Here is a 72089-nt window from a genome sequence, read left to right as displayed (position 1 = left end):
GGAGAGAACTAGCAGAACTGAAGGAGATAGAGACACAAAAAACCCTTCAAAAAATCAGTGAATCCAGGAGCTGGTTTTTTGAAAAGATAAACAAAATTGATGGACCGCTAGCCAGACTAATAAAGAAGAAAAGAGAGAAGAATCAAATAGATGCAATAAAAAATGATAAAGGGGATATCACCACTGATCCCACAGAAATACAAACTACCATCAGAGAATACTCTAAACACCTCTATGCAAAGAAACTAGAAAATCTAGAAGAAATGGATAAATTCCTGGATACATACACCTTCCCAAGTCTAAACCAGGAAGAGGTCAAATCCCTGAATAGACCAATAACAAGTTCTGAAATTGAGGCAGTTATTAATCATCTACCAACCAAAAAAAGTCCAGGACCAGACGGATTCACAGCTGAATTCTACCAGAGGTACAAGGAGGAGCTGGTACCATTCCTTCTGAAACTATTCCAAACAATAGAAAAAGAGGGAATCCTCCTTAACTCATTTTATGAGGCCAGCATCATCCTGATACCAACACCTGACAGAGACAAAACAACAGCAAAAAAATTTCAAACCAATATCCTTGATGAACATTGATATAAAAATCCTCAATAAAATACTGGTAAACCAAATCCAGCAGCACGTCAAAAACCTTATCCACCATGATCAAGTTGGCTTCATCCCTGGGATGCAAGGCTAGTTCAACATATGCAAATTAATAAACATAATCCATCACATAAACAGAACCAATGAGAAAAACCACATGATTATCTCAATAGATGCAGAAAAGTCCTTCGATAAAATTCACCACCCCTTAAAAATCTCTTTAAACTAGGTATTGATGGAACATATCTCAAAATAATAAGAGCTACTTATGACAAACTCATAGCCAATATCATACTGAATGGGCAAAAACTGGAAACATTCCCTTTGAAAACTGGCACAAGACAAGGATGCCCTCTCTCACCACTCCTATTCAACATAGTATTGGAAGTTCTGGCCAGGGCAATCAGGCAAGAGAAAGAAATAAAGTATATTCAAATAGGAAGAAAGGAAGTCAAATTGTCTCTGTTTGCAGATGACATGATTGTATATTTAGAAAACCCCATCATCTCAGCCCAAAATCTCCTTAAGCAACTTCAGCAAAGTCTCAGGATAAAAATCAATGTGCAAAAATCACAAGCTTTCCTATACACCAATAATAGACAAACAGAGAGCCAAATCATGAGTAAACTCCCATTCACAACTGCCACAAAGAGAATAAAATACCTAGGAATCCAACTCACAAGGGATGTGAAGGACTTCTTCAAGTAGAACTACAAATCACTGCTCAAGGAAATAAGAGGGGACACAAACAAATGGAAAAACATTCCATGCTCATGGATAGGAAGAATCAATATCATGAAAATGGCCATACTGCCCAAAGTAATTTATAGATTCAATGCTATCTCCATCAAGCTACCATTGACTTTCTTCACAGAATTGGAAAAAAAACTACTTTAAATTTCATATGGAACCAAAAAAGAGCCTACATAGCCAAGACAATCCTAAGCAAAAAGAACAAAGCTGGAGGCATCATGCTACCTGACTTCAAACTATACTACAAGGCTACGGTAACCAAAACAGCATGATACTGGAACCAAAACAGAGATGTAGACCAATGGAACAGAACAGAGGCCTCAGAAATAACACCACACATCTACAACCATCGGATCTTTGACAAACCTGACAGAAACAAGAAATGGGGAAAGGATTCCCTATTTAATAAATGATATTGGGAAAACTGGCTAGCCATGTGCAGAAAACTGAAACTGGACCCCTTCCTTACATCTTATACAAAAATTAACTCAAGATGGATTAAAGACTTAAACGTAAGACCTAAAACCATAAAAACCCTGGAAGAAAACCTAGGCAATACCATTCAGGACATAGGCATGGGCAAGGACTTCGTGACTAAACACCAAAAGCAATGGCAACAAAAGCCAAAATTGACAAATGGGATCTAATTAAACTAAAGAGCTCCTGCACAGCCAAAGAAACTATCATCAGACTGATCAGGCAACCTACAGAGTGGGAGAAAACTTTTGTAATCTATCCATGTGACAAAGGGCTAAGATCCAGAATCTACAAAGAACTTAAACAAATTTACATTAAAAAATAAAACCATCAAAAAGTGGGCCAAGGATATGAACAGACACTTCTCAAAAGAAGACATTTATGCAGCCAACAAACATATAAAAAAAAACTCATCATCACTCGTCATTAGAGAAATATAAATCCAAACCACAATGAGATACCATCTCATGCCAGTTAGAATGGAAATTATTAAAAAGTCAGGAAACAACAGATGCTGGAGAGGTTGTGGAGAAATAGGAACGCTTTTACACTGTTGGTGGGAGTGTAAATTAGTTCAATCATTGTGGAAGACAATGTGGTGATTCCTCAAGGATGTAGAACCAGAAATACTCATTTGACCCAGCAATCCAATTCTGGGTATATACCCAAAGGATTATAAATCATTCTACTATAAAGACACATGCACACATATGTTAATTACAGCACTGTTCACAATAGCAAAGACTTGGAACCAACTCAAATGCCCATCAGTGATAGACTGGATAAAGAAAGTGTGGCACATATACACCATGGAATACCATACAGCTATAAAAAAGGATGAGTTCATGTCCTTTGCAGGGACATGGATGAAGCTGGCAACCATCATTCTCAGCAAACTAACACAAGAACAGAAAATCAAACACCACATGTTCTCACTCATAAGTGGGAGTTGAACGATGAGAACACATGGACATAGGGAGGGGAACATCACACACTGGGGCCTGTTGTGGGGTGGGTGGCTAGGGGAGGGATAGCATTAGGAGAAATACCTAATGTAGATGATGGGATGATGGGTGCAGCAAACCACCAAGGCATGTGTATGCCTATGTAACAAGCCTGCACTTTCTGCACATGTACCCAGAACTTAAAGTATAATAATAAAAAAGGGCTTCCTCAGAAGATCCTGATTCTCCAAGACCTAGACATCTGCATTTTTGAACTCAGACTGAGAATTACCATTTAAGTATTTAGCACCACCCCCTAGTGGTGGTTACTTGAAATTGCAGATGTAACAAATTTAAAATACAGTTCTTTCAATTCTTCATGTGTATTTGTTGCACGCAAAGTAACAATCTTTCACATCTAATTTAGAGCTAGTTAAATATAGCTAGTTTTAGAGGAATAGCCACATGGGGGTAAAAACTCCTTATTCTCCAGTGATTATCTGGAAAGAACTCTCAAGTATTAAGATAAAAAAATAGAAAGTTCATAAGTAGCAATTAATTAGCTACTACTTATTGTCAGAGAGCAGTTAAAGCTTCCAACTCATAGCCAGGCTGATTATTAAAGAGCTATGCGATTAGAGTAATTGAAACTGTGCAGGTGAAATGGAAAATTAGTGGCCTCCAAAAGTCATGAAAAACCAACACTGAATTTACACTAACTATGGAAGAATAGCAGTACGATCCCAAGGGATGTGTATTTCTTTGAACCATTGTTTTAACTGGCTAGAGGAAGTTTGTGTTTAGAATTTTATTAGCTTATCATTTTGGGTTGGAAATTTTTGTTCTATAGCCGCAATGCAGACCAGCCTGCAATGCCACCACCGTTTCTATCCTTGCTTGTCTGCTTTGGTAGCTTTTTCCCTTGGATTTTCCAGAGGGTAGAACAGAGGGCAGCCCGGTGTTAGGGTCCTGATAATGGGAGGGAAAATGTTCCAAATATTCTAAATGGGGCAACTGTTTCTACACTTGGGTCAGCTGGAAGACTCTTCCAGCTTCATAGTGTATTTGTTAGCTTGCTTGCTTTCTGTTTGTCATTCTCAGATTCTCCACAAATATTCATCCTGCGTTTCTAACCCCCATGTTTTCTCTCGCTCAACACAGGCTCATATTTGAACCAGAAGGTCATCTAGTACAAACTTCTCACATGCTTGATGAGGAGCCTGAGGTGTGAGTAGGGTGGCGGCTCTCAGGTTACAGAAAGGGGTGGCTGTCCAGTGGAGCTGTGTCCCAGCACTGCTCATGGTGGCCCAGTAATACTTGCAAGCCAGTGTTCTTTCTGTGACCATCCAACTCCCAACTTCGGCTTTTCATTTCCTTCCTCCATCCCTATAAACATCCCCTACACCCAGAAACGCGCCCCGCTATGCACGCATACACACACACACACACACTCACACTCTCTTTCTCTCTCTCTCTCAGTTCTCTTCTTTCTGCAAATCCCCTTCCCTTCCCGTCTTGGCAAGCTGCCCAAAGTATGAAAAATTAGGCAAGTTGAACCTTTAAAAAATCCTTTATTTTAGAATAAACCCAAAGGAAACCTCAGCTGTCCAACTTTCACTAACTAAATTATGCAATGTTTCCTTCTGTTCCTTTATCTTGATTTATTTTTGTGGGTTAAGCCTTTGGCGGGAGGGAAAAAAGGTTTATTTGTTACACTCCAGAGGAGAAAGAACTTGAAGGAGGAAATAGAAAACAAAAGGAAAGGTGAGCCGAAGGATTAAATAACGAATCAAGGGAACACGAAATACAAATCTGAACATGCCCACATGTACTTTTCCATTTAGAAACAGACCCAAGAAACAAGTGGTGCGTTTACCCATTTTTTCGAGACTAAAGCCCTTGCTTAGTAGCCCCCAAAGTTAGCGTTAGCCTGCCCTCTAGTGGTGCCTGAAAACGTATGCTAGACTGTGGTGCCCAATGCAGAGCTTTGCTTGTCCCAGAGATAGACGCTTGAAAACCTCAAGATTAGAAGGAACGCTTCAGCAGCTTTCCAGTAAATACAGTAGGTGGAGACACACACTGGAAAACTGCAACCTAGGCAATATTGCTTTCGTTTGACTCTTAGAAGATTGCTAGGCACCCAGAGTTATTGAAACTCGGGTTGACCATAATTTGTCATGCTTAATATTTCCTGCTTTTAAAAAAATTGTTAAAAATGTTAATATATGGAGATTTTAAGCACATACAGTTTATAAATCCGTTGGCGCTTCATGCCATTAATTATCTTAAATACCCACGAAAAGCAGAAATTTGGGTGATGGTATGGAGGTGCAAAGGTTAATAAGACACAGACCCCGTCCATAAAACTTACTCTCTGTTTGGAAGAGAAGATCTATTTGAATGTAATTACAATACATGGCAGTGGTATAACAAAGAGACAGTTTAAATATAGATATAATGTTTAAATATATATATGTATACACACACACACATACACACACACACAAAACTGTGCTAGGTATGCCCACATCTTACTTAATATTTACCACAACTATGTCTTTTTACATAAGAAGAAAGGGAGGTTCAGAAAGATTAAGTAACTTATCTTAGTTCAGATAGAAAAGAAATAGCAAAATTAGAATTCAGGTATTTTGATTTTACTTTCATTTCAATTAACTTCAACAGAGCTTTATTGAGAATCTACCATGTACCAGGAAGTATGTTACATGCTGAACATGCAAATATAGGAAATACCACTGGCCTCATGGTTCTAGTCTTGTAGGGGACTGGGCTATGCAGAAACAAGCTGTATTGTGATATATGCAATAATGCAAGTTTGTACATATTACCTTCTGAGCAAAGCAGCAAAGACTGTTCTTTTTCCATAAGTTGTTGACTTTCTGTCATGTGACCCTGGTAAGTAACCATGATCAAACTGATCAAGAATCTGTAACTTGGCCAAAGGTAACCACAAAATTGTGCAAAACTACAGGATACATAGAGTAAATATTTTGGGGGTTTCATTATTACAGATGATGTTGAGGAGAGAAAAGTTTTACATTTTTACAATCTTAGGTTTACCAATGGGCTCTGGGAGGTCTAATAGCAGAATTCTGCCCAATAATGGAGGCAACTCACTGACCCAACCAGTGAGAGCACAGGTAGTTTCCACTGTGAGAAGCTCAACTACAGAACCAGAGTAGAATTAGAAAGAAACAAAAGTGGAGGTAACAGCTGAACTAGTGAGAAGCGGAAGCACAGAGAGGTGAAGGAGAGAAGTGAAACTGTGAGTATGGCACCGTCGGGAGTCAGGGGCCAAAGATCCCTCTTCTCAAGGGGGCATTACCATTACTGACTCAAAGGGGAGCCCTTTCTGACATCTCAGGGCTCTGGGAGGCTGGACTACAACCTGCCTAGTGTCATACCTGTGCTTCCTTATTGCCTTAAGTATCTTTCCAATCACCCACATCACCAGAGGTCACCCGAGACTACTTGATCTTTGTAACAGAAAGTGTAAATCCTGCAGCACCAAAGTGGTGCGGAGGAGAGTGAGGAAGTGTGGTTGGAAGGGTGGATGCAGCAGGGGCATTACCAGGAGGCAATGCCAAAGCAGAGTTCTGAGCTACAATGAGGGGTTCACAAGGAAGACAGAGGGGTTTGCAAGGAAGGAGCTGCAATGAAGAGTTTGCAAAGAAGACAGAGGGGTTTGCAAGGAAGGAGCTGCAATGAGGAGTTTGCAAAGAAGACAGAGGAAGGTACCTCAATAATTCTGTGTTTATTCCAATACTGGACATAACCCATGGCAAACCTTAATTTCCAGGATCTCCTTTGTGTAATGACACCAGAAATCCTTTCTTCAGGAACCCTGGCTTTGAGAGAGTGACATGAAAGGAGAATTTTCTCTTTTATGGAGGCTGTCAGTCCTGAAGCTTGATGTGCTGATCCTATTTTGTGGCCTTAACTATTGGCATACTCTTCTCAACTGGGATATGGGGATGCAGCACTGGGGCTAGGGGATTGTGCAAAACTAAGGATACATACAGAAAAATCTTTATGGGGTGTCATCATTACAGGTGATGTGAAGAGAGAAAAGTATTAACTTTTTACAATCTTGAAAGGTGTTGTCCTGTATGATCAGTATAAACCTACTTTTTTGTGTTGGGTTAATTTTTTTCCCACTCATTTGCATAAAATCCAGGGTTCTCTATGATCCCAGCATAAAATCACATTTAAAGAAACACACTCTTTTGTTTATCCATTCATCTTTTAATGAGCATTTGGGTTGGTTTCAGCTCTTGGCTGTTGTGAATAGTGCTGCTATGAGCACCCATGTACAAATATCTCTTCAAGATACTGCTTTCAATTCTTTTTTGGATATATGCCCAGAAGTGGGATTGCTGGATGTATTAGTCCATTCTCACATTCCTATAAAGAACTACCTGAGACTGGGTAATTTGTGAAGAAAGTGGTTTAATTGACTCACAGTTTCTGCAGGCTGTACAGGAAACATGACTGGGAGGCCTCAGGAAACTTACAATCACAGCAGAAGGTGAAGGGGAAGCAGGCATATCTTCACATGGTGACAGGGGAGAGAGACAGAGTGAAGGAGGACGTGCTACACACTTTTAAAAACCAGATCTCATGAGAACTCTGTCATGAGACAATACTAGAGGGATGATGCAAAACCACTAGAAACCACCCCCGTGATCGAATCACCTCCTGCAAGGCCCCACCTTCAATATGTGGGGATTACAATTCCACATAAGATTTGGGTGGGGACACAGAGCCAAACCATATCACTAGATTATATGGTAATCCTAGCTTTAATTTTTTGAGGAACCTCCATATTGTTTTCCATAATGGCAGGATCATTTTGCATTCCACCAACAGTGCACAAGCGCTCTAATTTCTCCACATTGGTGCTAACCCTTGCTATTTTCTGTTTTCTTTTTAAATAGTGGCCATCATAATGGGTGTGAGGTGACATGTAGATTGATTTTAAAGTACAAACCCCCTTTGAAATGGTAAGGGGATCTCTGAACTTTCATGCCTTCTGGTAAACTTTGATTTTATCAATCAGCTGAAATCATTCACTGAAGTATATGTTATTTTGATCTAGGCAAGTTGTTAGGATCCTGGAAAGAGATCTTAGATTTCTTTAAACTTGGTAAATGTAAAACTGGAAGCCCCAAGAGTGGGGGCTACCTGAGAAGTCCCACATCAGATACTTCTCTCTCAGTTGTTTTGACCCTGAGGACATTTTTTATTGAATGAAAACAAACATTTTCATCAGAATTATTCAAACATTTCTGGAAATATTATCAAGAAATTATTTTCTAGAAGCAGCTGTCTTGAATTAATGTAATTCTTTGATCAAATTTCTTCCTGTGCCATTAAATAATTTTCAGTATTTTTATTTTACTGAAATAATTTAGACTTTATTCAGTGATCCCATTTTATGTCCTTATTAAATCTTTCCAACTTTTCCAATCAGCAATTTTGAGGTTTCTTTTGTAGTCATTTTCTACCAAACCTAATTTTCCTGGGCTAGATTTTGCAGGTATAATTTTTGACAAGAATATTTGATTCTTTTGTCAATTTTTAAAGTCAATTACAAATTTTTCTGTGTAAAGCTTTCACCTTTGTCAGTTTTATTTTGTGTTATTTCTATAAAGTGCAATTTTAAAAGAGTTCACTTTTGTAGTTTTATGACTTACCAACACAATGAGATTCTTCAGTCAGTTTTTTGTCAATATCAAAGTTAACATATATCATTTTAGTTATTATCAGTTTGATCCTGTGTAGATTCTTTTTACTACATCAATTTTTTTTCTAGTGATCCGTTGAAAATATACTTGATATAAAAATATCAAGGTCATAACATCATGTTTTCATCCAAAGCTACTCTGTTTAAATATATTTGAAAAGTAGAATCGACCTGTCTTTTTAGAGGCATGGGTTTCACAGGTAAATCCTTAATCTAGAAGTGAGAAGTTTTGGGTGTTTGTCGTTGTTCTGCGCTCATCACCCCTGTGTCTACAGTCTGACAGTCCTCATCTAAAAGTGAAGTGATTGAAGTGTGTGATTTCTAAATCCCCTTGCAACTCTGACTTAAATTCCTATCTGTAGGAATCTATTCCTATCTGCAGATTGAGCTAATTGATCATTGCTTTGCTTCATATTTGATTCACTCCTCTCCCCTGTCAATCAGTGCCTCCTGACAACCAGCCTGTCTGTCTGCACTTGCTCAGACCTGGGTAGGAGCCTCTGATGTTCCCTACACAGATTTGCATGTTGTTCTTAGAGTCTTGGCTTCTGATCTGCTCCAGAGTGCCACTGCTCTCAGGCTTTCTGAGCTCAACCCATATCCTTTCTGATTGAGCACCGACCAGCTGGGCTCAGAGCAGCCTGCCTCCACCCTGCCTTCATCTGCCTGGAAGCTACGAGGTTATCAGGGACCATGCTGAGCCTTGTCTTTCCCTATCCCCACTCCTCAGCCTAACTCCTATCACCTCTCTTTGTGGGTTAGGCATGAAGGGACAATCTTGGGGTTATGTGGATATAGTTCAGGGTAGACCAATCTTAAAGGCAGCAGAATTAGGACAGAGCCCAAGGCCATTGTAGGCAGGAAGGGGAGATAGGATAGACCACATCATTTAAGGAATCATTTCAGGATCCCAGGAGGAATGTGTTGGGCCATTTTCATTAGAACAATTGGAGGGAGGTTTAGTGAAGGGACGGTTTACAAAGGATAAGCAGTGTTTATGGAGTCCATAAAGGACAGTGTAGCACCACTGAGTTCAGTTACAACTCCTCACCAGAAATGATATGAGGAGGGATCATTTACTGGACCCTGGGTGGAGAGAATCACATAGAGATGACTGCAAGACAATACTTCAGGGATCAAGCCAGAGGCATAAATATCCCAGCCTCCACTCCTTCTCCCTCCCTCTTATCTCCTATTAACGACCTCTAATTGGCAGAACCCAACTCGAGGTCAAAAGGCAAGGGAGTACATTGATGAAACTCATACAGTTCAGTGTCCCCAGCAAGAGAGTAGGATGAGAAGTGTGGAGAGTGACCTCAGCAGTGAGGAGGAGAAGATAACAGGCACAGGCTGCTCCTCTAGCTTGTTCATGTACATCCCAGTAAAATCAAGTGGAGAAGATCATCCAGAGAAGACTGGGAGGAAAAGGGTTAGCATGCTTGCATCACCTTGGGTGAGGAATGAGTTAAATGCAATGACCTTTGTGAATTTCAGCTGATGTCATTGTATAAGTCATGTATTTCCCTGGCAGCTGCTGTCTAAGGCATGGTCTTCATCTTGAATTGGTTCTGGGTCAACAGAAGCCTAGGCTGGGTTGATTAGCTCATTTCACTCTTCCCTGAGATGCCTCTGAGGAGCTGGCCACACTGGGAGCTTTAGGAGGGTAGGATCAATGCCTTTGGATATCTGGGTGGGGTAGAGGGAGTTTTAAGTATAGAGAAAGGGGGAGAGGAGAGAGTGTTGAAAGGGTGCTGATGGCACATCTGGACAAGGGGCAGACCTGGGCCTACTTAAGATGGCATTGCATTGGGCTCAGGGTTTATAGAGCATAGAATATGCTTTACATGGAATGATGCCACCTCCACTGCCTGAGATGCACTGTATAGACTGAGATGCTGCTGGAACTGTGGTGGGGGTGGGCAAGAGGGGTGGGTGGGGAGGCAGTGGGCATAATTTCCCTTCAGAGTCCTGTAGCACAGAGTTCTGCCACAGAACACCACTGTTCTGCTTTAAACACCATTGCAAATGGTTAGCATTCACCTTAGCTGAATTTGTAGAGAGGGAGAGGAAAGAGGGAAAAGAGGAGAAAAAGAGAGAATGTGTTTGTCCAGCTCAATGCATATGGATGAGTTGGTTCTGGTGCTCCAATTTAATCAAATGATTCATATTTGTGGATGGGTGGGTGGGATGCCCCTTGGGCAGCAGAAGCAGAGTAGGCTGTGGGCTGAGCAAATACTTAGAAACATGTCTGTTACAATCATGCTTTGCTTCTGGTCAGTGGCACAATATATATTTAACACATTCTCTTGGGAATATTAAAATCCAATATAATATAAGCCAGTGGCAAGTAGTCTTTTTTTATTATATCCATTGGGCAACGGGTTGGTCAGCAGAGGGAAGAGAGATCAGAAAGCAGAAAGTTGGATGGAGGAATGACCTCTTCTCACTAACTCCAAAGTGTTGCATCTACCTTGACCAGAATCCATGGCTTCTAAAAGAATTCATTGGAAGAAAGAAACAGGGAGGTGAAAAGAAAGGAGAGAATGGAGATGAGATAAATATAAGCAAGAAAAGTGAGTTTTTCTAGAAATAATTTTATTGTCAAATAATTCTGCAAGGGAACAAAGTCTTCTGAGAAGCATGAAGCATAATCTTTCTCCTTTCTGTTTTTTTCTATTCCCTATTAAAAAACCTGTTAATTTTGTATTAAAAACAAAATACATTTCTTTTTTTTAGTGCTCTATAATTGTATAAGAATGTGTATCACTTCCTCCCCATAATTTTGAGAATATTTCTGAAGACAGTGACATATTCTGACTCTTTAAGAACAAAACAATTCAATTTTAAATTCACTTAGTGACAGCAATCAAAGTTCTGAAGTGATGCAGTTCGCCTCAGCACTCGTTCGAAATGTCATTAGAAAACCAACATATAGCGGGTTGTTATGGCAACTGGAATACCAGAGTTTATAACATCACTGTAATTAATGTTACCCAAACGTTATTAGTCTTTCAACATCACTCACATTCTCTGAAGGAACGGCAGTTCTGGTTCTCTTAGGATTTTTCAATAATGTAATCCATTGCAGCTTTTCTTCACGTTTTATTTTTAAATAGATCTTACTCTGACTTGATTTTAGTGAAATTAGTTATTGTTTCTCCGTCTTTACTTGCTCTATTTTGGCTGCTTTTTTTTTTTATAAAACTTGAAGTAAAATGGAAAAAAGGGATTACAGCTAAAAAACAGAATAAAGTCTAGAGATGGAAAGATTTATATATTTAAGTATGGAGAATCTCAGAAAAATATTAAAATATTTTGCATACAGCTTTGTAGTATTAACTCACATTTGCATAGCACTTTATAATTTAAGAAGCAGTTTTACATATGTTATTAACATAACATTATTTAACATAACAACCCTAAGAAGACAAGTAATAATTTTTGAGTGCCTACTACGTGACAGGTAATATGATCTGCATACATAAATCTTTTAGTTCTCACCGCAATCTGCAAGATAGGTCTTGTGGTTTAAAAATATGTCTCCATGGTTCAACAACAAATCAACAAATTACCTGATTTAAAAACAGGCAAATGACTTGAATAGACATTTTCCCAAAGATGATGTACTGATGGCCAATGAGCATATGAAAAGACACTAAATATCACTAATTATTAGATAAATGCAAATCAAAAACCACAATGAGATATCACCTGAAATCAATTTAGTGGCTAATATGAAGAAACAGAAAATAATAAATAGTGGCAAAGATGAAATGTTAAAATGCCAGATACACCAAATCATGCAAACACAACATCAAAACACAGCTTGGTGGAGATGGAGGGACAGATGGGGAGGGGGAGAGTGTGGAAAGGCTGGAAAACAGTCCCAAATGGACAAACGTCTCCATGTGACACTTTTTTTCTTTTTTTAGGCAGGGTCTTGCTCTGTTGCCCAGGCTGGAGTGCAGTGGTGTGATCTCGGCTCACTGCAACATCCACCTCCCGGGTTCAAGCGATTCTCCTGCCTCAGCCTCCCGAGTAGCTGGGACTACAGGCATGTGCCCCCATGCCAGGCTAATTTTTGTATTTTTAGTAGACATGGGGTTTCCCCATGTTGGTCAGTCTGGTCTCGAACTCCTATCCTCAAGTGATCCGCCCGCCTCTGCCTTCCAAAGTGCTGGGATTACAGGCGCCCACCACCACGCCCAGCTACGTTTTGTATTTTTAGCAGAGACGGGGTTTTACCAGGTTGGCCAGGCTGGTCTCAGACTCCTGACCTCAAGCGATCCACCCGCCTGAGCCTCTCAAAATGCTGGGATTATAGTGTGAGCCAGGGCTCCCGGCTAGAACACATTTCCTTTTAATGGAAACAGTAATTCTCTGTGGCTGCCCAGCCAGCCCACATTCCTCCACCAGGCCACCACGGCCTCTGAGGAAGCTGGACTGTGCAGCACACGCAGAGGTCATTGCTTACTTAGATGGCAGTGAAGCATCCACGCGGGGGAAGCATCACTCCTCCCTAGACCTGGCAGCATACTCCCCGGTTCCTTTTTCTTGCTGAAATATTTCTCCGAGAGTGTTTTTGGGGTTGACTCTCAAGGGGGCTGATAGCCCTTTCTTCTTGCATCCGTTGTCTGTGCTGCGATTCTAATGTCAGCACCACTCCCGTTCCTGTGCGGGTTACCTGCTTTTTCTCTTTGGAAGTTTTTAGCAATTTTGACTCAAAATGTAGATGTTTTTCTTTGAAATTACACATAACATTTTAACTTTAAAATGTAATTAACGCTCTGCAGGCCCTTTCAGTTTGAGGATGTGCATCTTTTCTTAATTGGGTAAGTTCCTAATCATTTTTCAGATACCTCCTCTTATCTATTCATTTTTCCTCTTCTAAGCACTGAATATTTTTCCTCCCTCACCTCTGCCTCCTCAACCCCTTCAGATCCTTCTAGAAGAGCTCAGAGTCTGACCTGTCTCACTCGTTCATTTTCTGGTCTCCAACCTTCCCACCAAGTTCATCACTTAAGCACCCGCGTGTTCCAGTCCAGTATCCCCGGCTGCGTCTTCTGCATAACTGCCGATTCCAGCCGCGCTCTCCCTGCGTCCTGAGGGTATGTGACGGATTTACCGGTCTTATCCGCTCATCTGCTCCCTCCTCCAAGGAAAAACCTTGGGGTTTTTCCCTCCCAGAGTTCACTCCCCTCGCTGTCTCGTTTCCTCAGGCCGCTGTCTGTTCCCTGGGTACAGTCAGCTGCCTTCGTCTTAGGTCCCAGTTGACACCTTCCTGGTGGGTTTCAGGGAGGCAGGCAGGGGCTCCTCAGGGCAGAGCCTCTGGCAGGATGACTGGGGCCCTCTTTGCTCATCCCTGGTGGCTGCTCTGGTCTGCAGGGAACGCCCCTGTCCTTCTAGCTGGTGCTGTCTGTCCAGGGCTGCCCTGTGCTGTAATTGGCTGTCCTTGGGCTGGGGAGGAAGGCTGCCCAGGGGCCACCAGCCAGCCTGCCCAAGTATCGTGGCCCCCACTCCAGGAGGTTCCTGAGGTGATCTGGCCTTGCCTAGATTCCTGGGGCTGGTATGGGTGGGATCTTCTACAGGAAAGCAGGGCTGGCAGATGACAGCTCCAGGTGGGCCCCGGAGCAGAGAGCTGCAGTCTGGCCCGGGTTGTGCTGTGTGGCCTCCTCCACTCAGACTGTGGTTCTCCTCCTGTCCCAGACTCCACCACGTTTGCCCAGCCTCCACAAGGCTCTCAGGGGTCCTCTTAGGTTCTGGGCTCCATCAACTGTCATCCCTTTGATGGCATCTCCAAGGTTTGGATTCATGGGAAGGAGCCAGCAGCCTGTATTAATTAATCCCCTCATAAAGGAACCAAAAGCCAAATTTACAAACAAAAATCATAACATTAGATGCTGTCAGGGGCAGAGGAAATGGGGACGTGGAAACGCTGCTGGTGGGCGTGTGAACTGTCACACCCTCCCGAGGACCTCGTGGCAACTCGTTCCAAATGCCTGGAGAGTGGACCCCAGCATTCTATGACGAGGTGACATCTGCCCTCTAAATACAACTAGACACCCTGGAAAAAATTTAACAGACATAAGAGGACTCTAGGAAGTGGAGAGGAAGAAAGGCTGTCCAGGAACCTCGGGACTTTGGGGGTGACGCTGTACCAGGCCCTGAGTTTTCTTTTTCTCTCTCATCTCCTTGATGGGCCCAGAGAACCCTGCAACCTGTAACTGCCAAAACCTGCAGGGGGAAAAAAGAAAAGAAAAAGAGACTATTTTCTCTGGTGAAAGGACTGAGAAGGGCATCTCACTGGAGACCCAGCGAGGAGATTCCTACTGATCCATGTCACAGCAGCTCCGCTCAGGCCTGGCCCTCAGCGTCACACCCAGGCCACAACAGGCTCTGCTGACCTCGGTGCAGAGACCACACCCAGAACCCGGCGTTTACTTAACCTACCCCCGCCGCACAGGGCAACCCCAGCAACATGCGCAGGGATTGAACCAGAGCCCCAGCAGATCCAGAAGAACAAACCAGACCAGAATAGCACTGGGAGGGCTTTGAAAACTAAATTGTCATTGACTCTACATTTCCCCTAAAGCAGGCTGGGGCTGCTTTAGGTACCAAATAAGGGTACCATGGACTGAACTGGAATGTTCAAATAGGATAAAAAGTTTCTTTACATAATAACCGAAATCTCCAGAACATATTTGAAATTATTTGTCATATCAGGAAACATAAAAAGCAACTTGAAGCCTGGTGAGGGGGCTCCCACCTGTAATCCCAGCACTTTGGAAGGTCAATCAGGAGGATGGCTTGAGCCCAGGAGTTGAGATCAGCCTGGGCAACACAGCATGACCCTGTCTCTACAAACAATTTAAAAATTAGCCAGCTGTGGTGGCACACACCTGTGGTGGCACACACCTGTGGTGCCAGCTACTTAGGAGGCTGAAGCAGGAGGACTACTTGAGCCCTGCAGTTTGAGGCTGCAGTGAGCTGAGATCATGCTACTGCACACCAGTCTGAGCATCAAAGTAAAACTCTGTCTCAAAAACATAACAGAGCAAAACAAAAAACAACTTAAATAGGAAAATAAGATTAACCAAGATAAATCAGATGTTAGAACTTTAAAGCAGCCATCATAAAAGTGCTTCAGAAAACAATGGTGAATTTTCTTGAAACAAGAACAAAATGAAAATCATACAACTGAAAAATACAATAACTAAATGAAAAAATGTGCAGTTGGGTTCAATAGCAGAGTGGACACGACAGAGAACAGAGTCTGTTGATTCAAGGACAATTAATAGAGCTGGCCCATAGGAACGATGGAGAGATAGGAGACTGAGAAATGAACGCCTCCTCGGGGATGGGTGGGACAGTGACAAAAGGCCCAGCATTCCTCTCACCAGAGTCCCAGGAGGAGAGGAAGGAATGTGTGGTGAAAAAGTATTCAAAGGCACAGTGGTTGAAGATGTCCCAAATTTGATGAAAGAAATAAACCTGCAGATTCAAGAATCTGAGCAAACCCCAAATAGGATAAACACATCATAATGGAACTTCAGGAAAGGAAAGACGAAGAAAAAAATCTTTTAAACCACCGGAGAAAAATGATGCATTAAGGGACACTGGTTCTGAGGATGGTGGGCTTCTCTAAAACCACGAGGCAGAGGGGGTGACACATCATCGCCAGGTGCTGAGAAAAACTGTCTGCCCAGAACCCTATTCAGTGAATGTATCCTTCAGGGATGAGGGGGAAATAAAGATATTCTAAGAGGAAGGACAACTAGGATAATTTGTTACCAGAAAACCTACCCTTAATAAATGGCTGAAGGAAGCTCTCCTAACAAAAAAGAAATAAGGAAATCAGAAATAGCAACAACAGAAGGGGTAATCATATGGTAAGTATAATAGACTATGATGAGTTTCTTAAATTGTATTTTATGGTTGAAGCAAAAAATAATAACATCATCTGCTGCGGTGCTCTACATCTGAACAGGAAATATTTATGATAATTACGTGTTTAAATGGGGGAGGAAAAGGGGAAGTAAATAAAAGTAAGCTTTTGATATTTCTCATGAAGTGGTGAAACATTGATGCCAGCAGGCTGTGATAAGTTACATGTGTATATTATAATCAATCCTAGAGCAGCCACTTAGAAAACGATACAAAGCAATGCACCCAAAAGTATAAATAATTCAAAATGAAATGCTAAAAACTGTTTAAGTAATCCATAACAAGTGAAACGAAACAGGATAAAGGAAACATAAGAAACATGCAGAAAGCAAATAAAAATGGCACATTTGAATCCTAAATATGATTTCTGTGTGGTAAAGAATTTGGCCTAGCCCAAAGAAGAGGCCTAGCCTTTGTCCTGGCTCCTGGAAAGTAGTCCTGAAGACCATGTGACAGGAGGGTCTTTGCTATTCATGGTGGGCCCCTCAGACTATACCTGAAGTGTATGCTACCAGCTGGTTCATGGTGGGCCCTCCCAGGAATGTGCTGTCAGCCCCAGATTCCGGGAAAGGGAGAGGTGAAGACAGAGTTCCAACCAATCTCCAACAGATCAGTCAATTATGGCTGCACAATGCAATTCCAGGAAACACTCTGGACACCAAGGCTTGGGTGAGATTCCTAGGTTGGCAGTGCTTCATGGTATTGTCACACGTGGATGCTGGGAGAGTAATGCACCTGAGGACAACAGAGGCTTCACAGACCCTCCTAGCCCTGCCCTCTGTGCTGGTTCTGATTTGTATCCTTTCCCTGCAGTAAACAGTAACCATGTGTATAGCAGTTTTCAATGAGTTCTGTGAGTTCTTCCAGCAAATGATTGAAACTTAGGGTGCTTTGGAAACCTCTAAAACTTGCTGTTGGTGTCAGGAATTAGGGAAATTTTAGGAACCATGCCCTCAGACTTTGCAGCTTGGTTAAATCTGGGAAAAACACAGAAATAGCAGAGCAAATGCAAAAATATGATCCATTATATGATGTCCATAAGATATTCAGTTCTAATACCATGGCATAGGTATTTAATAGATTCAAAGTGAAAGAACAGAAAAAAAAATTCATGCAAACAAACAGGAACTTTTAAAAAAGCAGGAGTTGCTATAATAATATCAGATAGAGTTCATGGCAAAAAGAATTTCTAGGACAAAAGAGGAATATTACATAATAACAAAAGAGCAAGAGTATATCTTGATCCTAAATATATGTGCACCAAACAACACAGCTTCAAAACACATGAAGCAAAACCTGATAGAGCTTAAAAAAGAAATAGAAAAATCCATAATTATAGTTGGGATATGTCGACATCTCACTTTCAGAATTTGTAAAATTACTAGCCAAAAATATCAGCAAGAATATAGGATAACTAAACAATATTATTAGCCAATAGGGTATAATTAACATTTATGGAAAACTCTATCCATCAACAGCAAACTATGCGTTATTTTCAAGCTCTTATAGAACAGACTCTAGATCTTAAAACAAACCTTAACAAATTTTTAAAAACTGAAATCATACAAAGAGTGTCCTCTGACCACAATGGAATCAAACTGGAAATAAATTGCAGAAAGACAAGAGAAAAATCTGCAAACACTTGGAAATTAAGCAGTAAACATTTATATACAATGTGGACAAGAAGAAATCTCAAAGGGAATTTTTAAAAAGCAAGTAACACAATGAAAATATGGCATATCAAAATTTGTGGATGCGGCTGGGTGCAATGGCTTACTTCTGTAATCCCAGCACTTTGGGAGGCTGTGGTGGGTGGATCGCTTTTTGAGCCCAGGAGTTCAAGACTAGCCTGCTCAACATGATGAAATCTCTATCTCTGCAAAAAATTAGCCAGGTGTGGTGGCATGCACCTGTAGTCCCAGTTACTTGGGAGGCTGAGATAGAGAGGATTGCTTGAGCCCAGAAGGTTGAGGCTGCAGCGAGTGGAGATTGTGCTACTGCACTCCAGCTTCGGTGACAGAATGAGACCCTGTCTTAAAAAACAATTGAGGGATTCAGCTATAGCAGAGCTGAGAGAGAAATTTATAGCACTAAATCCTTATATTAGTAATATGGAAAGTTCTCAAACCAGTAGTCAAAAAACTAAAAGAGGAATAGTTAAATAAAGTTAAGGCAAATAGGACGGAAAGCGAAGAGCAGAAATTGATGAAATTAAAAACAGGAAAGCAATGCAGAACATTAAGGAAATAAAAAACAAGTTCTTCAAAAAATTAATGAAGCTAATAATCCTCTAGGATGATCAACAAAGATAAAGGGAGATAACACACACATCACCAATATCAGGAATGAAACAAGAAATATCACAAAAGAGGCTGCATCTATGAAAAATGCTATAAAAATTTTATGCTCATACATTTGACAACCTAGGAAAAAATGAATCAATTCCTTGAAAATCACAAATTACCACAACTCAGAAAAGATGAAATATATAAAAGCCTGAATAGTCCTATAATCATTATATAAATTGGATTTGTAAATAAAAAGCTCCTGAACACAATATATCCAGACCCAATGGTTTCACTGGAGAATTTACCAAATATTTAAAGAAGAATCAACAAAAGTTTTACACAGTCTCTTCCAGAAAATAGAAGAGACAGGACTATGATATCATTATTTTGATAGCAAAAGAAAACAAAGACAGCACAAAGGAAGGAAGGAAGGGAGGGAGGAAGGAGGCAGGGACAGAGGAAAGAACCCTGCAGGCTGATTTTGCTCATAAGCTTAGATGGAAAAATCCTCAAGACAGTGTTAACAAATCAAATTTAGTAATGCATAAAAAGAGTAGTAGACCACAATCAAGAGGAATTTCACTCAAGTTATGCAAGACTATTTTAATATTTGAAAAGCCAATCCACATATTCTGCCTTGTAAACTGAAGAAGAAAAATCATATGATCTTATCAATTGACATAGGAAAAGGTTTTGACAAAATTCAAAACCCATTCAAGATATTAACTCTTAGCAAACTTGGAATAGAGGGTAATTTCCTCCAACTTCATAAAGAGCATTTACAAAAATCTACAGTTAACATCACACTTAATGGTGAAAGAATGAATGCTTTCCCCTTAAGAACAGGAACAAGGCAAGAATGTTCCCTTTCACCATTTTAATTCAAGATAGTACTAGAAGTTCTAACCAGTGTAATAAGACCAGAAAAAGAAATAAAAAGTTGCAGATTGAAAAGAAAGAAAGAAAACCATCACTACTTGCACATGGCATAATCATCTACATAAACAGTCCCACAGAATAAAAAAAAATCCTTGATATAAAGAGTGAGAATATCAAGGCTGCAATACACAAGAATAACACACATACACAAATTGCATCTCTCTGTGGTAACAATAAACAAGTGGAAGCCAAAATAAAAACTGCAATACCATTTACAACTGCTCAAAATACATGAAGTATTAATATGTAGGAATAAATCTAATAAAACATATACAGCAGAATATAGTGCAAATTACAAAATTCTGCTGAAAGAAATCAAGTATCTACATAAATGGAGAGTTATGCCAAATTCAGGGATGGGAAGTCTCAACATAGATGTCAGCTTCCTTCAAATTGCAGGTTTAATACAATTCTAAATCTTGACATTGTTTTTTGTATACATATGCAAACTTATTGTAAACTTTATATTAAAAGGAAGTGGCCCTAGGTTAGCTGAAACAATTCTGAAAAATAATAATTAAATGGAGGAAATCACTGTACCAATTATTAAAGCTTACTCTACAACTACAGTAATCAACTCAGTATGGTGCTGGTGGAGGGAGAGACATATTAATTACTTGTGCAGGACAGAGATCCCACCCCAGAAATATGCTTAATTAATTTTTGAGAAAGATGCAACAGCAGTTTAGTAGAGGAGTGATAGCCCTTTCAACAAGTGCTGCAGGAACAATCAGACATCCATAGGCAAGGAGATGAGGCTTGGCCTGACCTTCACATTTTATACAAAACATAACACAAGGATCATGGGCTTAAATGTCAAACCGTAATATTTTCAGGAAAAAAAATAGAAGAAAATCTTCAGGACCAGGGACTAGGCAGAGCCCTTAGACTTGACATCAAAATACAATTCATAAAAGAAAAAATTGATAAATTGGACCTCATCAAAATTAATTTTTTTTTTTTGCTCTGAAAAAGATGCGCTTGGGATGATGCAAAGATAAGTTACAGAATGAGAGAAAATATTTGCAAATCACATATCTGACAAAGAACTCGTGTCAAGAATAAAGAACACTCAGAACTCAACATAAAATAAATAAGTAATCAAATTAAAAATGCGCAAATGACATGAACAGATATTTGACCAAAGAAAATATTCTTTGTACATGAAAGGATGGTCAGCAATATTAGCCATTAGGAAAGTTGAAATTAAAACCACAATGAGACATTAGTACATATTAGAATGGCTTTTTAAAAAGTGATTAGCACTAGGCTGGGTGCAGTAGCTCACGCTCGTAATCCCAGAATTTTGGGAGGCCGAGGCGAGTGGATCATTTGAGATCAGGAGTTCGAGACCAGCATGGCCAACAGGGTGAAACCCCATCACCCCTAGTGACCCACTAGCAAAAGTTTTGCTCCTTGTCCCCACCACCTTATGCTCTGCTGGCCTAGAGGTCTTAGTTCCAGAGGGAGGAAGGCTGCCGCCAAGAGACACAGGGATGATCCATTGCGCTGGAAGTTTACGCTGCCATCTGGTGGCACTAAGCTCCTCATGCCTCTGGATCAACAGGTAAAGAAGGAGTTAACTACGTTGGTGGGGGTGGCTGGTCCAGATCACCAAGGAGAAACTGCCCTGCTGCTTCACAATGGACTGAGGAAGAGCATGTCTGGGGTACAGGAGGGCCCTCGTGGCATGCGCTGTGATTAAGATCAATGGAAAAGCACAACAGCCCAATCTAGGCAGGATTAATAATGGTCCAGAATTTTTCATGAATGAAGGTTCCCCCACCAGGTTAAAAACCACAACCAGCGGAGGCTTCCTGAAGGCAAAGGGAATACAGACTGGGGAGTGGAATAAGGTAGTTATAGGACCATGTGACCAGCTACAGAAACCAGGACTGCAATTGTCATGAATGTTTCCTCCTTATTTGCTGAGAGAGAAAGAGAGAGAGTGTTTAAAGTTTTGGAAGAAAACATAGGAAGAAATCTTCATTAATTGAGGTTAGGGAAATTGTTCTTAGACATGATGCCAAATGCATGTAAAAGCAAAAATCCATCAATTAGACTTGATCAAAATAAAAAATATAGCTTTGCAAAAGACACTGTTAAAAGACACTGAAAAGACAGCTATAGGCTGGGAGAGAATATCTACAAACCACATATCTGACAAAGAAAGTAGTCCGACATATATAAAGAACTGTTAAAATCAACAGTTAGAAAACCATCCAAACAAAAGTGGGTAAAAGACTTGGACCCTCACCAAAGAGGACGCTCTATGTGGAAGACAGCAAGCCTATGAGAGACCATCAACACTAATCATTAGGGAAATGCAAATCAAAACCATAGTGAGGTGCCACTGGAAAGCACTTTGACAGTTCTGTTAAACCACATGGCCCAGCAGTCCCATAACGATTTTTCCTGGAGTAAGGAAAATTTGTGTTCACATGAAAACCTCTGCAGAAATGTTTATGGCAACTCTATGCATAATCGCCTAAATCTGGACACAACCACACGTCCTCCCATGGGTGAAGAGGTAACTACCTGTGTCTCCCTGTGCAGGCTAACACCATTCCACAATTGACAGGAACATGCCACTGACACACAGTGCATTGGGGTGGATCTCAAAAACATGATTCTCAGTGAAAGCAGCCAGTTACAAAGCCCATGCTGCATATCTCCACTCACACGACCTTCCCAAGACAACAGTGCAACAGGGATAGAAGGCAAATCAGCAGTCAGCAGGTTGGGTGGGAAGGGCTGGACTGCAGCAAGAGGGGTGCAGTTCCTCGGCATCCTGACTGTGGAACCTTGTACGTGTGAAAATTCTCAGACCTAAACACCTCTTTTAAATGGGACCAGATGGGGAAATAAAACTATCATTTTTTGGTCATCTGTTTCATATCAGTCACCACAGGTACAGTTGTGATCCTTGAACAACACAAGCCTGAACTACATGGGTCCACCTACATGCAGATTTTTTCTTAAAAAATTTTTTTTTAAATTAAATCTTCTTAAATAGACAGGGGTCAGCCAGGCATAATGGCTCATGCCTGTAATCCCAGCACTTTGGGAAGCCAAGATGGGCAGATCACGAGGTCAGCAGATTGAGAACATCTTGGCCAACATAGTGAAACCTCATCTCTACTAAAAATACAAAAAAAAAAAAAAATCTGGGTGTGGTGGCACGCACCTGTTGTCCCAGCTACTCAGAAGGCTGAGGCAGGAGAATCACTTGAACCCGGGAGATGGAGGTTGCAGTGAGCCGAGATCATGCCACTGTACTCCAGTCTGAGCAACAAGAGCGAAACTCCGTCTCAAAAAAAAAAAAAAAAAAAAAAAGACACGGGGTCTCGCTATGTTGCTCAGATTGGTCTTGAACTCCAGGACTCAAGTAACCCTCCCAACCTTGACCTCCCAAATTGCTAGGATCACAGGCATGAACCACCACACCTGGCCCACTTTTTTTTCAATAAATATATTGGAAAAATGTATTGGAAAATTTCACATCAGCCATGCCAGCAGATGTGAAACCTTGCTCTTCTGGCCAAATACTTATTTACTTAGTCTTGGAAATGCAGCTTTTGGACAGATGTAGTAGCTCATGCTTGTAATCCCAGCACTTTGGGAGGCTGAGGCAGGAGGATCACTGGAGCCTAGGAGATGGAGGTTGCAGTAAGCATTGCAACCATTTGAAGAAACTTGCAGATGAACCTTGTAGCCTAGAAATATTGAAAAAGTTAAGAAAAAGGTATGTCATGAATGCATAAAATACTAGCATATTTTTATCATTTACCACCATAAAACATATATAAATCAATTATAAACAGTTAAAATTTATCAAAAGTTATGCACACAAACACAGTATATGGTGCCAGTCAAGAGAAATGTAAACAAATGTAAAGATGCAGTATTAAGTCATAATTGCATAAATTAATGGGAGCCCACTGTACTACTGTAATAATTCTGTCACCCCTCCCGCTACTATTGCAGTGCACTCAGGTGTCCAGTGTCCACTTAAAATGCCATGTGACACTAGCCATCTCCACGTGAGCACTTGTCTCTTCTGTAGATTGTGTATCACAGTGAAAAGTAATCTCTTGTGGTTCTCATGTATTTTTTATGTTTAGTGCAATACCATAAACCTGAAGAAGACAACGAGACGTGTATGAAATGCCACTAGTGATGCTGGAAGTGCTGCCAAGAAGCAGAGAAAAGTCTTGACAGTACAAGAAAAAGGTGGATTGATTGATATGTACTGTAGACTGAGGTCTGCAGTTGTGGTTGCCCACCATTTCAAGATAAATTAATCCAGCCTAAGAACCGTTGTAAAAAAAGAAAAGGAAATTCGCAGTGTCATCACTGCAGGCATGCTAGCAGACATGAAACTTTGCTCTTTTTGCCAAATACCTTTTTATCTAGTCTTGAAAATGTAGCTTTTGGCTGGATGTAGTAGCTCATGCCTTTAATCCCAGCACTTTGGTAGACCGAGGCAGGAGGATCACTTGAGCCCAGGAGGTGGAGGCTGCAGTAAGCCAAGACCACACAACTGCACTCCAGCCTGGAAGCGAGGCTCTGTCAGGGGCGGGGGGGAAAAGAAGATGAAAGAAGGAAAGAAGGACAGAAAAATAGAGAAAATGCAGCTTTTATGTGGGTGCAGGATATCTATAAGAAAAGCATATCTATAGACTCTAATATGATTCAAGAAAAACTGATGTCATTATATGACAACCTAAAACGAAAGACTGGTGGAGGATGGTGACTTAAAATTATGAGATCTACAAATTTGTTGAGGCTAAAGTACAGTGGCACAATCATGACTAACTGCAGCCTCAACCTCCCGGGCTCAGGCAATCTCCCACCTCAGCCTCCCAAGTAGCTGGAACTACAGGTGTGTGCCACCATGCCTGGCTAATTTTCAAACTTGTTTTTGTAGAGACAGGGGTCCCACTATCTTGCCCAGCTGGTCTCGAACTCTTGAGCTCAAGCAATCCTCCCACCTCGACCTTCTAAAGTGTTGAGATTACAGGCATGAGCCGCTGTGCCAGGCCAAGAGCCTTATTTTCTTTCTTTCTTTCTTTTTTTTGTCTGACAGAGTCTAGCTCTATCATCCAGGCTGGAGTGCAGTGGTGCGATCTCAGTTCACTGCAACCTTTGCCTCCCAGGTTCAAGCAATTCTCCTGCCTCAGCCACCAGATTAGCTGGGAAGACAGGCACATGCCACTACACCTGGTTAATTTTTGTATTTTTTTCTAGGTAGAGATGGGGTTTCTCCATGTTGGCCAGGCTGGGCTCAAACTCCTGGTCTCAAGTGATCCACACAACTCAGCCTCTCATAGTGCTGGGATTACAGGTGTGAGCCACTGGGCCAGCCCAAAAGCCTTATTTCTTAGAAAGGTTGCAGCCTGCAGGCTGGCCATCTTGACAGGCTGGGAAGTGTAGCCTCCAGCAAAGACCAAAAGCAGGCACTTCCAGGGACAGAAAGATGAGACAGGAAGTTATGCTGAAAGGGTTGGCTAAATGTACATATTCAACAGGTTATAGAAGGCTCTATGAATATTCATGAAGGGGGTAAGACACACCTATTTCACACATTAAATATGTCCCATGTTCATTTTGGAGTGGAGGCAACATTTAAATGCATTAAAATTGGGCCCTATATGTCAAAAGGTGAAGCAGAAGGTTCTAAGGCTCTCAGTGCCCAGCCTTCCTACTGGAGAAAACTGTGTCCAGATTTACAACAGGGCCAATCAAGGAAATCATGAAAGAGAGTGTGCCTGTGGCAAAAAAGGTGGGGAATGTAGGCTTTCAGGATACGGATCTTGGAGAAATTCAAGAGTGAATAGACATCACACCAGAGGAATTAACAGAAGACCACTTGATGGAGATGAGTGTTTTTGAATCAGTGCCAGATTATGAGGAAGAGGATGTAGATGCAGTGCCAGAAAATAAGTTGACATTCGACAATCTGGCAGAGGGGTTCTGATTATTCAAGACTACTTGTGACTTCTTCTACCACATGGACCTTTCTATGGTACGGGCACCAAAACTAAAGCAAATGGTGGAAGAAGGATTGGTAACATAAAGAAACATATTTAGAGAAATGAAAAAGCAAAAATGTCAGACAGAAATAATGATGAATTTCTCAGCATCTGTGCATCTCCTGACTTCCTTCCCATCTTCCCCACCTTTTCTGCCTCTGCCATCCCTGAGATGACAGGACCAACCTCTTCTCTTCCTCAGCCTACTCAATGTGAAGACGATATGGATGAAAACCTTTATGATGATCCACTTCCATTTAGTGATAGTGAATACATTCTCTTCCTTATGATTTTATTAGTACTTTTTCTTTTCTGTAGCTTACTGCATTGTAAGAATACAGTATACAATACAAATCACATACAAAATATGTGTTGAGTGTTTATGTTATTGGTAAGGCTTCTGGCCAATAGTAGGCTATTAACAAAAGTTGAGGTGAGTTGAAAGTTATATGTGGATTTTTTTTTTTTTTTTTGAGACAGAGTCTTGCTCTATCCTGCAGGCTGGAGTGAAGTGGTGAGATCTCGGCTCACTGCAACCTCCACCTCCTGGGTCCAAGCAATTCTCCTGCCTCAGCCTCCTGAGTAGCTGGGATTACAGGTGCGCACCACCACGCCTGACTAATTTTTGTATTTTTAGTAGAGCCGGGGTTTCACCATGTTGATCAGGCTGGTCTCAAACTCCTGACCTCATGATCTGCCCACCTCAGCTTCCCAAAGTGCTGGGATTACAAGCGTAAGCGACCACACCTGGCCTGTATGTGGATTTTTGACTGTGTGGGAAGGTCAGCACCCCATCCCCTTCATGGGAACTATAGTCTCATTAAATCCTCACATGTTGCAAGATTGGTTTATTATCCCCATCTTACAGATAAGAAACTTAAAACCCAAGAGATTTTGTACATTGCCCAGAGTCACATCACTGGTGAGTGGCAGAAACTGGAGCCCCCACCCAGACCATCCCTGACCTGAGCACAGGTTGCCAAGTGTGCGTGCAGCAGTCAGAGACACTGGGAGATGGCGACTACCATCCATATTGAGGCCACTTATATATCTGGCTTCTGTGAAACTGCCTTGCTTAGCTCCACCACTCAGTTTTGGTCAAATGAACCACAGCAGGATCATGTGGACTTTCTGAGTACTGGTTTGCATGTATGAGTTGGACTTGGTGATCTCTTTGAGGTGTGTGGAGATACTAAGCTAGTGGAAAAAGTGCTGAACAGACTGGGACTGGTGGCTCACGCCTGTAATCCCAGCCCTTTGGGAGGCCAAGGCAGGAGGATCTCTTGAGGCCAGCCTGGGCAACATAGTGAGACCTTGTCTCTACAAAAAAAAGTTAAAAATTTTTAAAATGCTGAACAAAAACCCACCTGTGTTCAATCTTGGCTCCTCCCTGGATAATGTACCCACTCCCTAGTGTAGGTGTTGGTAACTCTTGGCAGTACATCTTAAGCCCAGGTAGCACATCAACTGGAGTTCCAGACAGTTCCCCAGCTGCCGCCTCAGATGTCTCTACCTGGCTGTCCCACAGGTGCCCATCACTCCACCCGGCATCCCAGCCAGACACCTGGGGGCCCTGGGGTACTCCCCGAAAACCCCTTGTTCCTCAAAACCCCCAGACCCACTACCCCTCCAATGTTACCTCTCAGAGCTCTAGCACCCACCACTTCTCCCTCTCTGTGCCTCCTCCCCCTGAACTTCCTGCAAACTATCTCCACCCAGTAGCAAAGGAGCTTTTTGAAAAATGGAAATCTGACCATGCTGTCCCAGTTAAATGTTCTCCCAGGGCTTCCTGGTGTCTTGGGATGAAGATAGCATCTTAAGGCAATCTCATCCCCTGCCTCTCTATTTTCCTCCCCAGCTCCTAGGACTCTCTGCCGCTGTCCTGGCTCCAGCCACGCTGGCTTGCAGGCGTCATGCTGCCCTGTGTCACAGGCCTTTCCACATAACATTCCTGTGCTTGACACACTCTTCTGCTTCCCCAACTCCCAGCCTTTGCCGAATTAACCAACTTCTGGTCATGGTTCAACCATCACTTGCTTCCCTAAGGAAGCCTTCTCCAACTTCCTACACCATGTCTAGAGCTGTGCCGTCCTCTACGGGACCACTGCCACATGGGGCCATTGAGCCCTTGAAATGTGCAACTGCTGCCGAGAACTGGACATTTTTTATTTTAATTAATTTGAATTTCAAACAAGTCACTAGGTTCAGTTACATTTGAAACAAGGGGATATACATCTATTTTTTCAACTGTGAATACTGTGAAATCTAAATATAGATTATTTCCCACAAAATTTAGATCTCAATTGAGAGGTGTTATAAGAGTACACACCGGGCCGGGCACAGTGGCTCATGCCTGTGGTCCCAGCACTTTGGGAGGTCGAGGTAGGTGGATCACCTGAGGTCAGGGGTTTGAGACCAGACTGGCCAACATGAAGAAACCCTGTCTCTACTAAAAATACAAAAAAATTAACCGGGCATGGTGGCAGGCACCTGTAATCCCAGCTACTCCAGAGGCTGAGGCAGGAGAATCGCTTGAACCTGGGAGGCAGGTTTCAGTGAGCTGAGATCGTGCCATTGCACTCCAGCCCGGGCAAAAAGAGCGAAACTCTGTCTCAAAAAACAAAACAAAACAAAACACTACACCAAATTTCAAAGAATTAGCACAAAACAGGAATGTTAAGTAGTTCAATAATCATTTTTATACTGATTCCATGTTATGATGGTATTTTAGGTACACTGGCTTTATTAGTAGACAGGGTCTCACTCTGTCGCCCAGGCTGGAGACCTACTGAATTCAGGTCATCCTCCCGCCTCAGCCTCCCGAGTTGCTGGGACCACAGGTGCGCGCCACCACTCCCGGCTTTTTTTTTTTTTTTTTGTAGAGATAGGGTCTTGCCATGTTGCCCAGGGTGCTCTGGAACTCCTGGGCTCAATCGAATCTTCCTGCCTAGGCCTCCCAAGTCGCTGGGATTACAGGTGTGAGTCACCGCGCCCAGCCGGTATACTGGCTTTAAATGATAAAAATGTTCTGAACATTCACCTTCCGGTGTTGGCGAGCGGGGTGTGGCGCGGAGTGACCAGCCCTGCCCGGGCTCCTTTCAGCAGCAGGTGAAGCGGCTGCAGGGCGTTCTTTAACTTTCCCAGAAAGACCGACAGTTTGTAAAGCGCTCAATCTCATGCATGTCCCAGCCAGCCCAGCAGCTGGGGGTGCAGGGCCACGTCCAGTCTGGGACGCTGCAGGGCCTTCGCTCCTGGGTCCCACCTCCTGTGCATCCCAGGGCGCAGCGCGACAGTCCGAGGTCCTGCACGCCGTGGGGAGCCGCGCTGGGGGCGCCTCGGAAGGACGCGGTTCTCCAGCCCTTTCCGTGCCTAAACAGGACCGAGGCTGAGTTTCTTCACGTGGGTGGAAACTAAAGCGGGGTTGGGGACTGGGCGCCGGCCATGGGTGCGGTTCCAGCAGCGGGAGTGGGTCCCAGGGCCGGGGCGGGGGGGGTGTGCTCAGGCACAGCGGGGAGCGAGGGCGCAGCGCCGAGAGCGCAGATCCCAGGGGCCCTCACCGCAGTAGGTGATGGAGGTGTGCAGCAGCGCCACGAAGCTTTCCACAGGGCACACATACAGCAAAGCAGCACGCTGTGAGCAGTAAAGATATGCAAGTTTGTCAATTAAACTTTCATAAAGCTGGGGAAAACAGAAGAAAAGGAACCATAACGACAAAAAATAAAGCCGAGAAACATTTAAGAGATTTATTAGTTTGTTTTAAAATAACAGAAGCAAGCCCATTACATGGTAACATAAGTCGCATATTTTTGTGAGAAATGTTTTCCAAAGCAAAAAAAAAAAAAGAAAAAAAACTGTGGGAAAGTGAAGGTGCTTCAGTTGTGCGAGCTGTCACGTCCTAACACAGCTGCATCCTCAGCCCGCTGTCCCCCCGCAAGACACTCCCAGTTCCAGTGAAAAGAGATCAATAACGTCTTCTTATTGTCACGAAACATTCTTGACCTCACTCAGCTGCTGACAGGGTCGTGAAAATCCCAGGGGTCCCTGGACGGCACAATTGAGTGCCACTGGTTTTTTGGGGAAAAGTTTGGAGGAGTACTGGGGAGTTTGGAGAGGGTCCAGGGAAGGCCGCACCGACCAGTGGTCTCAGGACCAGCGTCAGAAGGAGCAGCGAGGAGGTAGAGGCAGGGAGGGGGACGTAGGAGCTGCCGCATTCCAGGCAGAGGGAACTGCAAGTGTTGAGGACCCCAGGCAAGTGCACTGAGGAATGAAAGGCCACTGTGGCCAGAGCTGGAGGCAGCAGAAGAGAGGCCCTAGAGGAGGGCAGGGGCCAGAGCAGCAGCGAGGCCAGACAAGGGCCGCGGCCTAGAAGCAAAGGGAAGCCATGGAAGGAGCCTCGGAAAGTGACATCAAATTTGCATGTTTAAAAGCCACGCTCAAGAAGTGCTGTCAATCATTAGAGACAGGTATCAGCCAAATAATCACATAAATACTTTTAAAAAACTAAACAATAATTTGGCAATTTCTTGGCTATGACACTAAAAGCACAGGCAACAAATGAAAAAATAAATTGGACTTTATCAAAATTAAAAAACCTTTGCGCATCAAAGGACACTATCAGAGTGAAAAGGCACCCCAAAGAATGAGAGAAAATATTTGTGAATGGTTTATCTGATAAGGGTTTAATATCCAGAATATAAAAAGAACTTCTACAATTCAACAACAACAAAAAAATCTGATTCAAAGGACTTGAATAGACATTTCTCCAAAGAAGGTCTGTAGATGGCCAATAAGCACACAGAAAGATGCTCAACATCACTAGTCATTACCGACATGCAGATCACAACGAGATGCAACTTTACACTAGGATGCCTGTTTTTTAAGAAACCAATCAACCAACCAACCAAAAAAACAGAGTAATGAGGGTGGGCTAGGCTGTGGAGAAATTGAAACCCTTGTACATATTGCTAGAAGGAATGTAAGGAATCCACAGCAGCTGTGGATACAGTGTGGCAGTTCCTCACACAATTAAACACAGAATGACATTTGACCCAGCAATTCCACTTTTACACACAGAACTGAAACAGAGACTCACACAGATATTTACACACCAATGTTCAAGCAACATTATTCCCAATAGCCCATACGTCCATCAGCAGATGAATGGATAAGCAACATGTGGTAAAGACATTCACTGGGAATATTATTCAGCCTTAAAAGGGAAGGAAATTCTGACACATGCTGCAACTGGACACACCTTGAAGACAGTATGCTAAGTGAAATAAACAAGACACAAAAAGACAAATATTGTATGATTCCATTTGCAAATGTATCTAGAGTAGTCACTCAGAGACAGAAAACAGAATGGTGGTTGCAGGGGCTGGGGGAAGGAGGGAATGAGGAGATGTTGTTTAATGGGTACAAAGTTTCAGTTTGGGATGATGGAAAGGCTCTGAAGATGGCTGCAACAGCACTGTGAAGGTAATTAATGCCACCGACTCATACAATTAAAAATTGATAAATTAAGTTTTATTATGCATATTTTATCACAAAACAAAAATTGGAAAAAACCAAAACACACAAAAAACAAGCCCACCCCTCCCCCACAAAAAAGTTACAGGACAGGCCACCTGGTCTAAATGTATGACACATCCTTCTCTCTCTACATGTCAGTTGGCAACCTTATTTTAGAATGTCCAAACTTTGCTTAAGAAAAGACTTAAAAGATTCCTCCAAATACCCACCCAACCAAAGTTTATCTGATTTTCAATAATAAGGTACCATCCCCAAATATGAAATTCTAAGTCTCATAATAAAACACCTTTGGCATTTAAATGTCCAACATCTTAACCTTTTGTCTTGTTAAAGGATTATAAAAATGTACAATACTTTAAAACCATGAAATAAACTAGGTAAAACTAAGAAGACACAAATAAAATACAATGTCCTTGCTGAAGACTCTGAATAATGGCTTTAAGAAATACCTGAGTCTGGCAAAATACTAGACACTAGAAGTCAGTAACAAGGGCAATTAAATCGATGCTCTTTTCCCATCAGCGGGGTAAGCTCTGAAGCCTCCAGAGAGCTGAATCAGACCCGGTCGCTCTCCTGTTTGCTCAAACAATTATTTCTGAAATGGCAGCCATGTCACCAAATGATAATACTTAAAGCAAGTTCACAGGTTTTGTTAAAAAAAGAAAACAATCTAGTACATCCACAAATAGGAAACCAAACACACCTGAACACATCTATGATTAAATAAGAATATTTAATGGCATAGAAAGATACATACACTATAGGTTCAATATGTTTTCAAAACATACCCAGCACCTATGGCTGCCTGTGCATAGTAAAAAGATAGAAAGGTATTACAGAATAATTTTTACAATTTACAAAGTTTAATGCAATTGAGAAAGGTTTCTATAAAAATTGTTAAAATAGTTCAGAGGGCAAATGCTTACTTTGCATAGCAATGCTTCGGTTACCTGGAATGCCCTCCCTTCTTTCTTCCAAGCAATTTTATGCCGCACGATGCTCAGTGGCTCTACTCCAAGTGCCAACAAGGTGAACAACCCAGTTCCTGCTCTCATGGAACTCACATTCTGGTGGAATTTATTTTTGCAACATACTTGTGACAATATCAGATTAATAAGCCATTAGTATTGAAAAGTAATTTACACACTCTCCAGTCTGGTCCTTATTTTGATATATGTCTTCCTATGAGATGGATGCAAACTCACAGCAAAAACTATGTGTATACATATAGCCACATGCTGCACGACGTTCAGTCAAGGATGGACCACATATACGACAGTGGTTCCACAATATTGTATTTTTGCTATGCCTTTTATATGTTTCGATACACAAATGTTTACCACTGTGTTACAACTGCCTACAGTAGTCAGTACAGTCACATGCTGCCCAGGTTTGTAGCCTAGGAGCAATAGGCCATACCATAGAGCCCAGGTGCACAGTAGGCTGTACCATCTAGGTTTGTGTGTCACTCTATGATGTTTACACAATGACAAAATTGCCTAAATGATACATTTCTCAGAATATATCCCCATCCTTAACTGATGCTTGACTGTATTTTACTAACCTGGCCAGGTGGAACCTTCAACAATAAAAATTCTACATAGAAAATGCTATTTATTGTTTCTTTCAGACATTAGAGATTCCTTAACTTTAGTTTTAAATAATCTTGATATACTAACTTTTTATTTCCCTTGTTCTCCAAATATGATAAACCAAGATTTTTAATATTAACAGGTATGACTTCTGCCTACATACATTGTCTTTGGAAAAGGCAATTATCTGCAACTGTAATTAAACATTCTTTTATTTCCCCCATTGCTAAACAATTTCACTCTTCTGGCTAAAATATAAAACCATACAATTATAAATAATTATTTGCAAGGCTTCTCTTTGAACAAATTTGCTTGTTGTATAAGACACTTGCTGATCACCTTGTAAGCTACTTAAAACATGGCATGACTTAGAGTGCCTTGTATATTTTAGTTGAATTATAGTTTTGCATTTTAAAATATATCAATTATGCTATATAACAAATTAGTTTTAAATTATAATTGTTATGGGCTTACTATGTGTCAGTCCCCAGGCCTATCAGCATACTGGATGATCAAATTCACAATTGCTCTTGAGGAATAGAGGAAAATGTACACCCAGAGTTGCTCAGAGAGGTCTGGGCATGTTCCAATTGTCACTTCCCAGGTGGACCCAGCCCTGACAGGATCTTCACATCCTCTTCCCTTCTTATGGAGATATAAAGCTGAGCACCTGTCTGCTGACAACTTTAGGTTTTTAGAGAGCCTCCCAGACTAGGCCAACTGCTCATAATCCTGCCGACCCTCTTTGGCCCCTATGATGTTGTTAAAGGCAATGTGGTACTCCTATCAGCAGCACACATACTGTAACTGGTACAACACAGAGGTCACCATGGGCCCCATGCACAGATGACACACAAATTCATGAAGTGTTCTACATACACACACACATATATATATATGTATATATATATATATATATATAAATTTTTTTTTTTTTTTTGAAACAGGGTCTTGCCCTGTCGCCCAGGCTGGAGTGCAGTGGTGCTATCATGGCTCACTGCAGCCTCAACTTCCTGAACTCAAGTGATCCTCCTACCTCAGCCTCCCAAGCAGCTGGAACTACAGGTATGCACCACCACACCAGGTGAATTTTTTATTTTTTGTAGAGATGAGGTTTTGCCATGTTGCCCAAGTTGGTCTCAAATTCCTGGGCTCAAGTGATCCTCCTGCCTTAGCATGCCAAAGTGCGGGGATTACAGGTGTGAGTCACTGTGCCCAGCTGCATTCCATATTTCTACACACCCATGCATACCTGGAGGAGTATACTTGGGGAAAGTAAAGCTGAGGAAAGGTGAATAAAATCAGTGGGCTGTATTGATGTCAACATCCTGATTGTGATATGTGTGAAACATTACCACTGAAAGAAATTGGGCAAAACATACAACTATATGTGAATCTATGATTCCATCGTATAGGATTAGATTCCCCATAACTATATCAACATACAATCATAAAATACATATATCGCCTATGTAATAGTATGATTACATCAATATAATGTTTAATTTAAAAAAAGGCAATGTAGCTAGGCAGGTATAACGCATGAGCATAATATGGGAAGCCTATCTCACTGATACATACAATTTCCTTGGTCTCTGCACATGAGACAACAATCTCCTAAGTCTAAAGCTTTAAAAAAGTACTTACTGTTACCTTGTCACTATACTAATGTGCAGAACATATGACATAAGATAGAAAATGTCCACGAGGGCCAGTGATCAAAGGAGCCCATAGATCCCAGGTGCGTAGTACGCTGTACCATCTAGGTTTGTGTGTCACTCAAACAAAAAACACAACAAAAACACTACACACTCTTCTCTAAAATTTTGCATGAGAGCTGAGGGTTCAAGTGAATATTTCTTTCTCTTCTGGAGGACTCTTCATGAAGGTGGTAGCATAAATAATTATCCACAAAGAATTGTCAGGCATTCATCCCCAATGAAAACTACTAAGCCAAAACTAACAAAAAAATATTTTAATGGTATTTTTGCAGGACAAAATAATTAAACTGAGGTAGGCAGAGGAAAGTAAGAGAATCCACACAACCACAGCTTACATTACTTTAAATCTCGACAGCCCCAAGTGATGAGAATGAACCCAGTCCCAGTAGCCCAGGCTTCTCTGTTCCTCTTGCAGGCACAGTTTGTGTAGAGACATCTCTTGAGTTCTTGCCCACTGACTTGTCATTCACAGGCATTCAAACTGTGATGTTTGAAAATGTCCACCTCTGCAGATCCAGGGACAGTCCCTCCAGTCCAAAGGCTCACTGCAACTGGCCCTCAGCCCCCTTCAAACTGGACTTCTGGTTTCTTCTTTCCTTCTGCCCCTGAATTCGGAAGAGCTTCTTCCTGAGGTCCTTCTGCCACTTCAGCTTCTCCTCCTCCTCCTTCTGCTTGGCTCTGAAGTGCTCTTTATTGTGCAGGTGTCACTGGTCCTTGGCTTTCATCTTCTGACTGTGCACCATACTCAGAGCATCCAGCAGTGCGAGGATCTGACAAGGAAAAAAGCTGGTGAGTATCAGAATGCTCTCAGCCACCACACACTCACATCCTAAGCACTAAGACTAGAGGCAACCCACGATCCAAATGAATATTAACCGCATGAAAATGCATCCTGTGCTAGGAAGTCATTGTTGGCATGGAGACACAAGTGTGATCGCATTTTACCTTTACTACCTCTGTTCATCATTCTGTGGACACCGTGTGCAGCTAACCAAGACAGAAGGGTTCCCCAGTCATGTGCCTGTTATCCCCCATCAAAAGAAAAGGGCAGAGCAGGACCATGCAAAGGAAGGGAAATTGACTCCAGTTCTTCCTCTGACTTTAGTTCCAGTACCCTGAATAACTGAGACTGCAGTAGAAACAGGAAGTGTGCTACTGAGAGTGTTCTTTTCCTATCTAAATGCAGCGTGCAGTACGGCACGGGCGACAGTACCTTTCTTTCATGAGGCTCACGCATGACGGCCCGTCTCTGCCTGTCCTTTGCTTGGGTCTTGGGTTTGTTTTTTGTTTTTTGTTTTTTCTTTTTTTTTTGAGACAGAGTTTTGCACTGTCGCACAGGCTGGAGTGCAGTGGCCCGATCTCAGTTCACTGCAAGCTCCGCCTCCCAGGTTCATGCCATTTTCCTGCCTCGGCCTCCCAAGTAGCTGGGACTACAGGCGCCCGCCACAACGCCTGGCTAATTTTTTGTATTTTTAGTAGAGACAGGGTTTCACCATGTTAGCCAGGATGGTCTCGATCTCCTGACCTCGTGATCCGCCCGCCTCAGCCTCCCAAAGTACTGGGATTACAGGCGTGAGCCACCGCGCCTGGCCTTGGGCTTGTTCTTAAATGGCAGGGCCTTCTGCAAGGCTTTTGGAATGTGCAGTGAATTAAAATGTTTCTTTTGCCTCAGGATTGGCTGAAAAGAAAAATAAACACTGTGACATATTCAAATTATGATCAATGTGCATTTAAAACTTCTGCATAAAATCTTCTCATTGGGTTGACTTTTCCACAAGATCAGTAACACCAGAGTCTGCTGGCCCTGAGAAATCAGGACTCAATCATCCGCCAAGTATGAACTGCCTCAGTGGACACCCAAATTCTCACCAAACAGTAAACAGAGGTACAGAGAGCTTATACTTACAACTCTCCCCCCGAAACCCACTGTGCCTATTTCTATGGTATAGAACTATCAGGTCTCAACAGAACAGATGAATAGATCCCAGTTTCTTTTCATGGAAATTTCAGGCCTTGTCTTTGGGCCACTAAGGTGCTTATTTCTCAGACTAACAAAAATGATCTAGCTTTTTGTCTTGAATACCAACCACTCTGGATTTTTTTTTTTTTGAGATGGAGTCTCGCCCTGTCACCCAGGCTAGAGTGCAGTGGTGCGATCTTGACTGACACAACCTCCACCTCCCAGGTTCAAGCAATTCTCCTGTCTCAGCCTCCCAAGTATCTGGGACTACAGGCACACACCACCACGCCCGGCTAATTTTTGTATTTTCGGTAGAGATGGGGTTTCACCATGTTGGTCATGCTGGTCTTGAACTCCTGACCTCAGGTGATCCACCTGCCTTGGCCTCCCAAAGTGCTAGGATTACAGGCATGAGCCACCATGCCCGGCCCACTCTGGATTTAAGGACAGTTCTTCCTTCAATCAGCAGCCAAAGAGTCCTGATTCCTGATTCTAATTAAGAAGTTTAAGTTGGTATTCTATTTCTGATGGAAGGATGGCTAAAAGAAGGGAGACTCAAACAACAGATGAAGGCAAAATACTCTGTACTGAATTTTCAACGTAATCTTAAATTCTATGTTTAATTGAGATGACCCAAATTCTTTTTTTTTTTTTTGATATGGAGTCTTGCTCTGTTGCCCAGGCTAAAGTGCAGTGGCATGATCTCAGCTCACTGCAAACTCCGCCTCCCAGGTTCACACCATTCTCCTGCCTCAGCCTCCCAAGTAGCAGGGACTACAGATGCCCGCCACCACACCTGGCTATTTTTTTTGTATTTTTAGCGGAAATGGAGATGACCCAAATTCTTAACTGCCTCATAAATACTGTTAATATATTGAAAGTTTTGCCCTAGGCTTTTATTAAAGTCAACTATATAGAAAAAGTTTCTCTTATCTTGAAATGTATTATTAAAGACATCATCCCTAATAATATTCCATATTCTCTGTTTAGGAACCCCAGTTGTTTTCAAATTCAAGAATTCAGAGAAATCTACCTGTTACAAAAGAGTAGAATGGATAATCGGCACCACATCCTAAAGTGTATTTTAATAAAAATTCATGTAAGATGGTTCAAAATTTCATTAACTACTTTATATAAAAAGAAATGCCTGGGAGACTTCTGTTTCTAGCAGAGTGGCAGACTGATGCCTTGAACAACCCTCTTATTACAAAACTGAATACTCCACATGAAAACAAATCTTTTCAAATGCATTGTTAAGCTGTGAAGAGAAAAACAAAAGTTCTAAGAAACCAAAATCTAAATGAAAACACAAGTCCAGGCAGGCACTGAAAACTTAAAAAAAAAAAAAAAAAAAAAACTCAAGAGGCCAATTGTTGGCAAGCATGTGGAACAGCAGGAACTCTTTAAGCTGCTGCTGGTGGTGGAAGCCAAGCCACTGTGCTCCCAGAACACGACACAGAAGCCTCCCAGAAGCCTCCACACTGAAGCAGAGCACAGGTGCCCTGGAGTCTCCACCCCACCCAGGGATCCCCCAGCAGAAGTGCTTGTGCCCCTGCATACCTGCAAGTCCCATATCTAGACCTAGTGTTCAGGGCCGTGGGATAACAGCCAAAAATAGGAAATCATTTTACTCATCAATGGAAAAATGGTGACACAGTCATATAATGGAACTCAACAATGACGATAAATCAGTATCTGCCATAGACAAGAACATGGATGTATTCTGTAATACTGAACCAAAGAAGCCAGGCTAAATAGAATGTGCTGTATTTTATAGAAGTTAAAACCAGGCAGAACAAATCTACATCAGGAACTGGGAAAGTAGCTATTTTGTGGGTTGGGGCAGCAGTGCCTGGGAGAGGCCACAGGTCAAGGCTACTGCTTGGTCCAGGGCGTGGCAGCCTGGTGTGCTATAGTTCATCTAGATGCACACTTATGATTTGGGCACTCTTCTGTATGGACATTAACATTTCAATAAAAAGCTTATTAAAACATTAAAACTTTCAGAAAAATCCACATTGCTTCAGTAGAAATTAGCACATTAACGTTTAAAAAATACATGTATACAGTGGGGGAAAAAATAGTTCAAAAGAGTACCCAGTGAAAAGTTTAAGAGGGAGTGACGCCAGCAAGGGGCTGATCAATAGCCCCTTGCACTCATCTCCTGACGAAGACAGCCAAAGCAGCAAACAACTATATTTTGATGAAAGTCACTAAAAGAGAGCCCCAGAGTGCAACAAGGAGTAGCAGAAATCCAGTAGAGCACAGAAAACCAGGATGGTCACATAAAGGAGGGAAGGAAACATCTGGCCCCCACCACCCATTCCCCCAGAGGGATCAGCTTGAAGTAGAGGGGATGTCTCCTTGCAGGGATAAGGAAGCAAGAGGGGCCCAGTAGCCCCAGCACTCCCCTCAGAGAAGGAACTGACGTTGTGCCCCTCCCCCATGGACCAGCTGCTGCTGCAACGTGCCCTCCTGGACCTGGACCACTGCGGGAGCATGTCCCACCCAGGGTGAGCAGCCACCGAACCCTTCTTCCATCCTCAGGCTTTGTTGCTCTATATCACACCCACCTAGTGGCCCACCACCCCCGAGCCGCTGTTACACTGTCTTAGGCCATTTAGTGTGGCTGTAACCGAATACTTGAGACTCGGGGTAACTTATTTTATAAAAAAGGTTTATTTGGCTCACCCTGCTTGTGTCTGAAAAGTCCGAGATCGGGCAGCACAACTGGTGAGGGTCTTGTGCTGCTTCATCTCATGGGGAAAGTGGAAGGCAAAACAGGTGTATGCAAGGGGCTCACATGGCAAGAGAGGAAACACGAGAGTCTAGGAAGCTGAACTCACTCTGATAACAATCCACTCCTGGTAACTAATCCAGTCCCATGAAAAGGCATTAATCTATTCATAAAGGATCTGCCCTGTGACCCAAATACCTCCCACTAGGCCCCACCTCCCACACCACCACATTTGGAATCAAATTTCAAATGGATGAAATTTCAAATGGCTGGTGGGAACAAATGATGCCCACATCACAGCATACACCGCACCTGCGGGGCCACACTGCTGTGCCCCTCCCCTCCCAGCTGCCATTGTGCCCTGCCCCTTGGAGCCTGAACTGACTTGGTGCCCTGCTTTCCAGGGAATCAGTGCCTTGGCCAGTCTGAGCAGTCACACCCCCCACTGCACGAGAGCTGAAGCACTGCCCTGCTTCACAGGGAATCAGTGTCTTGGCTGAGCTGAGCAGCCACACCTGCCAGGGATGAGTCAATATGGCACCCCCATATCCCAGGAAAACAGCATTGGCTGAACTGGGGTACCTTGCCCTTCAGGACAAACAACTGTAGAACCCTGCTTCCTTGGAACTGGACTAGCCCTGGAGAATCTGAGTTGCCCAGGCACCTGCCTCCCCAGGGAGAGAAGTAGTTGCTGCACTGGTCCCTGCCCCCGAGGGCCCAAGCCACAGTAGTGCTCCACCATTCTGGGGTCCTTGTTGATGCTGCACCTGGCCTCACAGAGACTGAGATGCTGCTGTGTCCCACCACTGCAGGGTCCAGAGTCACTATCATGTCACTCCCATGTCCAGAGTCACTCCCATCTCCTGGAGTTTACTTCTTAAACTCTTCGCAAAAACAGAGTGAGAGGAAATAATTCCAAACACATTTTACCAGGCCAGTATCACCTTAATACCTAAGCCAAACCAAAACACACACACACACACACACACACACACACCAAACAAACAAACCAAAACTACAGGTGAACTTCTCCAATAAATTAAACACTGATGCAAACATCCTAAAAAAATTTTAGCAAATAGAATTCAACAACACATTGAAAACATTATACATCGTGTTTAAGTGGGATTTACCCCTGGCATGCAAGGCTGGTTAAAAATATGTAAATCAATCAATGTGATATATCACATTAACAAAATGAAAGATAAAACGACATGGTCACCTCAATTGATGCAGTAAAAGCATTTAACAAAGTTTAGCAACCTTTCTTGATAAAACCTCTTAATAGTTTATGTATAGAAGGAAAGTTCCTCAACATAATAAAGACCATTTATGAAAAACCCACAGTCTAATCATAGTTAGTGGGGAACAACTAAAGCTTTTCCACTAAGATTGAGTACAAGATAGGGATGGCCAGCCTCATCACTTTTATTCAATAGAGTACTTGCAAGAGCAATCAGATGAGAAAAAAAAGGCAACTAAATTAAAGAAGTAAAATTATCTCTATTTGCAGATGACAAGATCCTTTATGTAAAAAACTCCAAAGATTCCACAAAAAACTGTGAGAACTACTAAATCAATTCAGTTAAGCTGCAAGGTATAAACTCAACGTATAAAAATCAGTTGCATTTCTATATACAAATAACCTGGCTGACAAAGCAATCAAGAAAATAATCTCATTTACGATAGCATCAAAGAAAAACAAAAACTTAGGAATAAATTTAACCAAGAAGGTGAGAGATGTGTACACTTGAAAACCATAAAACATTGATGAAAGAAATTTAGACATGAACAAATGGAAAGACATCCTATGTTTATGGATCAGAAGAATTAATATTGTTAAAATGTGCACACTACCCAAAGCAAATATACAGATTTAACACAATCCTCATCAAAGTTCTGACGGTATTCTTCACAGAACAGAATAAAACAATCCTGGCCAGGCACAGTGGCTCACGCCTGTAATTCCAGCACTTTGGGAGACTGCAGGTGGGCAGAACACAAGGTCAGGAGTTGGAGACCAGCCTGGCCAACATAGTGAAACCCTGTCTCTACTAAAACTACAAAAATTGGCCGGGCATAGTGGCATGTGCCTGTAGTCCCAGCTACCTGGGAGGCTGAGGCAGAAGAATTGCTTGAATCCAGGAGGCAGAGGTTTCAGTGAGCCGAGATTATACCACTGCACTCCAGCTTGGGCGACAGACTTCGCCTCAAAAAAAAAAAAAAGAAAGAAAAGAAAAGAAAAGAAAAAACAATCCTGAAACTCATATGGAACCACAAAAAACCCCAAACAGCCAACAGATTACTGTGAAAGAAAAAGTTGGAGGCATCACACCTCTTGATTTAAAATTGTATTACAAAGCTATAGTAATCAAAACAGTATGGTGCTGGCATAAAAACAAAAAGATAGACAAATGGAACAGAACAGAGACCTTTGAAATGAATCCAAACATATACTGTCAACTAATTTTTGACAAGGGCAAACAAGACAACACAATGGTAAAAAAAGATAGTCTCTTCAATAATAGGATTTTCACATGCAAAAGAATAAAATTGGACCCTGATCATACACCATACACAAAAATCAACTCAAAACAGATACAAGACCAAAGACCCAAATAAGACCTGAAACCATAAAACTCCTAGAAGAAAACATAGGGGGAAAGCCTCTTGACATTGGCCTTAGCAATAATTTTTTGGATATTGCACCACAAGCCAGGCTACAAATGTAAACATAAACAAGAAGGACTGCATCAAACTAAAAAGCTTCTGCACAGCAAAGGCACAACCAACAAAATGAAAGGGGAACCTACAGACTGGAAGAAATATTTGCAAACCACATATCTGATAAAGTGTTAATATCCAAAAATTAGTAAAGAACTCTTACAACTTAATAGCAGAAAAACAAACCAGTTGAAAAATGGGCCAAATAGGAAATGACCAATAGGAAATGGGGAGATGTACATTAAAATAATATAAAGTAGCAGACATGTAGGATGAACAAGTTAGAGATCTAGTGTACATCATGAGGGCTATAGTTAATAAAAATATATTGTCTTTGGGATGTTTGTTAAATAAGTAGATTTTAGCTGTTCCTGTCACACAAACAAAAATCTAACTATGTGAGATGGTAGCTATGTTAATTTGCTTCACTATAGTAACCAGTTTACTATCTATATGTATCCTTCAAGATCATATTGTCAACCTCAAATATATAAAATAAAATTTATTTTAAAAAAGAAAAGTTTGTCTTCAATCCAGAAAGAACCACTATTACCATTTTTTGGTGTTCCATTCCAAAATATCCCACAAATATACAATTGTTCAATCAAATTTAACGTTAGACTTTATACTTGAATATTCAAAGTACGTAAGAAATTATAGAAAAGTGTCTGTGTGACTCCCTGTCTGTAGAGCACAGGCTTCATCTCCACTAACACACACACGACCAGTACCTTATACAGAGAGTCCTTGTTTGCCTTTAGTCTGACACCATGGGCGAGCCTGAGTTGGCCCGTGGTCCACATTCCTGACCAGGTGTCTTTCTCATCCACTGGTTTCAACAAAGATGTTACTGGGTTATAGAAGGCTGGGATGGAAACAGGATACCAAGTTCGCATGAAGACAATATCTGAAAAGAGGTAATTTACTTTAACATTTTCAAAAGAAGATTCATATCCATATTGTGAAGAAACAAGGAACAAAACCTTCACTCCAAACTTCTCTACCTGGCTGCAAAGTATTTGAAGGCAAAGCTCGCTAAGGAAACTATTCTCATAGATCACAGAACTGTTACTGGGTGTGGCCAGGGTACTGCAGACACAAAGCGAATGGGCACACCGCATAAGACTGGGAGATCTAAGGCTGGAGCTGCTCAACTCTCTGGAGACCTGACTCCAGCCTCTCGTCACACTGGCTAGAAGTCAAGCATGAATGGTAATACCCTGCCCTGAACACTACTTAAGACACTCACCGCTCATCATCAGCTTATCCTCAAAGCTGGCCCGGAAAGCTCCTTCTGGAGCTCAGAGTGCTTTCTTGATCTGCCCCCTTATCCCACTGACAGTTTGAATCACAGCACCTTCAAATTTGGCCACTTCCAAGGCAGAATTAAATATTCCCTACAGGTATAGCAAGATAAACACACACACACACAAAATCATATACTTTATGCTTTACTTCTTACTTCAAACATACATCCTTGATTAAAGAACAAAAACAACTCACTGAAGGGTGATAAAATAATCAAAATGTATTTGCCCCTGAAAGTGGAATTACTACCTCAAAAAGAATACAACTCTTTCATTTTCCCCAAAATAATCATGTGAGTTCATGGGCATGCTCATCACCTGCTGTCTGTGTGGAAGAGAAGATCGAAGAGGGATTTACTGGACTGAACTGGCCTAGGCAGCCTTTGCTGGCATCTCTCAGACTGGACTGCAGCCCAGATCCTTTTACTTAGATGCATGCACTTAGAACATGAAAACAGTAAGATAAACGCCGGTGGTATTATTACTTTATATTCCAAGAACATTTTAAGACTTCCTAACTCTGTGTTTTCAATAGAAACATCCCCACTAATGAAATTGTCAATAAATGTGCTCAAACCACCCTCCCCAAATACTGAAAAACAGTACATCCATTTCTCTGTACCCTTGCCAAGTTGTCTGCAAATGCTTTGTCAATTTTTCTACTGAGTTAGACAAACTTGTGATTTTTTTTCCCTTTCTTAACACAAATTTAAAAAGTAGGAAACAAAACCTAGTGGATAAAATGACATATTTTCAATATGAGTTCTGTGGCAGTCTCACATGGAAGTCAGGAGTAACAGCCTCAATTCCTAAATAGCTGTTTACCTCTGCTTTTTTGAGCATATTTAAGTAATACAGAATATAAAGGAGCAAACAAAATATGAAGTTTATAAAAGATTTCAAACACTTTTCTAAAAATATGAGGCCCATATTTTAGACGTATTTCATTCCTTTTCTCAAACAATATGGACATGTATAAATATGAGAATATATAGATATACAGACCTTAATAAATGAAGTGTTCTTGAAAATTTTATATGGAAAACCAGTTACCTTTAATTTCTTCAAAATTTTTATGGATTTATCCAGATCAAGGACAACTCCTGTGGCAGCTATCCGAAAATCAGGCTAACAGGAACCCCAAAATTTGAAAATAGGAAAAATATTAGCAAGAGAAAAACTTCAATTCTATGTGACACAATAAATTACCAAAGTGAATTTTACTTAAAAATAGCTAAGAAAAACAAGAGAGACCATCTGAACTTGCAACCCAGTGGTTTGACAAAAGCAATCCAAAACTTTAAAGTTGGTAAGCCAAACTAACAAGGGTGACTTGAGGCCGGGCACAGTGGCTCATACCTGTAATCCCAGCACTTTGGGAGGCCAAGGCAGGTGGATCACCTGAGGTCAGAAGGTTGAAACCAGTCTGGCCAACATGGCTAAATCTCGTCTCTACTAAAAATACAAAAATTAGCTCAGCATGGTGGTGCACACCTGTAATTCCAGCTACTCGGGAGGCTGAGGCAGGAGAACCACTTAAACCCAGGAGGCAGAGGTTGCAGTGAGCCAAGATCGTGCCACTGCACTCCAGCCTGGATGACAGAGTGAGACTCTCTCTCAAAAAAAAAAAAAAAAAAAAAAGGCTACTTGAGTACTTTCCTGAGAGTGATTTCAGAGGAATGTAATTTTACTATACTGATTTATTTGGAATGAAATGGAAAAGAAAAATACTGTTGCAATGTTTAGGAAACTAAAATTTGGACCTCCAGGGAAGATTCCATCTGCTCATTATTCTGCTTCCTTCTCTGTTAAATGGGACCAGTAAACCCTGCCCTGCCTGACTGGTCAAATGAAAATGGAGTGAACAGACTGCTACCCCAGCACAGCTGCAGGGAGTCTTGTATCTGGGTGGTCTCTGATGGCTCCTCACAACCTCATATAGTGCTTAGCACATGGTGAGCACTGCTCAAGTACCTCCTTAGATAAATAAATGCAAAAGATGCACAAAAATAGGAAATGTACCATTATAATTCTTCCACCTCCCCTCCTCTAATCCCACACCCTACTGAAAAGGATGTACAAAGATTAAAAGCAAAGGGAAATTTAGTTTATATTAATAAAAATGTGTAATTTTCAACTTAAAGTCTCATGTACATAATAACCCACATTCAGGATATATTTCTCAAACTAATCTGTAAAAGAAATCATCCAAGATAGTTACCATTATGCCACTGACAGACTGTATTGCCAAGAAACCAGTTCCCTGTGGAATGATAGGGTCTTAAAGGAAAAGGAAAAAAAGAAATATAGCAAACCACAAATTTTAGATTCTAGTTTAACATACTGGATATGGACATTTAGATTTGGATATAGATTTATATATATACTCCAAACCACCTCCCTGCTCCCAGAAAAGAGAAAAATCTTAGGAGTGGAATTTTATGAAAGGAAAAGCACAAAGCTAAAATAACACAGCCTGTAAGGTTTAATCTCGGCAATAGGCAAGTTATTGTAATCATATTTTACCCCAAAAGGCTGCTCCGCAATGCATGTGCTGTGGGGTATACTTTAGAAGCCTTTGTCTTCCATTATGGTCTTCGATATAATAGAGCGGGATGGTCTGAAACCTCCTCCACCCTACAGAAAATATGATTGGATCTCGGGACTTGAGGATTTTCTTATACCAGTGATGTTTCTTCAGACGCATCTGAGGGGGATGAGTGTGTAAGATGATTGATGGAGGGGAAATCCACAGAGCCTCAGGCACCAAATATGCAGCAAAGGGACCCACCTGCACGTATCCAACATTTCCCTCACTGTTGCCCAAGCCACCCAGGATAATGGGGTAATGGGGGTCAAAGTTCTGCACAAATTCACAGGGAACATTTTCAAACTCAACGCGGACGTACATCCCAGGTCAAAAACCCTCATACTGAACTCTGGCTTCATCATCTTGATCTTCAAATTCTGTGCGATTCAGCTGTACATGACAGGGGGGAAAAAAACCTGTATGCTGTTATCTGTAATAAACATAGGATTAACATGAACAAATGAGCAATTTCTAAGTAAAGGAACTGTGGACAGAATTATGTAGGCTTTATCCTATTAAAAATACTACACATTTGGCCGGGTACAGTGGCTCATGCCTGTAATCCCAGCACTTTGGGAGGCTGAGGCGGGCAGATCACATGAGGTCAGGAGTTTGAAACCAGCCTCGCCAACATGGTGAAACCCCATATCTACTAAAAATACCAAAATCAGCTGGGTGTGGTAGTGCGTGCCTGTAGTCCCAGCTACTCAGGAGGCAGAGGTGAGAGAATCGCTTGAACCTGGGAGATGGAGGTTGCAGTGAGTCAAGATCATGCCACTGCACTCCAGCCTGGGCAATAGAGCGAGATTCCATCTCAAAAAAAACAAAAAACAAAAAAAACCTACACATTTTACCTCTACAGTCTGTTCAGAATATGTCTCAACCATTTTCTTCTCTCCTGCTACAAGGGACAGCAAATGTAGATAACTGTGGAGCCCTGTGTGCTCAAACACTGGAAACATCCCCAGTCCACACCTTCTTTCCTTCCTCTCCAAATAATTCTTTCACACTTTTCCCTTGTCTTCAAACACCCACCACCACCCTCACCTTCACTCAGCTGATGGCTGTTTCCTGATTCACTCCAAAACCAAAAGAACCTCTACGGTCAACCCTCTACCAGGGTTTCCTCCCATATCCAGCCTTATCAGAGCTCTGACCTGGCCCATAGAGGAGCTATGTGTGGCTATTTAAATTAAAATTAATTACAATTACATAATATTTAAAATGGAGTTCCTCAATCACACTAGTCACACTGGAAGTGGTCCATATCAACCTGCGGCCAGTGTTACATTATTGGGAAGCACAGACGTGCATCTCCATGATCACAGAAAGTTCTACAGGCAGCTCAGGCACAGATGATTTGTCCATGCCTCTACTCAGGGCCACACATCACTTGCTCACTAGACACCATCCACTCTTCCTGGACTTTATTCCAACAGCTCTTCCCTCTGTTCTCTCTCTTTTCTCAAAACCTTTTGATTCCACTTCTTCCACCAACAACTGCTTCATTTCTCTGCTTCTCTCTGCAGCAAAACCCCACAAAAGTTTTCTGCAGTTGCAGCCTCCAGTTCCTCTGCTCCCATTCTCCTACATCCATGAAAATTGGTGTTTGCCAAGATCGCTGAAGGCCTCCACGCTGAAGGACTCCTCCAGTGGTCAACTCTGCCTTCACCGTAGTTAACACAGCAGGGGATCTGAACGGTGCTTCGCCTCCGTGTACAACTGGACTCCTGCATGCCTGCATGGTCACACTGCTTCTCCTTCTCCCTCCTAGGCACTTCTCAGGCCTCACGGCCGCAATCACCCCATCTCGCCCATGCCAGTCTTGCTCCTCCCAGTCACTCTGCACTCACTCCCCGGCTACCTCACAGCGTTAAGTGGCATCTACATGCTGAGGGCTGTACATCTAAGTCCCTGACCAGACCTGTCTCTCCAGACTTGACACTCCGCTTGTCTGCATGATACCCAGCCGAACCAAACATCATCTTCCCAAAACTACATCTGCAGAGGGTTTCCTATCTAACCTGCAACAACCCATCCTTCCAGGAACTTCCAGTTGCCATCCTCATTTCCTCTCACACACCCCACATTCAGTCCACCAGGAAATCCTACTGACCCAGCTTCCAAATAAACTCTATCCGGGTTTGACTCTGTCTCATCTCCACTGCCAGCCCTCTGGTTTGTGCCACCGGACTGATCTCTACCAGACTGATCTCTTGGCAGAGTGATCTGATTACCTGAATGTCTCTCTTCTGCTCAAAACCCTCCAAGGACTCCCATTTCAGAGTGAAACATTCAGTCTTTTCCAACGGCTCACAAGGCTCTGAGTAGTTTTAAATTGTAAATGGTGTGAAGCAAAAACTTCAGTTAGCCTAGTCATGCCTTTCAAAGGTCAACACAGACTAGCAACCACTAAGCTAATGCTTAATCAGGAAACAGTACTTTGACTAGATGAAGACCTAGGATGAAACTCCATTTCACAAATCATATACCTAATCTGTTCCAGCTTACACAGGCACTCCTGGCCTCGCTAACAAGACGCAACTCAGATGCTCACCATCAACTGTACACATGTTTCTGTGTCTGTCTCCTTCAGAGTGAGATCACTGCCTCCAACAACCTGCTCAGCACCCCCAGGCAGGAGGGCCACACCATCTCCCTTATCTCCGCATCTGACCTTATACTCCACATGTCCTTCTGAACTCTGACCAGGATGAGTTTTCAGATCACTTCCCCTGGGAACTCTGGTGTGTCCATAAGCCACACGGGCCACTGATCACCTGCCATTCAAATCAGGGAACAGCGATCAGAATAGGCAGCATTGGCTTGCACTGAAATGAACACACTGTCTCAGATCACTACATTGTAAAAGTCTCAAAAGTAGAGACCATGTTTCAGTCATTTCGGTTTCCTAATTCTTCTTACAAAATAGGTATGGATCTTTTTCTGGTGACCTTCTGACTATAGAAACAATGAGCTCACTGCATGAATAAACACACTCACATGCATCTACCCAGGAGTCCAAATGAAAGGCACAGAAGCAGGATAGGAAGCAGGGACCCAAAGAAAGTCAGGGATTCCTGCACTATGTGATAGTCTTGACAAGGAGCTGAGAGGAACTGAGGTTTCTCACCTGTGCTTGTTTCTGCATTTCTCCTTTAAGATCATCAAAATATGTGCTTTCTCCTTCATCATATTCCGCATCAAACATCTCCTTCAATTTTCTCTTCTTATCCAAATGCTTTTTCTTGGCACTTTTTTCTTTGTCGGGGTCAATTTCTTCCTTGTTTCTCTATATCTTCATTCTTAAATTTCCAGAAGAAAAAATTTTGTGTATGTTTATGAAGGTCTTTTCTTTAAACATTAGATTTTTTAAAGTTCTATTTAAACAAAAATCTTAGCAAAAATCTGTTATCATTATCAATAAAATGAAACAAACCACAACACAACCTTTGTCTCTGAATAACACAGTACTGCTACAGGAAATTGTTACATCTGCATTACAATTAGCTGCTATTCCTTAAGCTGGCTGGGAACACAAACTAGAATAAAAATAACAGACATGTCCCTCACCCAGATGCTCCCAGAACCTGTTCTAAAGAAATATTAGGGAGAACAGGGACTTCATTCTTTTAAATGACACTTAAATTTAAAAAGAGGAGAATGATGGCAATGGTTGAATGTAAGTCTGAGAAGCTAAGACTTCTGTGAGTGAAAAATCACAGTGGACTTGGCAAATGACTATGGCAAGAAACGGTAGTAACTGTCGTCCAAAACTTAACAAGTAAACAAGAAAGCTTCCCTTTGGTCCCCACATCCCCACCCTTTAGGAAGGAATCTATCCATCCAGTCTGCAATCTTCACACATCACAAGTAAGATTTGCATTTCCCAATGTGGGCCTCTCTCAGAACACAATGACCAAGAAAAGCCAGCTACGACAAAGTCATACCTGAGTATCGGGGCCCGATTTTCCCTTGTGCACGCCCCCTGTTTCCAAGTCTTCAAAGTCACCATAGAGCTACTCTGGGAAAAGAACACCCAAAGGCTGCTCTGTGAGCCAGGCATGCATGTGCTGCTGGCCCCACCCACAACAGGCCCACAATGCACTCCACGTTCCAAGCCTCATTCTCACTGTTCCCGTCACTACACACACAGGCAAAAGTTTGCACTAGAGAATGCTTCATAAAACAGTTAGTATTTCATCATCTGTTTAGGTAAACTAAATGGACCCAATCCACATTTCCACACTTCATGTCAAAATCCCAATCTCAATTTTTCCAGTATAGATAATGGACACTCTTTTGTTTTTGTTTTTGTTTTTTAGGAAATGGAGTCTCACTCTGTCACTCAAGCTGGAGTGCAGTGGCACGAACTCAGCTCAATGCAACCTCTGCCTCCCAGGTTCAAGCAATTCTACTACCTTAGTCTCCCGAGTAGCTGGGATTATAGGCACCCGCCACCAGGCATGGCTAATTTTTGTATTTTTAGTAGAGAGGGGATTTCACCATATTGGCCAGGCTGGTCTCAAACTCCTGACCTCGTGATCTGCCCTCCTCAGCCTCCCAAAGTGCTGGGATTACAGGCATGAGCCACTGCACCCGGCCAATGGACACTCTTTATGAAAGACACAGACGACTATCTGTGTCCCCCAAGTGAAAAATTCAAAGAGTGAATGGAAAAGTCCCACGCTGATAACCAGCATATATGAAAAGGAGTCTCAATGTAAGTTCAACACAACACAATCATGTAACGCACCTAGGGGAAATTTCAGATTATATAAAACATAGCATTGAGATTAAGAGTAGAGCCCCAAACCACACCAAACCCATGGGAAGAGCTTATTCACTCATTCATTCCTTCATTTGTTTTTGGAGCTCTGGGCTCAAGTATAGTTCCCACTCTTAAAAGAAATAGACAAGTAAGGCTGGGTGCAGTGGCTCACACCTGTAAACCCAGCACTTTGGGGGCCCGGGAGGCAGAGGTTGCAGTGAGCCATAATTGCATCACTGAACTCCAGCCTGGGTGACAGAGTGAGACCCTGTCTCAAAAAAAGGAAAACAAAAGAAAGAGGCAAGTTAAAACTCATTTGGGAGAGCAATGTTTAGAAAGCTATTAAAACATTTTCACATAAGGGCCAAAGAACCAGGTGGACGTTATAAAAGATAGGAAGCTCCTATTTGTAATAAAAGCAAAAAAGGATAAAATAGGAATAAACCTAACAAGAAGTGCACTGGAACTTTTTTTTTTTTAAAAAAAGAAGAAAAGCTTTAATATGCTACCAAAGGACAAAAGGAATAGCATCACTACCAACACTCGTAAGTGCTCTCCACACTAGGCACTGCGTTAAGTACTTTCCTTGCCTTAACCACATTCTTCAACCCAAGGAAGTAGGTGTTGTAAATATTATTTACTGAATAATGATATGTCCTCATTTGAAAAGAAAGACTCGACATCACAAATACGCCAATTCTCCCTTTAGCACAGTTACAACCCAAAACCACCACTAAGGATTTCTGGTCTAGAGAAGATAACACATTATACCCTCCTAAGAAATGTAACCCAAACTCTAGAAATAACAGACAGGAGATGATCAATGGAGAATTCCGAAAGGTGGACAGAAAAAGGCTGCTGAGGGACTCTAGGACTAGGGAATGCATAGTGGCCAGGTGTCTCCCTGGACCTCATCCAATAGGAAGGTGACCCAGGCCCAGAGTTTCCCAACTCCTAACGTAGCAGTAGAAGGCAACCCAGGCAGACTCAGTCCCCACAGATCAAAGGAGATCTTCCCCGCAACAAGAAAACCAGCTCCACACACCAAGACAACCACTATTCCCCACCCATCTAGCTGCAGCAGGTGGCCCAGCCTAGGGCAGCTCCCCTGTTCCCTCAGGTGGGCAACAGCAGGGACTGGTGGGAGAATCCCAGTGATACATATAAGCCAAACAGACCAAAATAACACCATGAAGGCTCTGAAATTAAATTGCCATCGGAATCTCAGCCCACAAAGTAGACCAAGACCTACAGACTAAACCTAAACAGGAAGACTGCCTGCAAAAATAAAAAAAATTACATAGGCAGATGTTGGAACCATCTGACTCATCACTTATAACAGTCAGTATAAACATGCTTCAACAAGCAACTACAAATCCTATGGCAACAATCAAAGAACTGAAAATGTCAGCAAAGAAACTGAAGAAGAATCAAATGGAAATTACAGAAATATGAAATACAGTAACAGAAATTTTAAAAAAATCTAACTGGATGGGCTGTATTGAGTAAAAGTGGAGACGACAGAGGAGAGAATCAGAGAAGCTGAAACCTGATCAACAGAATTCACCCAGCCTAAACAATAGATAGGAAATAAGCTGAAAACAAATGAACAGAGCTGCACGGACCTGTGGGATGATAACAAAAGACCCCGTATTTATGTTATCTGAGTCCCACAGGAGACCAGAGCTGCGAAAGCATGCAAATAACTAATTCCTGACACTTCCCACATTTGGTGAAAGATATAAACTTACAGATTCAAGAAGCTGAGCAAACCTCAAAGTATACCAAAAGAAAGCAACACGGATTATACGTTCAAAACTAAAAACAAAGACCAAAAATGGCAGAATGCCTGTAGGGACATGCCAACTCAAATGCCATGGAGGCCAGAAGGAAGTGGCACAACATTTTCAAGTGCTTAAAAAAAACCAACCAAACAAAAAAACAACCAAACAAAAAAACTGTTGGCTGCAAATTCTATATCCCATGAAACTACCCGTCAGAAATGAAGAGAGAAATAAAGACATTCTGAGAGGAAGAGAATATAGGAATTTGTCACCGGTCAATTTAGAAATGCTAAAAAGTGGCTACAGAAATATGTTGTGTCATTTCCACAATACAAAAAATTAAAACAAAAAAATCAAAATAAAAAAATGGCTACAGAAAGTTCTCACGCAGAAGGGATGAATATGGGACTATGGGAGAAGGGACAAAGGAAAGACCAGAAATGTGGATACATACGCGAGACAATCCACAGTTCTTAAAATCACATTTGACGACTGAAACAAAAACTATACCACCACCTAATACTCAAGCCAGTGATTTATACAAGTGGAAAAGGTAAAGAGACATAATTGCAAGGCAGGTTTCCACACTTTGAAGTGGTAAATACTGGTACCAGTAGACTACTATATTACAACGCACATGTTGTTAACATCCAGAGCAAACACTTTAAGACTATACAAAGAGATACACGCAACAACATTATACAGAAATAGATCAAGATGGAGGGAAAGAAAAAGGAAACAACAAAGCAAATAATAAAAACATCAGACATAAGCAATTATGTAACAATAAGCACCTTAAATGTAAATGGTCTAAATAAACCAAAAGACAGATTGATGGAGAGTCTATAATAAACACATGGTCCAACTAAATACTCTTCATAAGAAACTTCAAACTCACTTAAGGACCTAAGTAGGTTGAAAGTAAAAGAATGGAGAAAGATATCCTGTGAAATCATTAATTTTTTTAAGGAAGCAGGAGTGAATATATTAATATCTCATGAAGTAGACTTCAAGCAAAATAATTTACCAGAGCTGGAGAGGGTCTTGGCTGAATTTTAAGATCTAAAATTTCCTATGCTGTCTTGACATCTTTGAGCCTCACAGGGCCCCAAAGGCCTAGCCGTACGTTTTCCTATTTCTACCAGACACCCCCTACCCCGCCACCCAACAGGAAAGGCTCCCCACCTGGCTAGTTCTTTTATCAGCCAGAACAGTTGCACCTCAGCCTAAAAAGTTTCACTTCACCTGTCTGCCAGCCCATGAATTTATTCAAACAAGTCAATTGCATGCCCCCTCGGGAACCATTGGTCATTGTGTGCTCTTGTTACTACCAAGCCTGCCTGCTTCCTCAGCCCGCAGCCCTCACTCCGCTACACAGTGCGGTGCTCATCTGACCCTGTGTGGCATGCAGTGTCCTCCTCTGAGCTGTGGGTATATGTGACTAAAACACTGCTGTCAATCTCATCCATCCACGCCAGGTGTCGTGTTCAGCCATCTCCTACACTTTAGGGCAGGGACCCCTCCTTCACCAATGGGGTGAAAAGGAAGTGACCATAACAACTGCTTAATGACAAAAGGATTAACCCACCAAGAAGACATCTACTTCAACATCCTCCTCTTAGCAACTGTTAAAACTAGGCAGAGGCCGGGCACAGTGGCTCACGCCTGTAATACCAGAACTCTGGGAGGCAAAGACAAAGGATAGCTTGAGGCCAGGAGTTTGAGCCTGGGCAACATAGCAAGGCTTCTTCTCTCCAAAAAATTTTAAATTTAGCCAGGTGTGGCGGCACACACCTATAGTACCAGCTACTCAGGAGGTTAAGCCAGGGGAAGTACTTGAGCCTAGGAAGTCAAGGCTGCAGTGAGTCTTGTTCATGCCACCACACTCTAGTGTAAGTGACAGAGTGAAACTAGGCAGAAAAGGAGCAAGGATTTACAAAAGATCTGAACAGTTCAACCAGCAAAATCTGACATCCGTATAACACCCCACTCCCCAACAGCAAAACACACACATTTTTAAAGCCAATAGAAATCTACCAAGATGAAGTACATTTGGGGCAATAAAAGAAATCACAGCAAATCTCGCTGTGCGACCCTCGGCGCCAGCGCCGTGCGCTTCTCTGCACCTTGTTTTCTCACCATGGGGAAGCATTTGTGGGCCTCTTGAGGGACTCCCTAGATGCTTCTACTCAGAGCCCCCAAAGCCGGCGAGCCTCCACTCCTCTGTCTGCAGCCTCCCCTGTCGGTTCTCGCTACCCAGGGTTCAGTGGCCTGGGGGCTGACGGAGGGGGTCGCCTCTGCCAAGGCCCCTTCCGGCGCCTCCCTGGCTCATCCAGCCCACCTCCCTCCCACGCTGGCTTACGCAAAGTGCTCTGGTCACCAGGAGCCCTTCCTGACCAGCCCCGGCCCCTCCTTGGCCTTCGCCCCACCTGGCCTCCCCTGGAGCCCTGACCTGGGTGCCGGGCCTGCTGGGTCCAGAGTCCAGAGCCCACCCCGCCCTGAACAACCCCGAGTCTCAGCCACCCTCAGTTCTTACCCTTTCACAGCTGGGGAGTGGAGCCTGGGCCTGCGCCGGCGCCGTGGGCCTCTCCGCGCCTGCGCCGGCGCCGTGGGCCTCTCCGCGCCTGCGCCGGCGCCGTGGGCCTCTCCGCGCCTGCGCCGGCGCCGTGGGCCTCTCCGCGCCTGCGCCGGCGCCGTGGGCCTCTCCGCGCCTGCGCCGGCGCCGTGGGCCTCTCCGCGCCTGCGCCGGCGCCGTGGGCCTCTCCGCGCCTGCGCCGGCGCCGTGGGCCTCTCCGCGCCTGCGCCGGCGCCGTGGGCCTCTCCGCGCCTGCGCCCGCGCCGTGGGCCTCTCCGCGCCTGCGCCCGCGCCGTGGGCCTCTCCGCGCCTGCGCCCGCGCCGTGGGCCTCTCCGCGCCTGCGCCCGCGCCGTGGGCCTCTCCGCGCCTGCGCCCGCGCCGTGGGCCTCTCCGCGCCTGCGCCGCCGCTGTCCGCCTCTCCGCCGCTGTCCGCCTCTCCGCCGCTGTCCGCCTCTCCGCCGCGCCGGCGCTGTCGCTGTGTGCCTTTGCGAGGGCGAAGCTGCGTTCTCCTCAACACAGACCCAAAGAGCATCGTGAGGGCGGAGCTGAGTTCTACTCTGCACAGACTTCGGAGATACAGCGAAAGCAGAGCAGTGTTCTCCTCAGCACAAACCCGGGCGGGCGGGCCGGTGGCACCGCGAGCGTGGAGCTGCGTTCTGCTCTGCACAGACCTTGGGGGCACTGCCTCGCTTTGGGACAACTCGGGGCCACATCGAGGGTGAATAAAATCCTTCCTGTTTGCAGCCCTGTTTGCGGTTGGTGGCAGCGATGGACACTGCAGCCAGTCAGAGCGTAGAAAGGCGTCGGGGTAAGTGCGCTATCCAGGCTGCACTGCGGGTGGCCTGGGACGGGTTGGGAGCCCTATCTCAGGCGTCACTGCCTGTCCTGGGTGGCTGTTTGGGTGTGCTATCTGGGGCTGTGCTGCCTGCACCGGGGGGGGGTTGTTTGGGGGCCCAAACCGGGGCTGCACTGCCTTTGGCGAGGAGCTGGTTGCGGGCACTATCCCAGACTGTATTGCTGGCAACAGTGAGGTGGGCTAAGTGTGCTATCCGGGGCTGCACTGTGCGGCTGTGGGGGGTTGGCGGTTTCGGGTTGAGGGCGCTATGGGGTGCTGTAATGCCCATGGTGCGGGGAGGTGGGGCGGTTTGGGTATGTTGGGTGTGGTATTGGGGGGGGCTACACTGCAGGTGGTAGAGGGCAGGGTGGGTTGGGGGCCATATCAGGGGCTGCACTGATTGCTTTAGCTAGGATTTCTGGTACTATGTTAAACAACAGTGGTGACAGCGGGCATCCTTATCATGTTCCAGATCTTAGAGGAACACCTTTCCATTTTTCCCCATTCCATGATTCTAGCTGTGGGTGTCTTTCCTGTAGTTTTTATTATGTTGTGGTATGTTTATTCTGTGCCCGTTTCCTTGAGGATTTATAGCATGAAGGGATGTTGAATTTCATCAAATGCTTTTTCAGTTTCAGTTGACGTGATCATACTGTTTTTGTTGTTTATTTGGTTGATATGACGTATCACATTGTATGTTGAGTGACCCTTGCATCCCAGGGATACATCTCACTTGATCATGATGAATTATCTTTTTAATGTTTTACTGAATTTGATTCACTGGTATTTTGTTGAGGATTTTTGCATCAATATTAGAGATACTGGCCTGTAGTTTCCTTCTTTGATGCCTTTGTCTGATTTTGGTATCACAGTAATAATGGTCTCATAAAATAAGTTTGGAAGTATTCCCTCCTGTTTTTCAAAATAGTTTGAGCAGGATTTGTACTAGGTCTTTAAATTGTTTGGTGTGAAGCCATCAGCAGTGAAGACATCAGTTCCTGGGCTTTTCTTTACTGGGAGACTTTTTCTGATGGCTTCAATCTCATTACTTGTTACCAATGTGTTCTGGTCTTGGATGTTTTCATTGTTCGACCTAAGTAGGTTGTATGCATCTAGGAATTTGCCAATTTCTACTAGGCTTTCCAATTTACTGGCATGTAATAGCCAGTTATGATCCTTTAAATTTCTGAAGTATTAGTTGTAATGTCTCCTTTTCTTAATCTGTTGATTTTATTTATTTGAATCTTGTCTCTTTTCTTAGCCTGGTTAAAAGTTTGTCAATGTTGTTTAGCTTTCCAGAAAACCAGCTTTTCGTTTAATCTTCTGTGTTTTTTCTTTCAATTTTATTTCTGCTACAATCTTATTTATTTTATTAATTTCAGTTTAGTTTGTTCTTACTTTACTAGTTCTTTAAGATGTATTGTTTATTTGAAGTTTTTCTTTTGTTTGGATGGTAGGCACTTATAGCTATAAATCTCTGCCTTTGTACTGCTTTCTGCGTAACAAGTTTTGGTATCCTGTGTTTTCATTACCCTTTGTTTCATGAAATTTTTGAATTTCTGTCTTAGTATCTTCATTGACCTGCTAGTCATTTATTCAGGAGAGTAGTGCTTAACTTCCATGTGATTGTATTGTTTCCAAAATTACTCTTCTTATTGATACCAGTTTTATTCCTTTGTAGTCAAAGAAGATGGCCACAGAGACAGCAGCGTGGTCAGAGTGGCAGGAGCCGGCCATCAGCGAGAGCTGCTCCATGCCTGGCTGCTGGGTGCTAGAGCCTGCGGCCCGCTGGCTTGCCTCACTGTGGTTGGTGGTGGTGGTGACAGAGACTGCAGCACGACCAGAGTGGTAGGACAGGGGCTATCCAGGGCTGCACCTTTCGCAGTATGGGGTGGGTTGGGGGTGCTATCCAGGGTGTCATTGCCTGCATTAGGGGTACTGGTTGGTAGCACTGTACAGGGCTGCACTGCCCACAGCAGAGAGGGTGGGTTATGGGTGCTTTCTGGGGCTACAATGCCCATGGAGGAGGACAGGTTAGGGCACTATCGGGTATATGCTACTGGCGGCATTGGGGGACCGAGGTGGGGGTGCTATTGAGGGCCGGACTAGCTGTGGGGGGGGGTGAGTTCGGTGCTATCAGGGGCTGCACTGCTGGCAGCGGTCAGGAGAGTTGGCATCCAAGGAAGGAGTGGTTCTCCTCTCCCTGACTCCACACTCCAGAGGGCGACCCACTCTTGGTCATATTGGAGTGCAGCAGGGCACCACAGCATTTGCGTGGGAATCCTGAGCATGGCAGAGCCCCCACACCCACTGTGGTTCCTGGGCCTGTGCACTCTGGGTCTGTGCCTCAGAGGCTGCCAGGCACCCCTGGGGACACCACGGGGGACAGGGCCCTGTGTATGGAGGCGTCCAGAACAGGAATTGGCACCTAGTTGCGGAGGGCTGGCTGGGTCTGAATTTTTCTGCTTCTCCTGCTCCCCGAGGAGTGCAGCCCCAGTGGGCCCAATGGTTCCTGTGGAGTGGGGAGCTGGGTGCTGTGGTGTCTCCAGCACCCACCCCAGACCCCAGTTCCCAGCCAGCTTGGGCCAAAAGGAGAGGCTGGACTTTGGAGGGTGGGTGTGAGTGCCTTTGCTGAAACTGGCCCCTGCCACCCAGTGGCCAGCATGACAAGTTGAGGCTCTAACCCTTCCACCTCTCACATCTTCCTCTAGGCTTTTCTGGCTTTGCCCGCCCAGCTGCTCCGTGCCAGGAGGAGGAGGAGACACCTAGAGCCTGCAACACCACGGCTCGCCTCGCTGCAGGTGGGTGGCAGCAATGGAGACTGCAGTGCGCCAAAGCAGTAGGAGAGCGGCCACGCTAGGAGGGCAGGCAGCTGCAGCCAGGGTTGGGGGTCAGGCTTACAGCGATGGACAGGCTGCAGCAGTGGCCAGGTGGTAGGAGCCTTGTAGGGAAGGCTGGTGCATTGGCAATGGGCCTGGCTTTTCCCTGCCCCTGCCATGGATTTGGCCCTGTACTGCCCTGCCTTGCCCTGTACCTGCCCTACCTGGACTCTCGTCCCTGTCCTGCTCTGGTCCCATCCTGACTCTGTCTTAGCCCTGTGCTACCCTGTCCCTGCCCTGGTCTTGCCCTGGCACTGGCCGTGCCCTGAACCTGCACTGGCCTGACCTTGGCTCTGGCCCTGGCTCTGGCCCTGCCCCTTGTCCTGACCCTGGTCCTGTCATGGCACTGGCCCTGCCAATGGTCATGGTCCTGCTCCTATTCTGGCCCTGACCTGGCCTTGGACATATCCTGGCCCTGCTTTGGCCCATCCCTGCCCTGGCCCCACCATGGGCCTGCCTGTTCTGCCCTCTCCTGGCACTGACCTTGCCCTGTCATGGCCCAGTGGTGCCATTGCCCTGCCTTACCTTGCGCTGGTTGTGCCTTGGCCCCGCTTGGTGCTGGCCGCTCCCTGGACCTGCCCTGACCCTGCCTTGGCTTTTGCCCTGCCCTCACTATGGCCTGGCCCTGGCCCTAGACCTGGTCCTGCCATATCCCTGGACCTACCCTTATCCAGGCCCTGCCCCTGCTGCTGCCATAGCCCTGGCCTGGAACCTGGTCCTGTCAAGGACCTGCCCTGACTCAGCCATGGCACTGGCCCTGCTCTGCCTTGTTCCTGGCCCTGACCCAGACCCAGACCCTTTCCTGGCTCTGCACTGGCCTTTCCCTGGCCCTGAGTTGGCAGTGGTCTGCCCCTGGTCTTGCCATCACCCTGCCCTGCTGTGCTCTGGATGTGTCATCACCCTGCCCTGGCCCTACTCTGCCTTTGACCCTGTCCTGGCCTTACCTTGGCCCTCACCCTAGTCTTCATTAGGCCCTGCTCTGGAGCTGGCCCTTGCACAGACCTGGCCCTGATCCTGGCTCTGGTCTTTGTCCTGCCATAGCCCTGGCCCTGAAGTGGACTTGGAGGTGTCCTGGCCCTGGCATGACATGGCTCTGCATTGGCCTGTCCCTGCCCTGCCACTACCATTGCCTTTCCCTGCTCTGCCCTGTCCCAGTACTGACCCAGCCATGCTATTTCCCTGCCATACCCTGCCTTGGCTGTGCCCTGGCTCGGTTCTGGCCCTGGCCCCGGCCCTGCCCTGGACATGCTCTGACACTGCCTCAGCCTTGGCACTAGCCTGGCTCTTTCTTGGCATCAGCCCTGCTCTCTCTGTGGACTGGCTCTTGTCCTGTCCTGCACTGGACATACCATGCCCTGCCCTGCCCTGCCCTGACTCAGCCCTGGCTCAGCCCTCGCCAGCCTTGGCCTTGGCATTGCCCCTAGTCCTGCCATATTTCTTGCCCTGTCAGTACGCTGGCCTTGGCCCTGACCCTTACCTTGCTCTGGCCCTGCCCTTGCCCTAACACAGCCCCTGGCCCTGTCATGGCCCTGCCCTGGACCTGTCCTGGCCCTTCCCTGCTTGAGACCTTGCCCTGGTTCTCCTCTGGCCCTGACCCTGAAATGCCTGGCCCTACCCTGGCCTTGCACTGCTCTGGCGCTTGCCCTGACTCTGGTCCTGTCACTAGCCTAGCCCCAGCCCTGTTGCTGGTCTTACCATGGCCCAGACCCTGCCTTGGCCCTGCCCTGACACTGTCCTGGACCCTGGCTGTGCCAAGAACCTGCACTGTCCTTGCCTTTGTTTTGCTCCTGCCCCAAACCTGGTCCTGCCCAGGCCATGGCCATGGCACTGGCCCTGGCCCTGGCCCTGGCCCTGACCTGGCTGTTCCCTGCCCCTGCCCAGGTCTTGGGACTGGCCTGGCCCTGCCCTGCCTTGGCCCTATGCTTTCCTGGCCCTGCCTTGCCGGCCCTGGCCCTGCCTTGGCCCTAGCCTGGCTTTGACCCTGCCCTGGCCCTACCTTGGCCTTCATCCTAGCCTTCCCTGGGCACTGTGTTGGACCTGGCCATAGCACAGACTTGGCTGTGGTCCTGGCCCTGCCATGGCCCTGTCCCAGACACTAGCCCTGCCAGGTACCTGTCCTGGCCCTGTTCTGGGCCTGGCTTTGTCTCTGGTTCTCAGTTGACCCTGACCCTGCCTCTGCCCTTGCCCTTGCCCTGGCACTGGCCTTGGACATGTCTGTGGTCCTAACCCTGGCCGTGCCCGGGAGCTGCCACTGTCTCGGCCCTGCCCTGGCTCTGGCCCTGCCCCAGCTCTGGCCCTGCCCTGGACCCAGCCATAGACCTGCCCTGGTTGGTCGTGCCCTACCTTAACCCTGTGCTACCCTGGACCTGTTCCACCCTGCCCTCCCTTTAGTCCTGCCGTGACCCTGCCTTGGCCCACACACTGGCCCTAGCACAGACCTGGTCCTATCTGTGGCCTTGGCCTGGCATTGACCCCCGCTCCTGACCCTGGTCCTGCCATGGCCCTGGCCCTGACCCTGTCTTGGCCCTGAACTGGCCCTGCCCTGACCCTGGCCCTGAAGTGGATTTGCAGGTATCTTGTCCCTGAGTTAACCTGGTCCTACCATGGCCCTGTCCCTCCCCTGGCTCTGTCCTGGTCTTGTGCTGACCCTGACCCAGACCTTGGCCCTGCCCCAGCCTTATCCTAGACCTGGCCATGGCCCTGCCTCTGCCCTGGACCGGCGCTGGCACTGGCATGGACCCTGGCCCTGGCCCTTTGCTACTTAAGGCCATACCCTGGCCCAGCCCTGGTCCTGACCCTGTCCTGGCCCTAATTTGGCCTGGCTGTACCCTGGCATGCTATTCTGGCCCTAGCCCTGACCCTGTCCCTGTCCCTGTCCTGGCCCTAGCCCCGTTGCTGGTCCTGCCATGGTCCTTGTCCTGACATTGCCCTTTCCTGGTCCTGGCCCTATCCCAGCCCTGCTCTGGCCCTGGTCTGAACCCTGGCCCTGCAATGGACCTGCCTTGGTCCTGCCCAGACCCTGGCTCTGGCCCTACCTCTGCCCTGGCCATACCCTTGCCCTGGCCTGGACCCCGGTCCTGGTCCTTGTCCTGCCCCAGCTGTGGCCCTGGCCCTGCCCCGCCTGTGCCCTGTTCTATCCTGGACTGGCCCTGCCATGGCCTGGTCTTGCCATTGCCCTACCCTAGCCTGCCCTGCTTCTGCCCTAGATCTGCCCCGGCCTTTGCCCCGTCTTGGTTCTATCCTTGACTCAGCCCTGGACCTTCCCTGAACTTGCCTGAGCCCTGGCACTACCCTGGCCTTGCCTTGGCATTTGCCCTACTCTCTCTATGGCCTGGCTCTGGTCCTGCCCTGCTCTTGTTCTGTCCTGGCACAGCCCTGGCCCTGGCCCTGCCGTATCACTGGCTCTGGTCCTGCCCTTATGCAGGCCTGACCCTGCCCCTGCCTTGGCTTTGGCCTGGACCTTGGCCATACAGTGACCCTGCCATGACCCTTTCCTGTCCCTGGCCTGGAACCTGGCCCTGCCAAGGACTCGCCCTGGCTCTGTCATGGCCCTGGCCCTTTGCTGGATTTGGATGTGTCCTGTCCCTTATTTGCCCCAGCCCTTCCCTGGCTCTGCCATACCCCTTCTCTGGGGTAGGACCAGGGTCAGGACCAGGGTAGGGCCATGGTAAGTCCTGAAGATGGGAAGGGCCAGGGCAGCGGCAGGACCAGGGAAGGGTCAGGGCCAGGGATGTGGTAGGACTAGGGGAAGAGCTGGCACTAGGGCTGAGCCAGGGCAGAGCAGGAGAGATTACATAAGGCTATTATGTAAAATTTTTATTTTAGATTTTTAAGATAACTATAGTAGTAGTAATAATGTCCATACCATGTTGTTTGTAATAGTAATAATATTTGCAGTAAATAATCAGTAAATTTTAACTAATACTATCTTTGCTTCCAGTAGTGTTCTATGAGTATAATTTTATCAATATGTAAATTTGTGAGGCATTGATTCTCACAATAATTCTATGTGCTAGGTACTTAAACCATCCCCATTTTCCAAATGTAGGAAACAGGCATAAAGAAGTTGGCCAGATTACTCCTGTAATCCCAGCACTTTGGAAGGCCAAGGCAGGCAGATGGCTTGAGCTCAGGAGTTTGGAACCAGCCTGGGCAACATTGTGAAACCCCATCTCTACTAAAAATGCACAAAAAGAACTGATTTAGGTTTCTTGTAGGATTCTGGTTATAAAACACTGGTAAAACACACAGGGCATGGACAGGGCAGGGCCAGGGACAAGGTCAGGCCAGGAAGGGGCTAGGGCCAAGGCAGGGCCAGAGCTGGACTTGGAGGTGTCCTGGTCTGATTTGCCCTGCCCCAACGTTGATATCTTAAGACTTCATTAATTCATCTCTCTTTGCCCTTGGTTCAACATTGTGCTATACCAAAACTCATGTAAAACAATGATCTAATGTAATAAAAATGGCATTTTTCTTTCATGTAGATGCAAGGTAACTGGCATTTTTACAATCAACATATTTCCTTTGTCAATTTTTCATTCTGTATTGGAAGTAATTCATAGGTATTTCTGAAGGGATGAAGTTGTTTCTGTGTTCATTGTGATCCAAACATTTTTTAGACCTAGTGGCATTTGTAAAACAATTTGTGCCAGCTGACCAAGGACCACTGTGGCAGAAAGCAGCAAACTTGCATAAGATGTCACTGCCTCATAAGTTGGCTTTGAAAACTAGGGGCTTACTCTATAGTCTTATGAATCAGAGACATTGATAGATGTAGTATAAGATTACAATCATATTTTCCTTTTGACAGTCACATTATAAAGCATGATGTATTGCAATTAATCTCAATTAGCTGATCACAATTAAAATTAATAATGTTGATTATTGCTGAACAATCATGACTCTTCTGTTCTCAAATGTGCAAGTAATTCTTGTAATGTTAATACAAATTTACATATTACTAATTGATTTAATCTCATTGGATTTGGTTCATGGATCCAATTTATTAAAATATTGATAATGGGATAATGATTTTTCTCCCCATTTCATTTACACTAAAAGCCACAATTCTTACAATGGTCTGCAAGCCCATCATGATCTGCCACATGTTAACTGCCAAAATTCTTTTATATCTTCACCCTTGATCTTACCAGTGGTCCTGGCCACTTCACTGTCCTCTGGACATGCCAACATGCTGCTGTCTTATGACCAAGACTCTAGTTAATTTCTTGGCTTGGAAAGATAGTCCTCCATATATCCATTGATCAGCTCATTCAACTTCCTCAAGTCTTTACTGAAACCTCACATTCTCGATGAGATCTATTCAGTATTTCAAACTGCCTCCCAGCTGCAGCATTCCAAAACCCCTTACTCTTCTGTGTATTTTTGAAAGGATTTATTGAGACATAATTTACATAGTATAGAGTGCACACACTAATGTCTACAAGTCAATGGCTTTTAGTATATGCACAGATAAGTGGAGCCATCATCACAATTAATTTTAGAGCATTTTCATCACTTCAAAAAGAAACCCCACCTTCTTTAGCTGTTAACCTCCTATGCACCCATCCCCTACTCAATCCTAAGCAACCACAAAGCTGTTTTCTGTCTCTATAGATTTTCCTATTCTATTTTCATCTAAATAGAATCATACAATAGGTGGCCTTTTGTGCCTGGCTTCTTTCAGTTGGCATAATGCTATCAAGGTTCATATGCGTATTGGTACTTTATTTCTTTTTATAACTGTATAACATTCAATTTCATGGATATAACATTTTGTTTATCCAATAATATTTTATTGACATTCGAGTTGTGTTCAGCCTTTGGCTATTTTAAATACTGCTGCTAAAAATACTTGTGTAAAATTTGTGTTTGAACACCTCTTTCCAAAAATCTGGGTGTATATCTAGGAATAAATTTCTGGGTCATATGACAATTCTATGTTTAATATATTTAGAAGCCAACAAACTATTTTCCAAAGTGGCCAGTTTTAGCCATAGAGTATCCAATTGTGGTTTTGATTTGTAGTTGCCTGATGAGTGATGCTATTGAGTATCTTTTTATGGGATTATTGACCGTTCGTGTATCTTCTTGGGAAACACATCTATTCCTATCATTTATCAGTTTTGATTTGGGATATTTGTTACTGAGTTAAAACAATTTTTCTATATTCAAGATACATATATATACAGACATATAGATATGTGTTTTTCAAATATCTTCTCACAGTTTTTGAGCTGCCTTTTGACTTGCTTGGTTGTCCTTTGAAACACCAATGTCTTTAATTTTTAAGAAATTTTAAATATCTAATTTTTATTATGTTGCTCATGTTTTTGGTGTTACAGCTATTTCTTTGCTAGATCCAAAATCCTGAAGATTTTCCCATATGCTTTACTCTAGCTCTTGCATGTATGTCTTTAATTCATTTGAGTTAATATTTTTGTATGTTCTGGGGTAAGGGTTTGAATTTATTATTTTGCAAGTGGTGATCCACGTGTACGTTGTCGACCCAGTTTGTTCAAAGATTATCTCTTCCTCATTGAATTGCACATGGCACCACTGTAAGAATCCATTGACTATAGATACATAGTTTTATATATGGACTCTCAATTCTGTTCCAACAATCTATATATTTTTCCTTCATCAGTATTCTCTTGTCTTGATTACTGATGCTTTGCAGTAAGGTTTGGAGCACGGGAGTGTGAATTATCCTAATATCTTTCTTTTTTCCAGACTATTTTGGCTATTTTGAGTCTTACAATTCCATGTGTATTTTAGAATCGGCTTGTCAGTTTCTAGACAGAAGTCTGTTGGGATACTTGCAGGGATTTCATCAGATCTGTAGTTCAAATTGTGAAGTACTACAATATTAAATCTTCCAATTCATGGCTGTAAGATATTTGCTAATTATTTAGATCTTCTTTAAACAATAATTTTTAATTTTCAGAGTAAACTCTTGTATCACATTTTCCAAATTAATTATTATTTCTTTTTTTGATGCTATTGTAAATTGAAGTGTTTTCTTAATTTCATTTTGGGGTTTTCATTGTAGATGTGTGCAATTGATTTTTGTACATTTATCTTGTATGCTGTAATATTGCTGAAGTAATTTACTAGTTCTATCATTCAGTGGATTCCTTAAATTTTTCTATATACAAGAATGTTATTTGCAAATAAAGTTTTATTTCCTCCTGTCCAATATGGGTGACTCTTACTTCTTTACTTGCCAATTTGCCCTGCATAAAACCTTTAGTACAGTGTTGACTAGAAGAGGTCAAAGTATATATCTTATTCTTATCTCTGACCATAGCGGGAAAGTGTCCTTTCTTTCACCACTAAGTTGAATGTTTGCTGTTGGCTTTTCACAGGTGCCATGTATCAGGTGTAAAAAGTTCTCTATTCCTGGTTCATTGAGTTTTTATTTTTATTTTTAATCATTAAAGCATTTGGATTCTGTTAAATGTTTTTTCTAAATCTATCAAGATGATCATGCAATTCTTGTTTCTTATTCTATGGATAAGATGTATTACCTTAATGGATTTTGGGCTGTTAAACCAACCTGGGATTACTATTATAAATTTCACTTTGTCATAGTGTATAATTCTTTTATATGTTGCTAGATCTGATTTGTTAGTATTTTTTAAGGAATTTTGCATTTATACTTATAGTATTATTTTTCTATGCTATTTGGACTAACTTTTGTATCAAGGTAACACTGGCCCCACAGAATAAATTGGGAAGTGAATATTTCTCCTTTTAAAAAAAGTTAGTCAAGAATTAATATCAATTATCCGATACTAACAAATATTATTAATATTATAAATTATTAATTTCTCTAATTTTTATTTTTTTCCTTCTGCTTGCTTTAGGTTTAGTTTGCTATTTTTTCCAGTGCCTTAATATGGAAGGTCATCTTCTCTCATCCATTCCTTTGTCTTTTCATTTTCTAAATAGTGTCTTTTTAGCATCAGGTGAGCTCCCCAGGTTGGTAGTACTCCATGTTTATTGCTGTACAACGACAGGTAATATGTCATGAAGACAATGGAAACTTAACATTCAAAATCCTCCTAGAGTCCACCTTATGTGATATGTCTCTTCCTTTGATTGGTCCTAATTTCTACCCTTTATTATAAACCATGAGTACAATGGCATTCAATGAGTTCTGCGAGTCTTTCTAGTAAATTCTTGAAACTGAGGGTGTTCTGGGGAAACCCCTGAACTGGCAGTTGGTGTCAAAAGTGAGAATCGTCTTATATGGCCTCTTCCTTTGAACTTTGCAGCTGGACCCAAACTCTGCACAATTTGGGCCAGAAGTCTCCTGTTGACTTTGCAGCCTAAAGTATCTTGTAGTTTGTCTAACCCTCAATAAATTTGCTTTCATCAAATATTGTATTTGTGACCCCAAAATTACCATCATGTTTTTTTCTCCGAATAACTAACATTGGGAGAAAGAGTCAGCTGAATCTGTAACTCAACAGAAACAAGTGATCCATATACCATATAAGTGGCCATTTCATTTTGCTTCCTTCCACCAAATCTTAGCAACCTCAACCATTGCCATGAGCCACTGTAGGCCTACCGGCTACAAACAAACAAGTATATTTTAAAAACCCTTCATACTGCCATTTGATAAATTTCCCAGCAAAGAGATGCCTACTTTAACTCTATGCAAGTGGCTCATATTTGCAAAGTCTGGAGATATTATTAATGTAGTGTGAGAAAATCATCCCAGCGATGCCAGCACATTCTCCTTCCCATGATCTGCTTAGTTTGCAAACATATTCAGGCCATGGGTGAGAGATTTGTATTTCACAGTACAACAATTTTATGGAGGGCATTGAAACTTAGATTGAGCATTTTAGTACAGTCATACATCACTGAATGATAGGGATACGTTCTAAGAGATGCATCCATAGGCAATTTCATCATTTTGCAAACATTGCAGAGAATATTACAAACCCCTAGATTGTACAGCCTACCACGTCTAGGTTAAATGGTATAGCCTCTCTCTCCTAGGCTACAAACCTGTGTACTACACTACTGTACTGAATACTGCAGGCAGTAAGAACACAGTGATAAGAGTTTATGTATCTAAACATACTTAAACATAGAAAAGTATGTAAAAATATGTATTATAATCTCATGGGACCACTTTTGTATATGTAATCCATCTTTGAAATGTTATTATGCATGACATGACTGTATGACAAAAATAAAATAATACATTGTAAAAAATGTACACATGTATCAAACATTAATATTATAAAAATAAAAATATTCAGTGTAAGAATTTCTAATGATCACAAAATGTTCACAGCTTATATTTTAGTACAGTTTCAAATGCCTAGTGCAATTACTATTTATTTCTGTGTGTATTTTAAACATGTATATAATAAATATTTTTCAGGTTCAACAATATATATCAATCCTACTGGCTCTTATAAATATTAGTTAAAATCATTTAGTAAATTCATGTATATATACACACGTGTATCAGTGAGTGTGTGTGCATGTATGTGTGTGTAAATGTAATTGTATGTGTGTGTAAATGTAATTGGATGCATCCTAATATTTACCCTTACCTACAAGATTTCCAGGATTCATTTATTATCTTTAGATGATGTATAATTAAAGATTTACCAAATAAAACTGTAATCATGGAAAATATCAGATGTTATTAAATTCACCTTGTGCACATAATTGTTTCTTTAAATTTATGTTTCTTGCAAAACTTGCAGTAATGCTCATGCACAAAATAATTTTCTAAATAAAAAATAAAAACATTTTCTGTCATTCTTAATAATTATTTCTCCCCAATAATTAATGTGAATTAATTCTTAATTCTTAATTATAGAATAATGTTGCCCTTCAGAGTTCTGAAACTTTTGCATGTTGTATACATTTCACTAACTAGAACAACTTCTGAAATATTGGCATTAATTAATGTCACTCAGCAATTAATGATTTCAAAGAAATTAAATACCATTCATATTCTGAATCACAAGGGTACTTTGGCATCTAATTTAATCAAGCTCTTTGTATCATCATCTACACTTTAATTACTTAACAAACATTTTGCTGTGTGAGAAAGACTGAGGAGGTTATTGTGCTTTTTTAAGATGCAACTTGCTTAATCTAGAGATAGGCAATGCTCCCTATAAGGGACAAAGAGAAAAATGAATGAGCAATAGAGATGTGACAGGCATGGAAAAAGACAATACATTTATAAAACAAATAGGGCCACAGATGATGAAAATGGGGATCAAATCTTGAGATACTGACTCAGTTTATAACCGCACTGTATAATAGAGCAAATCATTTGTTAATTTTTTACAAATGGATTTTAATTTAATTAAGATGAATACAGTGTTTTAAACAAGGCAGGTCATCTTAAAATAAATTAGTAGAATAAAGTGATAAAACCAAGGTAAAAATCATAAACATTTTATAAAGAATTTTTGTCATGTAATTTAATATTTTTGTTTATTTAAAATCACCCAAATCAAAATAATTTTATCTTCATTAATAAATAATCATCAGAAGTTTAACTAATTTTTACTTTATAATACTAGGTTTAAAAATTCTTAACTATATTTGTAATCATATATGCTTATATATAAAATAGACAGGATATATATTTACATGTTCACAATATTATATTGTAATTGTTCCTATGGATGTGGTTTTTCAATAGAATTAATAAGTACTTTTAAAAAGTTTCCATTTCAATTATATATATGTTTGATTTTTCTTGGACAAAGCATACATATATTGATAGGTAATATGAAAATCTTCTAAAGACATTACAGGAACATGAAAATGTAATTAAATACTCAATAATTTGTAATGTTTTATGTAAGCGGAACACATTTAACTGAAAATTGCTTTTATATAATACTCAAACGAGACTAAAAACATTTTAACTAGCAGAGTAAGTCTTCAAATTGATAATCTGAACTATGTAAGAGGAGAAACTTCAGGCACTCAAATATTTGAAATGCTACAAAATATTTATATAAACTATTATTTAACAATTTCTGTTTGTAGAGTGCTATACAGTAATCAATATAAATGACATCTCAAGTCTTTCTATAGCTTTGACCACATTTACCTCCTAATTTTAATTATTAATATGTTGGAGCAGTGCATACAACTAGATTCCGATCTTCCTTTTTAATGAATAAAAATGTGTCCTTTGAGACAGCATTAAAGAAAGAGCACCTTGTATAAATTCAATGCCAAGAGACAAGATATTCTTGATCCTGAAGTCTTGTTATTTTATACAGCACTGTAATTAATAATAAGAAGAAAAGCAGGACATAGATGTGGAGTCTATTTTAATCAAAAATTGTCTATAGATTTTGATGATAAAATTTAAAAATCTACTATATTTAGTTACAAAAAACTAGGTTGTGGGAACATATTTGGTCAATAAAACACCCCTACCAAATGCTGACAAGAAAAAAAGTTAGGTGCCACCTTTCTTTTCTGCAGATGGCCTGAGATGGGTTAATTTGAAAGAATGCTTCCAAACCTGAGGTGACCCCTGAGAACAGCATAATTCACTGCTGTCTCCTACATTCAGTTTCTCAGTTTGTGCTCTTTTAATTTTGGGGGTAGGGAAGGGAGTCCTTTCAACCGATCTTCAGCATGATGGCAGAGCCAAGGAGTGTGCACAGATGGCACGGTGTCTGACTTTGTTCCAGCAGCCACTTGGGCTTTCTCTGGGTCTTCTCTGCCCTAGGGATAGCACCACTATTGAAAACATGTCTTTGTGACATTCTCTATGCCAGGAACTCCCAACACATTTTCCTTGACACTGATGAAATGAATAAAAATAAACCAAGAGGTGTGCTGTTTGTTTCTGTTTTCTCCTTTCTGCAGCCCTTCTTGATCATCTAATATTTTTAAATACATTGTCGATCACCAAAAGGAGCATAAGGGGTATATTGATTTGTAGCAGATGTATTAATAGCCCAGCCCCTATTCCTTACCTGTAGCTGCTGGGAAGAAAAGGAATCTTAACACTCTACAAGGTCTCATCTCCAGAACTTGCACCTGTTTCTAGCTGAGGACTTTCTCTAGCAGCACGAGAGCTTGTTACTGGGCATGAAGTGGGAAGAAAAGGTGAGGGTAACTAAGAAGAATCTCCCTGGATTCAGTGATGTAATTGTGAGGCATGTTCCACATAGCTTCCCAGAGAATTAAGCCCAGATACCTAATAATAATGGCTACATCAGGGGTCTTGTTAGTTCTCATTCTACACTGTCTACAGGTTATTACTATCAGTTTTCTGTCTTTTTTTTTAGCAGTACGACGTGACATCTGTAAAATCTATATTTCCTCTCTTTCTCCTTCCAGCCTTAGTGAAACTATGCTGTAGAATTAAAGCAAAATTATGTTGTGCCCCAGAGCCCCTTATGTCTTGAACTGCTCTCCATATTTCTTCTTCCCAATCTCAATGTGGGGAAGTAAGACCAATTTCAATGTAGTCTTACTGCGAAGATCATGTTCCAGACCAGCAGCATTAGTGTCACCCAAGAACTTACTACAGATGAAGAATCTCAGGCCTGCTCAATCAGAATGTGCAGCTTCAGCGAGCCCCCACCCCACACCCCACCCCCTCCCCCCGCTGATTTATGCGGGGAAGAGAAGTTCTTCTCTATGTGGATTGAACATGACATTAAACATGTTTTGCCAAATTACCTGTCCCAGATTTTTCTCCATCCTTTTTTGTGTGGCTATATTCGAAACAGAACCTTTCTCATCACTTGTAGCCTGAATGGAATTTGAAACAAAATAATAAATAAATCAATGAAGTATGTTTCAAAGACTATATATTTAAAAGTTCACAATATAAATGAGAGTTGAATTACCTTCAAGGCTGGTGGTTTCTAAGACACTGAAAAACAAAAGGGATACATAATCACTCATATATAAATATGATAAAGTTATCCATACATTCACACAGTGTTAGCATCAAGCTGTAACCTTCTGCCTGTACTGGTGTAGGCTCTGATGTCTTCTACTTTGTGTCTTGGGACTGGAACATGACAGAAATACACTGATAAAAGGGAATACTGGCTCCATGAAATATACCCTTACAATTTCAAACGTGATATGATTTGTCATATGTCGAAAACTAAAATAAAACCGTGTCAATATCAATGTGGATATGTCGACTGATGAGGACAAATATGACTTAAAATCAGAGGAGCAACTCATACACCTGAGAATCAATGTCAAAGCAGGTGCTACATGATCCCACATGTCTTTCACGCAAGAAATCAAAAGGATTTACACCATTATACTACAAACATTCATCATGCT

General features: G+C 42.9%; 1 pseudogene; it reads right to left on the bottom strand.

Moving 5' to 3' along the window:
• Positions 1 to 34843: 34843 nt before the first annotated feature.
• LOC112438758 (ribosome biogenesis protein BMS1 homolog) lies at positions 34844 to 55069 on the bottom strand (annotated as a pseudogene).
• Positions 55070 to 72089: the final 17020 nt, after the last annotated feature.

The sequence above is a fragment of the Pan paniscus genome, chromosome 18, assembly GCF_029289425.2.
Source record: "Pan paniscus chromosome 18, NHGRI_mPanPan1-v2.0_pri, whole genome shotgun sequence".
Taxonomy (NCBI): Eukaryota; Metazoa; Chordata; class Mammalia; order Primates; family Hominidae; genus Pan; species Pan paniscus.
The sequence above is the reverse complement of the archived record's forward strand: the minus strand, read 5'-3'. Positions and strand labels throughout refer to the sequence as shown.